At 41.6% G+C, this 71,691-nt stretch overlaps 5 protein-coding genes and 1 long non-coding RNA gene across 14 annotated transcripts; 5 read left to right on the top strand and 1 right to left on the bottom strand.

Moving 5' to 3' along the window:
- Positions 1–2,042: 2,042 nt before the first annotated feature.
- LOC107276382 (putative wall-associated receptor kinase-like 16) lies at positions 2,043–4,720 on the top strand. Its single transcript, XM_015767637.3, has 3 exons — positions 2,043–3,028; positions 3,144–3,314; positions 3,419–4,720. The coding sequence occupies exons 1-3, from the start codon at positions 2,134–2,136 to the stop codon at positions 4,597–4,599; spliced, it is 2,247 nt and encodes a 748-aa protein (XP_015623123.1). The 5' UTR covers positions 2,043–2,133; the 3' UTR covers positions 4,600–4,720.
- A 6,830-nt stretch (positions 4,721–11,550) lies between these two features.
- On the top strand, positions 11,551–14,428 carry LOC4330026 (wall-associated receptor kinase 5). The gene is made up of 3 exons (XM_015768813.3): positions 11,551–12,478; positions 12,562–12,732; positions 12,805–14,428. Exons 1-3 carry the CDS (start codon positions 11,581–11,583, stop codon positions 14,010–14,012), a joined length of 2,277 nt encoding a protein of 758 aa, XP_015624299.1. The 5' UTR covers positions 11,551–11,580; the 3' UTR covers positions 14,013–14,428.
- A 1,834-nt stretch (positions 14,429–16,262) lies between these two features.
- On the top strand, positions 16,263–28,274 carry LOC4330025 (lysine--tRNA ligase, chloroplastic/mitochondrial). 9 transcript variants are annotated; one of them, XR_001543856.3, is made up of 16 exons: positions 16,263–16,534; positions 16,634–16,846; positions 18,124–18,235; positions 18,920–19,028; positions 19,573–19,630; positions 19,994–20,062; positions 21,659–21,766; positions 22,101–22,193; positions 22,399–22,503; positions 24,170–24,367; positions 25,165–25,259; positions 26,640–26,730; positions 27,401–27,574; positions 27,693–27,798; positions 27,917–27,996; positions 28,119–28,274. XR_001543856.3 is itself a non-coding variant. In XM_015771736.3 (15 exons), exons 1-14 carry the CDS (start codon positions 16,292–16,294, stop codon positions 27,783–27,785), a joined length of 1,761 nt encoding a protein of 586 aa, XP_015627222.1. In that variant the 5' UTR covers positions 16,263–16,291; the 3' UTR covers positions 27,786–27,798; positions 27,917–28,274. The 9 variants fall into 9 exon arrangements, 3 of the variants coding, with proteins under 3 accessions (XP_015627222.1, XP_015627223.1, XP_025878494.1); XR_001543857.3 differs by having other exon boundaries at positions 28,093–28,274; XR_001543859.3 differs by having other exon boundaries at positions 27,905–27,996.
- A 15,945-nt stretch (positions 28,275–44,219) lies between these two features.
- LOC4330024 (protein G1-like3) lies at positions 44,220–46,780 on the top strand. Its single transcript, NM_001416748.1, has 3 exons — positions 44,220–44,571; positions 44,655–44,739; positions 45,013–46,780. The coding sequence occupies exon 3, from the start codon at positions 45,020–45,022 to the stop codon at positions 45,647–45,649; it is 630 nt and encodes a 209-aa protein (NP_001403677.1). The 5' UTR covers positions 44,220–44,571; positions 44,655–44,739; positions 45,013–45,019; the 3' UTR covers positions 45,650–46,780.
- Positions 46,781–56,314: 9,534 nt separating this feature from the next.
- On the bottom strand, positions 56,315–60,571 carry LOC4330023 (NAC domain-containing protein 100). Its single transcript, XM_066307410.1, has 3 exons — positions 60,240–60,571; positions 59,370–59,647; positions 56,315–57,041 (listed from the first exon to the last, which is right to left on the bottom strand). Exons 1-3 carry the CDS (start codon positions 60,409–60,411, stop codon positions 56,622–56,624), a joined length of 870 nt encoding a protein of 289 aa, XP_066163507.1. The 5' UTR covers positions 60,412–60,571; the 3' UTR covers positions 56,315–56,621.
- Positions 60,572–63,228: 2,657 nt separating this feature from the next.
- On the top strand, positions 63,229–64,171 carry LOC136355154 (uncharacterized). Its single transcript, XR_010739311.1, has 3 exons — positions 63,229–63,326; positions 63,405–63,479; positions 64,115–64,171. It is a non-coding gene; the product is annotated as an uncharacterized lncRNA (long non-coding RNA).
- The last annotated feature ends 7,520 nt before the right edge of the window (positions 64,172–71,691 follow it).

Raw genomic sequence — 71,691 nt, 5'->3', positions numbered from 1 at the left:
CGTAGCCAGTGGGCGACTCATCTCCCCGCACACGGTGGGCCGGCAATCTCCTCCCCACACGCGTCGCGGGCCATGTGTGTGGCCGACCGACGAGCTCCTCCTTCCATGTGTGGTCACCTGCAAGCTCCTCCTCCGCATGTCACAAAGCTTGGTACCGTCGCCGCTGTGTGGCATCTGCTGCTGATGGAAGGTGAGAGAGAAGCAAGAGATGAAAGAGGGAGAGGGGGGAGGTGTGGGAGAAGATGAGATGAGATGGAGGGCGCTGGCAAGTGGGTTCCACCTGATGACTCAGCGAATCAATCTGCCACGTTGGATGAAACCACCTCCTACACTAAAGGAGGTGATTTGCACCGATTTTGATAGACGGGGTGACGTTATATCCGGTTTCATGGTTGAGGGATGCGACTCAACCAGTAGCATGAGTTGAGTGAGGCAAAATAGACTTATTCGATGGCATATGGTAGGCGTAGCCCACCAAGTTCCAAGCCCAAAAGCGGACTAGTGACCATCTCCGCCATCACTTCCACTGCTGCAAGCAAGCCCAGTCCAACTAAAATCTTTGGCCCGCCGCCCCGACTATGTGTGAACCACCTCAAGGGAAATATGTCCAACTTATACTTCCTCAAGGAAGTACCTATGCATTTTTCGAAAGATTTTTATGATTATATTACACAGATTTTTAATTTTTGGATTAAAATTCAATAGACACAGTAAAAGGCAAAAAGCATCTAAGAAGCATCATAATGGACACTAATTACCATATCTTCAAGAAAAAGACCAAATCCAATATAAATTTCAAAATTTGCATGCGAAGATTCAAAAATTACACTGTAACTTACAAGAAAATGCACTGTAAATTTGAGTGAAAAAATCGAGTGAGAGATAAGAAAAAAAATCTTTCGAGTGAGATATAGAAAAATCGCTTCCTCAAATATATGTCATAATTCGTACCTAACCGGTTTAATTTGACTCTATCGACTCATTGTTATATTTAATAAAACTCATTATATGTGACAAATATTGCTAAATTTTTCTATAAACTATACCAAATCTAAATAAGTTTGATTAGTAAAAAAATCAAAATGGCTTACCCTAAATTAAAATGGGTAATTAGCGTAGGGAGTAATTACCCATGTGAATCCGGAAAGGGCAAATGTCGTTTTTAAGATGCGCTTATCTCCCGTTTCCTTGATTAATTTGTTCTTGACTTCTCTTGGCAGCTGGTTGATCAACGTCTGCCTACCTACTTTGCCAGTTCAGACATCATCCTGAACGGAGCTTTCATCCTTTCGGAAAATGTATCTCGTGGACTGATACATATTGCTTGTACAATCTTCAGAACAAAATTGATACCCATTGTGGAATTTCAACGTCAAAGCTGCTACGTTTCTTCTTTCTTGTACAATATATTCTGTCAAACGATGAGTGTGGATTTTAAACTTATGAGGAATTAAACTACATCTAATTAGAGATCTTCCGGCTAGTTTCACAATGTGGTGGGTCAGATGACTTCGGTTCGAAGCCCCACTTCTTATTAGGACCTTCTCTAATATTCGTGTCTTTTTTACAGCTAATTAACGTATAGCCGCAATCTTTTTTTTTTCGTTGCAACATGTAAAGGTTAAATTTGACATTACATATTTGTGGAGTGATATATCATATATTAATATATCTTGTTATATTTTACTAATTTTTTTATAACCATTTAAGTGACATGCAAATACGAGAGGATGTTCTCTCCAGAGTTTTGAATAATTCTCGTCAAATATGCCTTTGGCCTGTGGGAACCCAACATTTTTCACATGAATCTGACCATATCTGAGAAGATGTCTACTCGTTGTGCTCGCTGAAACGCTGAATCAATCATTTTCAATCCTTGGTTTTCTTGATGCACTTCTTCCTCGGCCTGTATATGTCCACATGTGCAGTCAACCGATCGCGTTCGTATTGAATGATGAATGACGCGATCGATTGCGGTTGCTGTTGGCGCCATTCACAATCGCTGGTTCGTTTTAGATATTTTACAGTGCTCAATCTGAACAGAAACCTTTCCATGTCTCCATGATATAGCAGATTAAGCGCAACAAAAGCAGGCAGAATTACAACCATACCAGAACACGTACAGTAAGGACGATGCTTCTTCCGTTGATGGCCGTGCTGATCGCCTCGGCATGGCCGGCGGCAGCATCGACGACGACGGCTGCTGCACAGCCAGCCGCCGCGTGCCAGCGCCGGTGCGGCGACGTGGACATCCCCTACCCGTTCGGCATCGGCCGCGGCTGCTACCTCTACACCGGCGAGGGCGACGTCACCTTCGGGCTCACCTGCAACCGCACCGCCGACGGCAGCTACCGCCCCTTCTGCTGGGAGTACGAGGTCCTGGACGTCTCCCTCCGCCGCGGGCAGGCGCGCGTCCGCAACGACATCAACCGGTGGTGCTACAACGCCACGACCCGGTCGATGGACGCGGAGAGCACGTGGTGGTGGGACGTCTCCGACTCGTGGTTCCATGTCTCCGACGAGGGCAACCGCCTCGTCGTCGTCGGGTGCAACTCGCTCGCGTACGTGACGTCGGTGAACGAGACGGAGTACATGACCGGGTGCATGGCCACCTGCCCCAGCGTGGGGCGGCTGGAGAACGGGTCGTGCTCCGGCATGGGCTGCTGCGAGGCGGCCATCCCGAGGGGGATCAACTCCTACGTCGTGGGGTTCGAGGAGAAGTTCAACACCACCTCCGGCGCCGTCGGCCGGTGCAGCTACGCCGTGGTGGTCGAGGCCGCCTCCTTCGAGTTCAGGACGACGTACGTCACCACCGGCGACTTCGTGGAGTCCACCGGCGGCAAGGTGCCCCTGGTGCTCGACTGGGTGGTCGGCAAGAAGACGTGCCGGGAGGCGAGGCGGAACGCCACGGGCTACATGTGCGTCAGCCGCGACAGCGAGTGCGTCGATTCGAGGAACGGCCCGGGCTACCTCTGCAACTGCTCCGCCGGCTTTGAAGGAAACCCTTACCTCCTCGACGGATGCCAAGGTAAACTACTCGTATATAATTCTGTTTCAGAACTTCAGATAAAGATTGTGTATTTGTTTGGTTTTCTGAAGAAGATACTAGTAGTGAAAGAAACAGAGTAATTTGCTTTCTGCAGACATTAACGAGTGTGAGGACAGCAGATTCAAGTACCCGTGCTCTGTTCCTGGTACCTGCATTAACACTCCAGGTGGATTCAGATGTTCTTGTCCTGATAAAACAACGGGCAACGCTTATTTTGGCACATGCGAGGCCAAGAAATCTCAGCTCGGAGTTCACATCGCAATTGGTACGCCATACGCTCTCTAGTACATTTTGACTTGTAATTATCTACCGATCATGTATGTGTAGAGCTCCGTAAATTTCTTTGTAACCACCCCCCCTTTACTGCAGGTGTTAGCATTGGCATAGCTCTACTAGTAATCATCATGTCTTCTGCTTACATGATCCAGCAAAAGAGGAGGCTTGCCACTGTAAAAAGGAGGTACTTTAACCAGCATGGTGGTCTGTTGCTATTCGAAGAAATGAAGTCAAATCAGGGACTATCCTTCACAGTGTTTACCAAGGACGAGCTAGAAGAAGCAACAAACAAATTTGATGAGCGAAATGTGCTCGGGAAGGGAGGCAATGGCACTGTCTACAGGGGTACTCTGAAAGACGGTAGAGTGGTTGCGATCAAGAGGTGCAAGCTAATCAACGAGAGGCAGAAGAAGGAGTTCGGCAAGGAAATGCTCATTCTGTCCCAGATCAACCACAGGAACATCGTCAAGCTCCATGGATGCTGCCTAGAGGTGGAGGTCCCCATGCTTGTCTACGAGTTCATCCCGAATGGCACCTTGTACCAACTTATCCATGGCGGGCGACACGGGTCGCGCATTTCCTTCGCGGCGCGTCTGAAGATCGCGCACGAGGCAGCCGAAGCGCTTGCTTACCTGCACTCGTGGGCTTCACCCCCAATCATCCATGGAGACGTGAAATCGCCCAACATGCTCATCGACGAGAACTACACAGTGAAGGTTTCAGACTTTGGTGCTTCCACGCTGGCTCCGACAGATGAAGCTCAGTTCGTCACACTTGTTCAGGGGACCTGCGGTTACCTCGATCCAGAGTACATGCAGACATGCAAACTGACGGATAAGAGTGATGTGTACAGCTTCGGCGTCGTTCTACTAGAGCTGCTCACGTGTCGAAAGGCACTGAACCTTCAGGCCCTCGAGGAGGAGAAGAATCTCTCGTCACATTTCCTTCTAGCTCTAAGTGAGAACAGGCTCGAGGGGATACTGGACTCACAGATACAAAGCGAACAGAGCATTGAACTGATTGAACAAATGGCAGATCTAGCGAAGCAGTGCCTGGATATGTCCAGTGAGAAGAGACCCTCGATGCGTCAGGTTGCAGAGGAGCTTGACAGGCTAAGGAAGCTAGCAGAGCATCCTTGGGGACGGCATGAAAGTGAGGAGCTGGAGAAATTGCTTGTTAGAGGATCGCCAAGCACGTTCTCTGAAATAGAACTTAGCAATGGGTATGTCAGCTTGACTGACTCAGCGTATTTAGGAATCCAATCTCCACGGTGATGACATCTCTCATTGTCACCATTCGAAAAAAAAATCTCATTGTCTCCGAGTCAAACAAGATTGCTGCATCTTTTCACAGAGTCTTCCAAATGATGTATATTGGGCCGTGTTTAGCTTCAAAGTTTTTCTTCAAACTTCCAACTTTTCTATCACATCAAAACTTTCCTACACATACAAAGTTCCAACTTTTCCGTCACATCATTCCAATTTCAACCAAACTTTCAATTTTAGCGTGAACTAAACACAGTCTTAGATTATTGGGTACTAGCTGTGTGTACGCATTGTCGTTAGGGCTGCCTATGCATTAAATTTGACCGATGTTATAATTCAATTATGGTGTAGTTACATTATAACTTGCGAATAACTACAACATAACTTACATGTAAATCCTTTCGTAAGTCGTAACATGCTATTTCTTTGGAATAGAGGTCCTGGAAGCTGTGAGCTTGCACAAATCTTGAAATAAATCTAACGGTTCAAAATTATATGAAAGTTAGATACAAGTTACATTATAATTATATGAAAATTACGATGTAATTATACTATAATTACGTATGACAAATTTTTAGAAGAAAAGTTATTGATAAATATATAGCAAAATTGTTCTTGTTTTGTTTTGTTGACTAGAAAAGCAAGTGCACACACATTTCCTTCCATCTACTCAATCAACGTGGGCCGTGGTTTACTCTTGGCATTCGGCAACTAACACCGTCGACATATTATGCCCAGCAAATAAGTTCATTTCGACTCCCTAAAATATATGATGTATCTGATTCGTATCCCTCGATCGTAAAATCGAGTATAATAACTCCTTCAACTATTAAAATCGTCTAAAATCACACCCACGACAATATTGAAGATGGTATTCGCTAACGTAGCAGCACAATCATCACATGAACTATTAAAAAAAGATAGGGCCCACATATCATCCCTTTGTCGACGGTGGATACCCGTAGACCGGATATAGAGGTTATTGGAGTACGTTGGTACGAGGATCTACGTAATACGACATCAAGGAAACAAGAGACAAAGATTATACTGGTTCAGGCCCCTTAGCAGGTAATAACCATAATCCAGTTGATATGGGATTATATGGAAAGAACCACATATTACAAAGGGAATAGCAGAACTCGACAGTACCGACGAGATCGTAGTCGAGTTGATTCGACTACGTCACCCGGCGACTTGGCTCCTGTAGTATCCGGTTTCGTAGGCCGTGGTCGTTGTGTAGGCTCTAGGATTCGATGCCCTAGGTCCCCCCGGGGTCCCTTTTATATCGCAGGTCAGGCGGTCTCTAAGTAGGACTCGGAGACATCGAACCCTGCACGATATAGTAACGACCCAGTCCTATACGGATAAGAACCTTTCCATTAGCAGACTTCGTGATGGATTTCCTTAGCGTGTTCAGAGAACGTCCGTATATGCACCGCTATACCGTATTTCCGTATAGCATATATCCAAGGGTAGAGGGTATACCTTATCCGTAACCCTGACACCCTTCTCTCCCACCTTCATTCCCTTACCTCAACTCTCTCTCGATAGATCAATCATGTTCGTCTAGGTCAGTTCTACTTGTCGGGTTGCAACTAGGCCCAGGATGACCAGTGAACCGGTCCTTGCAGACGTAGCGAGGCGGATCCGACAACTCCACCTGCTGGTAATCCTTGCATGCGGCGGCACACAATGCCACCTCGACTGTGTAGCGGCAGGTTGTGCGGTTCGTCTTGGTGCCAAAGACCCTGTCGCAGCAATACCCCCCACGGCCTTGATATATAAAAGGGGCTCGGGTCGGCGGCCCAGTACACGTCATTGCATATGAGTGGGTTCAAGAAAGGTCTCGTTGCCTCCTGGCACAACTTGCACCGGGCGACGCACTGGTTGAGCCTAGCTCGTCTCCTCCCCATATCTCCTTTCTCCAGCAACATCGGAACAAGGTGGCGGTAGAGCGGGGTTGCGAGAGGGGGCCCCGCCTGCTTCCCTTTGACCCTCTTTAGCGATGCACAGCAGCACAACAGCCCCGCTGCGTAGCCCTTCCCGAGGGACACTACTATTGAAATCCCCAACGTGGAGCGTCGTTGTCGTCCCCTCCCCCTCCCAGGGCAGCCACTATCGGAATCCTCTAGACAAAGGGACCCGAAGAGTGACGTTGTCCAGAGGGAACAGTCCGAACTCCGCCAATGCTCTGTGTCACGCCTCCCATGCTTCGAGTGCGGCACCGAGAAATACCTCCCCGCCATGTGCTCGCCATCCCCCGCCATGTGCTCGCCATCGCGCCCTCCTCCTTGATTCGAGCTTGCCGAGGTGACCTCACCAGCATCTATCTGTCGGTGGGGGACAAAAGGCAGCATCGGTATGGCTCACTGGAGGACGACGCCACGCTCAGACTTCCCTCCTCGCCGTCACCGAGCTCCCCCATTCTCGCGACGAAGGGCAGAGCGGAAGCTCGAGGATGACCTCATGCTCTCCTCCCTCTCCTTTGTCTCTATTTCTGCACCCAAATCAGCATTGGCCTGGTCGGGTGGAGTTCCCCGTGGCCTCAAGCTCTAGAATTAGGCCATTCACAGTGGGATGATCTGTCATTCAGCCCAACACTGCCACGTCTGCGAGATTCTTCAATCCAGTGCCACGTTTACTCCTGGGCCCACTAAATTGAAGTCCGCGTGACCAACTTTGGTCACACGTTCTTTGGCTCAAAAAGCGAGATAGGAAGCAGAAAAGCGAGAGAGAGAGGAGCTCCCAAGCCAGAAAAGTAGGGAAAAACATTACTTGGTGGGCCCACTTTTGATACCCATGCTGCCATACATTGTGAGTCGAGTAGCTTTGAGCGTGGTTTGCTTACGTGGAGGTAGAAAGCCCCTGCTGATTCCGCGGCGCAGTGTTAAAGGAGTGTGGCAAGGACGGATTTCTTCAGGAGCTCGCCGTCACTAGATCTCGTTGCCGACGTCATCGATGCAACCCAAGGACGGGTGCCAGCGAGAGGCGAAGCTCGGGGACCACCGCCAATCTCCACTTATCGATGCGAGGTGCCCCTGCCTGCTTCCTTTGAATTTTTCTTTCAGCAAATTGTTGGTTTTGTAGGAGAGAACGAAGCCAAAAGAGCGAGAAAAAATACTCATGTTGACATGTTAGCCCACAGGCATGTAAGTGAAAACTACATTTAAAATCACCTAGGGAGTCCTTTTTTTCACTAGTTTTAATAGTTAAGAGGTCAAGATTTCTGGTATTGTGGTGGAGGGATATGAATCAAATTAAACCCATATGTAGGGAGTCAAAGTGGACTTATTCCTATTCACAACTTTCACAGCTCCCTCCTAGCCCTGCTCCAGCAAGCAGGGCCCATAAAAGGAATAAGTTCACTTTGGGTCCCTCTATTTGTCGCTCAGTCTGGTTTTCTTCCCTTGATCGCAAAACCGGATACAACAGGTCCCCCAACTTACGAAACCGTTTAAATAAGATCCCTCGGCAGTATTTGACCCCGGTTTTGACTGAGGTGGCGCCTACGTGACAAATTTAACTCGGTCTTCATCTGACGTGGCATTGACGTGTCGCTTACGTGGCAATTCGGTCTGAAAAATAATAAAACCTATGGGACCCACATGTCAGTTTCACATACACAATAATAGAAAAAGGGTGGGGCCCACGTGGACCCCACCTGTCATCCACACTAGGACACTACCCCTTCTCTCTCTATATCTCCTCTCTCTATCCTCTTTCTCCCTCTTCTCTGTCTCGAGCCGGAGCACGCGGGATGGAGCGGTGGCGGCGACGGAGCGGCAGGGACGACCAGCTGCGGCTGGAGTGGGGCGGGGACGGAGCGGCGGCGGCCAGAGTGGGGCGGGGACGGAGCGGCGGTGGCCGGAGTGGGGCGGGGAGGGAGCGGCGGCCGCCAGAGTAGGGCGGCCGCCGCATCGGCTGGTATTTCGGGCGGCCGTTCTCCGTCGACTACCGCTGCTGCCCGGAGGCTGACACAATGGCGGTGACAACGACGAGGGGGCACCGCGGTGGGGAGGCTGCCATGTTGCATGGCGCTAGCACCGGCGCGCTCTCCTCCTCGGCGGCCTTGGGGCCGGGAGCTCCCGCGAGAGATGGCGGCGGTGGCGGCGGTGAATGGCTCCTCAGTTCACTCAGTGGAAGGGCTCTCCTTGTGCAGGCACAACGCCTCCCTCTTCTCTCTCTCTCTCTCTCGTCAACGCAGCCGGAGCCGGAGGCGACGTGCGGCGGTCAAGCGATGAGGGTCGGCGCGCGGCGGCCAGCCGAGGAGGACAGGCCGGACGCGAGTTCTGGGCAGAGCGTCGTCGTCGTCGTCGTCGTCTTCGGAGACACCGCAGTGGTCGTCGTCGTGCTCCACCCGTCGCTCGCCGCCGCTCTACCCACCTCCTGCCGCCTCTCTATGCCGCCCGCCACCGTTAGAGAGAGATGGGGGATAGAGAGAGGAGGAAGGAGGGAGGATGGAGTGAAGGGGTAGTGAGGATGACAGGTAGGGTCCATGTGGGCCCCACCATTTTTCTATTATTGTGTATGTGAAGCTGACATGTGGGTCCCATAGGTTTTATTATTTTTCGGATCAAATTGCCACGTAAGCGCCATGTCAGTGCCACGTTAGATGAAGGCCGAGTCAAATTTGCCACGTACGCGCCACCTCAGCCAAAACCGGGGTCAAATACTGCCGAGGAATCTTATTTAAACGGTTTCGTAAGTTGGGGGACCTATTGTATCCGGTTTTGCGATCAGGGACGAAAACCAGTCTGGGCGACAAATAGAGGGACCCGAAGTGAACTTATTCCCCCATAAAAACAATGGAGAATTGGATCAAGTCAGGGCCGTGGATTGGCTTGCAGATCCAAGTTGGGCCGTCGACACATCGCCCAGGGAAGTCGGGCTGTTCCTTCCCCTAACGGGCCTGAAGAGGCAGCCCAAATTGGACAGCAGCGATCCAATCTGGACCCATCCATGCTGGACCCGAAAGCTTCATTAGGCCATTGCTTCCCCACGCGGCCTATAAACTCAGCCCAACACCACGCTGTTGCACGGTGCGCGCTTTGCCGGCGGCGCCGGCTTCCTCCACCTGTCTCCGCCGCGCGCGGAGCTCCTCGGCCCTCCGCCTTGTATTCTCGCCTTGCCGTCGGCGCGAGACCCGCCATCGCCTGCCTCCATGGACTGCTGGATATATCGGTAATTTTTTTTAAGCACCCATAGTCCCGTGTCATCAAAGTGTGAAAGTAAAATTTCAAGGACGTGACTAGATCTAAACCAGCTACCGCTTTATCTATGGAAGACCTTATCCACTTATATTTCAAATAAAATTTTCTCTTAAACTATTTATCCGATTTACGATCCGATTACACCGTTGTGTTTATAACAATTAAATCTTTATAACAAAAACTCACATGATTATATTTTGATGAAAAAATATAAATTACTTTTATAAAATATCTAAATTACTTCTTAGATTTCACTAAATTACTTCTTAGACATATAAAAGTAAATTCAATAAAGCCTAAAAGTAATTTACATATATTATAGAAAGCCTAAATTACTTCTTAGAGCACCGCAGTTCCATTGTCAAAGTTGTTCATCTGATTGGGCAACAAACGGACAGATCGGACAAGGGAGGACGTCACAGCCTAAGAAACACCGCTCGAACACTCTGACGGAGCTCGGATGTCAGCTCAAGAAACTGTCTTTGTTCGGTAATATACTGAGCAGATGTGCTAAATCGATTGCCGTGTAAGCACAGTTTCAATAGTTTATGATGGCGTTTGCACAACGGATAAACACATTTTACATTGTCAAGCTCTCGCTGGGGCTCGAGAATCCGACGCTGATACCGTGACGTTCAGGGGTGTGAACTCCGTTCTCCCCGGAAAGAATCAAAGAACTCCGATTTGACATCCTGGTTTCCATGAACACGTGCGGTTTGAGGGTTTCAACTGCCTGTCTTCTACGATTGGCTGGATGGGAGAAAGGGCCAAATAACTGCAGAGTTTGTTGGGCGTCTGTATTTTTATAAGCAGAAGCACATATCTTTCCAGTTCTCTTTCGTGCAGATTCAGAGAACTCCAGATTTTACGACGGTTACAGATACTGTTTTCCTAAACCGTGTCGATAACTAAACAATTTCTGAATCTAACTCATGTGTAATGTATCATGATAGTAATAATGCTGCTATATCCTGTTCGATGTGTACCCTTTGAGACTGTTCCATTTCAACCCACTAACAACTGTTATCAAAGCTAGGTCATAGCTCCAACAACCGGGTGTAAGAACGAGTCAAGCTCCGCCAGTGAGAATACAGGTTGACTTCGATATTACGACACTTTCAGTCAGTTGTCTGAATTTTTGTTCCGCACTTGGTGCCATCTAGTCCTAGCTAGTGTGTGGTTCGGTATCTAAACAATAATTCTCCTCCTATTAATTCGTCCATACGAATAATTAGGTGCACCTGCGTCTTGCTGGGGATCTAAAGTTCGAAACCGCACCTGACCCTGACTAGCCTGATCGTTGCCGGAATTATTTCGTATTGTTGTTTAAGAATCTGTCAAACAGTGTTACGATAGCAGCATTACTTGTTCCTGTTTAAGAATCTTTTAGGAATACATGTCTGGCTTCTGTTCATACGTAAAGGGGAAATGGACAATAAACAATCCTTTGAAGCAGTGAGTATCTAGATCGAGATCAGTCCTTTTCGAGACCCACTCTTGTAGCTTGAATCTTAAGATCAACGTACCTGCATCAGCCAACAAATCATGTAGTGTCAGATTAAGGCCCCTTTTGAAAAACTTCACACCCATCGGTGTCATGTTTAGGCGCGGTGTCTGCACGCGTGCAAATGGGGACATATTTTTCATTTGATCTCTTCAAACCTCGGCTTTGGTTTCACTCAAGTCCAAGTCCAAATCTCGATTAGTTCGCATAAAACAACGTGACTAGCGCGGATTAACAGTCGCTCGTCCGGGACAGTTTACCCACGACCCAAAAAAAATGCTTCTTCCACTGATCATCCTTGCCCTGTCGGCGAGTCAAGCGGCGGCGGCGATGCAGCCGAGCGAGACGTGCCTGCGGCGGTGCGGCGACGTGGAGATCCCGTACCCGTTCGGCGTCGGCAGCGGGTGCCACCTCGAGACCGGGGACTGGACGTTCGTGCTGAGCTGCAACCGCAGCGCGGACGGGCGGCTGCGGGTGTACAACTACGAGATCGAGGTGGTGGACGTGTCGGTGCGGCGGGGGCAGCTGCGCATCTACAGCGCCATCAACCCGTGGTGCTACAACGGCAGCACGTCCGCCATGAACGGGCAGAGCAACTGGTGGTACGACATGTCCATCACCAACTTCCGCATCAACGACGCGCTCAACCGCTTCACCGTCGTCGGGTGCAACTCCCTCGCCTACATCCTCTCGCCCAACGGCACCGCCGGTGCCGACCGGTACATGACCGGGTGCATGGCCATGTGCCCCGGCGCGGGCCGGCTGGAGAAGGAGAACGGCTCCTGCGCCGGCGTGGGGTGCTGCCAGACGGCCATCCCGGCCGGCCTCAACGGGTACCAGGTCTCCTTCGAGGAGAAGTTCAACACGTCGGCGATCGCCGGGTTCAGCCGCTGCAGCTACGCCGTGCTGGTCGAAGCCTCGGCGTTCGACTTCCGCGCCTCGTACGTCACCACCGACGAGTTCATGGCGTCCAACGGCGGCCAGCTGCCGCTGGTGCTCGACTGGGCCATCGGGAACAAGACGTGCGAGGAGGCCAAGCGGAACGCGTCGGCCTACGCCTGCGTCAGCGCCAACAGCGAGTGCGTCGACTCCAGGTACGGCCGTGGCCGCGGCTACCTCTGCAACTGCTCCGCCGGCTACGACGGCAACCCCTACCTCCTCGACGGCTGCCAAGGTGAGCTCCACATAGGCCGCCCGTTGCTCCGGTGTGCCAATGCCGTTCAGCCCATGAACCATTTTGGTTTCTTGCCTCTGCAGATATCAACGAATGCGACGAGAGCAGGTTCAGGTACCCGTGCTCCGTTCCTGGCACATGTGTCAACACTCCCGGAGGATTCACCTGCACTTGCCCTGACAAGACGATAGGCAACGCTTACAACGGCACATGCGGGGATAACAAGTCCCAGCTCGGATGGAAGATCGCCATTGGTAATCCACGCATACGCATCTCCAATGTTCTTGTGAAGAACGCCTAAATTAAACAAAACTGAGTTACTGCAGGAATCAGCAGCGGAGTTGTAATACTGATAATCACCGCGTCGTGCGTGTACATGATCCACGCGAAGAGGAGGCTGGCCAAGATCAAGAGGGAGCACTTCAGGCAGCACGGTGGGCTGCTGCTGTTCGAGGAGATGAAGTCGAGGCAGGGCCTGTCGTTCGCGCTCTTCACCCAGGAGGAGCTGGAGCAGGCGACGAACCGGTTCGACGAGCGCAACGTGATCGGCAAGGGCGGGAACGGCACGGTGTACAGGGGCACCATCGCCAAGGACAACGGCGCCGTGGTCGCCATCAAGCGGTGCCGGCTGGCCACCGAGCGGCAGAAGAAGGAGTTCGGCAAGGAGATGCTGATCCTGTCCCAGATCAACCACCGCAACATCGTCAAGCTCTACGGCTGCTGCCTCGAGGTGGAGGTCCCCATGCTGGTGTACAAGTACATCCCCAACGGCACCCTGTACAGGCTCATCCACGGCGGCGAGGGCGGCGCGTCGGCGCGGCGCATCCCGTTCGCGGCGCGTGTGAGGATCGCGCACCAGGCCGCCGAGGCGCTGGCGTATCTGCACTCGTGGGCGTCGCCGCCCATCATCCACGGCGACGTCAAGACGTCCAACATACTGCTCGACGAGGACTACGCGGCGAAGGTGTCCGACTTCGGGGCGTCGACGCTGGCGCCGGCGGACGCGGCGCAGTTCGTCACGTTCGTGCAGGGCACCTGCGGGTACCTCGACCCGGAGTACATGCGGACGTGCAGGCTCACCGACAAGAGCGACGTGTACAGCTTCGGCGTCGTGCTGCTGGAGCTCCTCACCTGCCGGAAGGCGCTCAACCTGGAGGAGCTGGAGGAGGAGAAGTACCTCTCGTCGCAGTTCCTCCTGGCCGTCGGAGAGGGCCGGCTCGGCGAGATCCTGGACCCGCAGATCAAGGGCGAGCAGAGCATGGAGGTGCTCGAGCAGGTCGCCGAGCTGGCGAAGCAGTGCCTGGAGATCTCCGGCGAGAAGAGGCCGTCGATGCGGGAGGTCGCGGAGGAGCTCGACAGGCTGGGGAAGCTGTCGCTGCACCCATGGGGGCAGCCCAACTCCGGCGAGCTAGCGGCATTGCTCGGTGGATCACCGAGCATGGCTGCTGACTCTGATCAGATTGAACTTAGCACTAGCACTAGAAACATTAGTTTCAGTGATACGGCGTATATTGGGATCCGATCTCCACGCTGACTGCACGTTTTTGCGAGAGATAGTTGCAGGCTTGCAGCGATTTTCAGCCACTAGGCAACTTTAACTTAGAACGAGAACGATGGGGGTTCAAATGTTCAATCACGTAGAACAATGAGCACTGAATTTCTGCATGGTTGCAAGTTTGTAGAGAGAACTGAGGAAGTGTTATCTAAAAATGCAGTAGCGAAACTTAAGTAGGTGTTTAAAGCTAAAGAATGGTCCAATCACATACTTTCTTTGTCCCGTAATATAAAGTATTATTGTCATTTTTTTAAAAAGGAAGAATTGGCGAAAGGACAAGTCATGGTACAAATATGATGTTTAGAAAAATAAAATAGTATAAAAGGTGATAGTGGAGAAATGAACAAGTAAAAGAGTGACGGGTAGAGAATATACTAGTATTAAAGTTAGTAAGTGAGAAATAAATTGATGTATTGGGATTGCAAAACCCCTTATATTTTGGGGCAAATTTGAATGGCATAATTCCTTATACCTAAATATATATGGTTACATGCAATTAAGTTGTACTAGATTTTTTTTATTATAACTAAATACACCGTCGATAACATGATGTTGCAAACCACAGTCAATTATTTTTGCAAATGGTCCAAATAAAGTAACATATCTTGATTCAAGGCTGAAAATTGAATGAAAGCCCAAATATAATCGTGCCAATGAAAACATAACAAGCTAAATGGTGTATATCAAATATTTTAAATTATACTGTATATAAAGTACTTCCTTTGGGTTTTAAAGTTTGGTTCCATTGATATTTGGATATATGTTTGATCATTCGTCTTTGTTTAAATTTGCTGTGCAAATATAATGAAATATAAGTTATGCATGAAGTAACTTTAATGATAAAACAAATAATAATTATATATTTTTTCAATAAGATGAATGATCGGAGATATGCCTAAAAGTTAATAGCCTCAAACATTAAAATTAGATTAAGTACAATTATACCTGTGAAAATAAAAAACGAGAGTTATCTTTTGGATATATTAATCCGATTTTTTTTGTTAAAAACCGGTCGTTTATCAACCACAATTATGTGTATGGAAACATAAGTTAAGAGACATGTATCAAAATCATTTAGACATATAAAATCTATCACCCACACATAACTGCGTGGGAGAAGTTGCTAGTTAAAATAATACTCCCTCCGTCCCAAAATATAACAACTTTTAGCCCTTAGGATTTGTCTCAAAATATAACAACTTCTACACCAATATTCTCTTCCCAACCAATCACAAGCCTCCACCATTCACTTTTCCCACCTACATCCACTACTCATCCAATCACAACCCTCCCCCCACTCACTTCTACCTACTTTCTTAATAACCGTGTCTAACTCTAAAACTTTTTATATTCTGGGACGGAGGAAGTACTATATTTCTGTATGATTTAAGTTTTTTTTTCATATTGCTCGTCTAATAATATAAACTGAGTGCAAGATTCTAAAACTTTATGGAAAAATAGAAAAGAAAGTCAAATTTCTCTCCCAAATTCTTTTCAAAATTTGAAAACAAATGTAGTCTTCTTTGTCTTTTTGATTCGAAACAAATAAAGGGTCCATTTAGGGACACTTCTAGCAGCTAAAGATTCTTCTGGAAGCTGCAGCTGCCAGAAACTCGTCTAAATAGTTTAGATTTTCACTCAGATTCTAAGAGCATACGCAGTGTTGCACTTAGAGGAGGTACTAGAAGAGAGAGAAAAAGGATAGAGCCGCATCCACACACTGTGATATGTTTTTTTAGCCAGTCTCAAGCAAGAGCTGGGTACTAGTCATAGGACCCGATTCTACTGGAAAGAGCATATGACAGGACCCACGCGTCAGACAAATTGTGTCTTTGGCCTGTATGTAGGAGAGAGATGATGGGTTTTGTTTAACTTATTTTAATCTTATGTGGGGCCCACAATAAGTACCTTTGCCAACTTTATACACTGCATCAGTTCTTACGAGGTGCTATATCTGACATGGGTCCCACTTTTAGTACCGATGCATGCATGATACACTCCACATGCTCTAAGAAGTTGTAGTTATAGAATAAAAAAATAAAAGTAAGAAACCAGCTACTCTAGATTTTTACGGCTAGTTTTGAAGAGTACAATTCCCCCGAACAGGGCCAGAAGTCTACAGGAGCACATGACTGTACACAACCGTGACCGGCGCGACCAAAGAGAAATCAGAAATCCTACGGTGGTCGGCCTTCCTCCAAAACCCCCACGAAGATAACGAATCCATCCGCTCCCCCCGCGACGCCCAGGGCGGAAGAATGGAGGCGCTGCGGGCGTGGAGGGCTTCCTCCAATCTCCTCGGCTTCGCGGCCTCTCGCGCCGCCAAGGCCGCCCCAGCGGCGAGGCCCCTCCGCCCCCACGTCCGCTGCTGCTCCCCGGCCGCCGCCTCCACCACGAAGCCGCCCCCGCCCCCACCTCAGGACCGCCGCCGCCGAAGCGCCTCCTCGTCCTCGTCCTCCACCTCCGACCGCGAATCCATCCGCGCCATTCGCCTCAAAAAGGTTTTACTCCTCGCCAATCCCTTCCTGCTCCCCCAATCTGTGTTCGATACCGCTATCCGTTTGATCGGGATCAATCGCTTGTGCCGTGTGGTTTGCTAGGTTGAGGAGCTGAGAGGGAAGGGCTACGAGCCGTACGCGTACAAGTGGGACAGGACTCACACTACCAAGGAGCTTCAGGATGGGTACACCCATCTCGAGAATGGCGAGGTCTGCGCGGACGTGGCGGTGTCCATTGCTGGGAGGATTGTCGCCCGAAGAGCGTTTGGAAAGCTTGTTTTTATGACCGTAAGAGACGATTCCGGGACTATTCAGGTTAGTTCCTTTCAAATGAGTTAGTTGCGTGGTTTTGCAAATCGAACGTAGGGCTGTAAATCAGATACGAGTACATATTATCCAGAATATTCTAGTGCCAAGTTTTATAATTGTAGTTGTGGCTTTCCCATTCCACTAGTGATATCTTCTACTTCCTCCGTTTCACAATGTAAGACTTTCTAGCATTGCCCACATTCATTTAGATATTAATGAATCTAGACATATGTATATATTTAGATTCATTAACATATATATATATATATGTATGTGGGCAATGCTAGAAAGTCTTACATTGTGAAACGGAGGGAGTATCTAGATTGTAATAGCTTGAGGTTCTGTTTCGTATTGCAGTCGATTGTGATAATCTCATTTGGGGCAAGACATTTCAGCGTTTGGCAAACTGCTTTCCTTTTAGTCTATGTCGCAGACGAATATTACCGTGTTCCAAAAATATGAAACTACTGGGAGATATATGGCAGTTGAATAGGAACATTATTTTGTCTAACCTTAATTTGATCTATAAAACAACTATAACACCTTTTATTTTTCCAGCAACCTAAATAAGTATAGCACAGTAGCTACAAACTGAGCATGCATGTATGGATGTGAGTATGTTTTAATTGTTTGACAAATCAAATAATATTTGAGTATGAAGCATTTTTTTGATCCGGTGAACCCTGAAACTTAACAATCACGATGGTTTGTTGTTTTATTATTGTCGAATTGATGTTCAAAACATTTGCACTTGATTCCGACTATTTTCAAATTCAGCTTAGGATATATGTATGTGAATGTTGTTGACCACTTACCAGTTTACCACGTTCCAATCAAAATCCATTCTTACAGTTTGAATTAGTATGCGTTTTGCTTGGACGGTCAACTTAATATTGGGCTTAGTGCTCTTAATTACATATGTAAATTCATCAAGTGGTCATAGTACTTCTGCTGCTCCATATGGGAATACGTTGTGTTTACGTGAATACATTGATTGGTATAGTTACGTTTGCAAGCTAATTTTATGTACAAGCTGAGGAAGGCACCAAACCCATTAGTCAAGGCTGTCTTATTCCGGATGAACTTGTTGTCTTGATCTTCCCAGTGGTGCTAGGCTTGTTTACATAAAGAATGAAAGAGTGCTGTAAATCATGCCATGAAGTTTATGTTTGCATTTCTTGTGACTATTATCAATTGAAACTTACATTGATCTCTTTATAGTTGTTCACAAACATTTCTTGTTCATTGTTATATTTTTAACACTTCTTTTTGTCAATTGGTAGCTTTACTGTGAGAAAGACAGCCTTACTGAGGAACAGTTTGAACAACTGAAGACAATTATTGATATTGGTGATATAATAGGTGCAAATGGTTCCATAAAGAAGACAGAAAAAGGTTTGGTAAAATAAATCCTTTTATTGGTGCATTACTACTGTCTATTCTGTCATGTGATGACACTTAGAAGTCTGCTTTTCAGCATATGACATAAGTTTGCAGCATTGCACAGTATTGTTAGAAGTAGACTTCTATGATTATGTGCCTTCATGATTTTAAACATCAAAATTGCGAGTCAGACTCTTGTATCACCATCACAGTGTTTGGCTCCCCATTTGAAAATCATTCTTTGTGTAAATTGAAGTGAGTTCCTAGCATTTTCCTAGCATACTCATCTGACTATTGTTCAACTAAGTTACCAGCACACTACTGTTTCGAAAAGGAAAATCAATGGTAAGGAGTGTCAATAAAGAACGGAAAATCAGAAAGATGATAGAATGCTACAAAATATGAAGGACCTTGGTCCTTGGGTGCTAGGGACATGGTCGATTATAGGATTAGAATTGTGAAGAATTATCCATGAATGGCTAAGATTTGTATTTTATACCCTGCAAGTATTACAAGCTGAGTTAGTCACTTTCAGGCTCAAGCTACTCAATGTAAGCCTTAATTTATTTCGATTCTATTATCAATATAATGGTTAATTAGTGATAAATCATTATATCTTAATGCTATTAATTCAGCATCTACTATTGTTCTTTTAGTGGCTTATGATTTTATTTTACTTGGTGCACTTTGCTGCAGGGGAACTATCTGTTTACGTGAAAAACTTTGAAATCCTTACAAAATCCTTACTCCCACTACCTGATAAGTACCATGGCTTAACTGATGTGGACAAGCGGTATCGCCAAAGGTTAGCTTTTATTTTGTGTTTATATATTTTTTTCTTCAAGTAAAGGAACAATCGGTGCATCTATAATGAGTTTGGACCTCAGAATGTTTTATTTGGCTGTTTCTTGTTCCATTAATCTGCTTTGGAAGTTCTATTGTTATTCTAATTATTTTATAGCTAAATATTCTGCTTTATGGACCTCTGGCATACCCCACGGAGTATAGGCGTGGCAAATCTTCTCTTAGAATATACCTGAAGTGTATCAGTCGTTTTTAGTATTTGCATATTTTCACTACCAATCACACCTTGTTACCACCTATTATGGCTTATAACCATCAATGGTTCTCTCTATATATTTATCTATTGCGTTCATTTGGTTATTCCCTGTGTTTCATGATCATGATGGATGCTGTCTAAATTGAGAATTACATACAAGCATTTTGTACTTGATTAAATCCGAATCACTTATTATGAGTATTAATACTATTGTTTTAGTATCAGCTAGAAACTCCTATTCCTTTGTTCCAACATTTAACATATACTATCTTTACTTGTACAATGATAGGTATGTTGACATGATTGCAAATCCTGAGGTTGCTGATGTATTCCGAACAAGAGCAAAGGTAGCGATTTTGACTGCATGAGGGAGCTGAATTACCTTTTAGTTTTGGTTGAGACAAATTTGTGAACTAGACTAGATAGTAATTAATTATGAAAAGTCGACTTGCCTATGATGTTTGGCTTTAAATGATTATTTTACTTGGGATTTAAATTTATGTAAAATCTTATGCAGTACAGAACAACATTTCTGTTCAGGAGGCAATAGGGAAATTGTGGGATGGGAAATTCTATGCCCTTATTTCAACAAAGCTCTCATTTTGATAAATAGTACTAGGGATGGCAATTTATTATTCGTTATTGAGATTGCATAATTTGTGATTCACCAACTCTACATTTCAGTTTGTCTTAACTGTTTTTTTTCCTAGGCTGTATCTGAAATCCGCAAGACAATGGAATCATTTGGCTTCATAGAAGTTGAAACGCCAGTTCTACAGGTGTGCTCTAGGCATATTCTTTAAATTGCTAATCGCTAGGCTTGGTAAGAGGATAATGCTGGGATTATCCACTTTTTCTCATGGAATCTGAAACAAGGCAGAGTTAACATAGAAATTGGGACCATATAGACAGAATAGATTAATGGTATGTAGCTCTGTGTTTGAAAATGTATGACGCAATGACATTTTTTTACTAAATCTTCCTTACTTTTAACTACCGATATATGAAATGGTATTTGGAATATCATGTGTAACTGAAACCATTAGATTTGCCATAAAAATATTCTGATATTATATAATACTGTAATAATGTACTTAATATTTTTTCAATAACATATTTATACAATACTAAAGGTCACGGGTTCATGCTGGAGAGTGTATCGATCCAAAACGTGATACATATGTAAACAGGGTGCAAAACTTTAGTTTTCCTCTTTCAACTTAAGGTTATGTCAACATATCAAAATATGCGGTAAAATATACATATACCCTCCAAACATAAAACGAGGCTTCTCCGCTGACCTGGTTTTGGCATGTTTGTTCTTTTTCTATCCTGTGTTCAGGAAAAAGCTAGCTGGGTAAAGTTTTAGGCCTATTACTTTTTATGGACAATTAGCTTTGATTTTAGTGCTATTGCTAAGTTTTCTTTGAAGACAACATTTTGTGTTTGAAGCTCTTATCCAACTGAGGTATCACAAACAACCATGTGGCTGAGATTACCGCAAGTTTGCTGCAGCGTTGAAGTCCTCTAAAGATAAATTAGTTTACTTGGTGGTATTCTCTAAAATTTTTCTTCTGCTTCGTAGCTAGGAGCTGGGGTGTAAACGGACATACAACCATGTCCAATTCTTACAATGTTTCGTACTTTGAACTTTCAAGTCTTCTGTACAGTACATATCTCCAATCTGTTATACTCAATCTGAGCTTCGCAAAACCTACATATAAGAGCAAATACATCTAAAGATTCTCTAAATTCAGTTCAGACTTACATAGTCTAATTCATAGACATTCCAAGGACATGTACGCACAATGTAGCAGGGATCATTGTGAAATTGTTTTTGTTGGATGCTTTTTAATCTTGGCAGGTGGTAACACTAATCACAGTGTAACACAAGGGAAGAGTGCCGTCCTTTAAGCTTGCTCAGGCAAGCGAAAATGTGTCACTGCACGCAAAATGTTTTTTGCTGCCATTTTTATTTTGTAAACAGTGCTCTTGCTTGGCTTAGCATGGTTGGCACAAGGGAATTAGGTAGAAAATACAAAATGTTTTTACTCATTGACTCATTAGTGACCAAGTTAGCACTCAGCACATAGACCACCTCAGATGCTAGGTCACTAGAATTGGAAACCAGGGTGGCATCAAGCCATGGTGTCATCTGATCTGGTTTTGAACTTTTGATAGATTACCATGGTTTTGTGGTTAAAGCTTACATGGACTTAGCAATCATTTTTTTTAATCAGCATGGGTGGGGGGGGGGGGGTGGTAAAATGGACTTGCCCAGTGCCCCAGTGTTTGTTTTGTATTATTTGACTGTTATTGGTCATCATTAATATCGTCTGGTCATTTTTCTTTTTTTTTCCAACCGGGCTAAACAGGGAGCAGCAGGTGGTGCTGAAGCAAGACCATTTATAACCCACCATAACTCACTGCAAAGAGATCTTTACTTGAGGATTGCAACAGAGCTGCATTTGAAAAGGATGCTGGTGAGGTTACTATTCAGTTTTTATTCTTCAGTTTGGCAGCTATCTCTTTTTTCTTAACCTGCTCTGTATCTGTATTCATTTCTGTGATACTTCCATTTCAATTAGTCAACATAGTAGTGAATATGATTCCAATTAGTCAACATAGTAGTGAATATGATTCCTGTGAGTACAGAAGGATCAGATTTGACTACTATGTTGACTAATCGAAATGGAAGTATCACATATGCTTGTTATGCCATGTTAATCTTACCATAACATAATTTTTTGCGAACTGTATACTGTTTAGCTATTTTATATTTATTTACAAATTTAGTACTACTGAAAAAAAATGCAGGTTGGAGGGCTTGAGAAAGTTTATGAGATTGGGAGAATATTTCGGAATGAAGGCATTTCCACTCGCCATAATCCTGAATTTACCACAATTGAGGTAAAGAATTGAGGTCTTTTTCACCAATACGTGCATATCATATGTTTGCTTTGTTCTTACCCGCATATCATATGTTTGCTTTGTTCTTACCATGTAGGTTGAGCCTAGTGGTTTTATCTTCCATGTTCCTGTTTATTCCATTTTCTTGCATAATGTGCTCTACTCTAAGTGAGGTCTGACTCACTGCCTTGTATTTGGAAGCTAGATGTATGAAGCCTATTCAGACTATGAAAGCATGATGAATTTGGCTGAAGAAATTGTTACTAGATGTGCAATGGCTACTCATGGCAAACTTAGGGTTGATTATCAGGTATGAGTCTTTAAGTCTACCATAGTAAGTTAGTAACTATAGTATATAGTATATATATATTGCAATGCATTTTTGCCTTATTAATTTGGATCATCTGGACACATATCAGAGCAGAATCATGCCATCTTTGTTGCTTCTATTATTTTTCTTTTGTACTGAATCTGTTCCAAGCTCAATAACAATTATCCACACCTTGCTTCCGTACTGGTGTTTCCTGGTCTGGAAGCCATATGCAGATAGGCACTTGGGCATGCCAGAAAAAAAAAACATTTCTGGTCCTAAAACAATCTGCATTGCAGATTTCTCTAGAAATTTGTACCAAAATAAAACCATTGACATTAGAAATCATAGGTCTGATCAAAGAAATTAAAGTGCCCCATCAAAAACATTTTCTCCTTTTAGATTAATTGAATTTTGATTGAGCTACTATTCAAGTATTCATTGTTTTCAACTCTAGAGGTGAGTTGTACAAGCAACAACAAATGTATTACTTCTCATTTACTACACAATATACAGTATAATACAAAATATAGTACAATGTTTAGCCCCTGCAAGCCCAAGTATGTTGCAAAGTACATGTACTGTTCGCAAACAACTTATGGTGCTTTGTATACTACAACTGACAAGTGAGAGGTGGCATGCTCGAGGAGGTATCTATTCATATTAAATGAAATTGCTCTGACAAGGAGTACACGGTAAGGTCAACCCAGTGTGAGGCCTCCAGACCTGGAGTGGAAATGGAGAGCGCTACAGCAAAGGCGATTGGAAGGAAGAAGGGGGTGAAGACACCTCCTGTGCCCTGGCTTGTACTTACAGATGCCATTTCTTATGGCCACTGCCAGTGCCAATGGCTGGCAATGGTGCCTCCTCACTAATCCATGACAACGCTGTCTTCATGCTGGCAGTTGTCTTGGTGTGCTTGTTGCTGTTTGTTTCCTGTTATCACCACGCGTGTTGGTGTGAGGCCAGGAATGGCTGAATTTGGTGGCATCAAGGTTGCCAGGTTGGCATGGTCTGATCTAGTAGCAGCAGCAAAAAATGGTAGAGGCTATGATAGCAGTACGCAGTAGGGGGAGAGAGAAACAGGTGGTAGTGTTGCTCTCAGGAGATAGAAGGGGATAAAATGAGAAGTAGATGTTAGAGAGTGGTTTGGGAGGATGAAGGTTATGTCAGGTCCATGGAACCGTTCAATTGTATTTTTCATTGAAAAACCTGACCCAAGGGGAGAGACATCCCAAAGGCATTGCATTTAAGGTCAAGAAATGGCCCCGAAAGCCGGCTCTTGCCCGTACAGGTAATCCATTGCCAGTTGCCACAAGCCATGTCTTAACCTGTACTTGGGAACACACAGCAAGGGGCCTTTTTTTTTTTTGGGTGAGAACCAGGGTTTGAACCCTGGTTGGTAGGCTCACAACTGGAGGACTTACCACTTGCTACAAGCATGTTCTCAATTTTTCATTGAATTATGTGCCATCAACGAATTTTCAGAAATTACCAAAATGGTGCATAAGCAAATCCTGGAGCAAAATGAAGAATGAGGATCGTGTGTGCATATGATTTTTGATCTATAGTTTACCTTTTCCCTACCTAATTTCCTGGAACACACTCACGTATTACTCTTGTGTCTTTTCACATTGATAAACAATTGTTGTTTAATACCAAACAGGGAACTGAAATCTCCCTTGAAAGACCATGGAGGAGGGAAACCATGCATTCTCTTGTCAAAGAAGCAACTGGAATTGACTTTAATAGCTTTGGAGAAGATCTTGAATCCGCCAAAAATGCTGCAAGAGGGATCAAAACAGAGAGCAATGAGAATATCTCATTGCAAGCTTGTTCATCTGTTGGACATGTTCTCAATGAGGTATCTCAGCTGTTATTTTCCATGACATTATTTATTTCTCGGGTGCTGCCTCAAAATTTCCGTAAGGGAGAAGTCTTCCTTAAGTTTTGGACTTGAGAGTTCATTTTAGACATTCAGCATTTCAAGGGCACCTTTTATCATCACCAAACCCCAGACGTAGGTTTGAAACAAACGCTCGAAAACAGTATCAGGTGGGATCAAATGTTGGCTCAAAAGAATAAGTTTTTCAAGAACCCAAACTCTGATAAAGTGTGCAGTATCCTAAGTGTGATGCTTTTGCTGAGAATTTTGGCATTGCATAAATGCCCGATGCTCTGGCTGGAATCATGCAAACTGAAGCTATATGGCACATTTTAACAAGCAAAATGTTGGCATGATTACTTACAGTAAGCCAGCAGACCTTGTAACCATCATTTTCAAAATCTGATGTTGTAAACAGAAATTGCAAGGTTTCAAATAATTGTGATAACTATACACCTTGGAAGTTAAACTAATATACTACTGTTGGTTTATGGATTCATATAGATAAAGGAGTTTACTAACAAAGTTTAAGGGCTTTGAAATTTAGTGAACTTCCACATTTCAAACACAACGTCATTTTCAAGTAGGATACTAGGCTGGTAATGGTAGGTAAATAAGTGAAATCAGATTTATATTGGGCCTGCTGAAGCTGCAAACTTTCCAATTCACGTTAACAACACTCTATATCATGCATATTATAGTGATTTTACCAGTCTGGTTGAGCTAATTGTTTGCCATGAAGAATAACAATTTTATAATTTTCCATCGTATGCCAGGTCTTTGAGACTGTTGTTGAATCAAGTCTGGTACAGCCAACATTTGTTCTTGACTACCCAGTTGAGATATCACCATTGGCCAAACCACATAGGAGGTAATTGCAAGATAATTATTAATTTGGTAACAGACACTGTTTTGAATTACTGCTATTGTGTAAATGTTCATTTGCTTTGATATTTCACTTTGGGCCACATTTTATTACCGACATTTCACTTTGGACCACCCTTTAGCCAATGTTTTCACTTTGGACCGGGTAATCTTGCCTTTGTTTCACTTTGGACCACCCTAACTCTCTTTTCAAGCATATGAAAAATCTCGAGTACGTCGGTTCCTACTCATCAATGAACTCTCACAACTATATGTAAGATCATTTCTTTGGCATACGACAAGTTGGATGTATAAGGATAAAAGAGTTGAGGGTGGTCCGAAGCGCTACAACGGTAAAAATACCCGGTCCAAAGTGAAAACATTGGTTAAAGGGTGGACCAAAACGAAACAACGGTAATAAAAGGTGGCCCAAAGTGAAATTTTCCTTGGGAAAAAAATTCTTATGTTTTTGTTACTTCAGACATATTTATGAATAGAAACTACAGTATGAGATAAGTAGATTACATGTTAGTGTGCTTGTAAAAATATTTTTCCAGTCTCGAGAAATAAGACTGACACATATCAAGTCTCTGAACTACATTTGTATCAGTCGGCGGTGCTCACCTGGGCTTTGAATATGAAGTGAACCAATCTCAAGTAAAACCGTTAAATTGAATGTACAGTTTGCAGAATTAGCTTCTGGGTAGACTAGTAATTATTCAATTAACGGTAGTTAAACTTTGATTCTTTTCTAAAGGTCTCACCATCACAGTCAGCAAGGCCCATTTGGAATGCAGGAATCGAGCTGCTTCGTCTGAATTTTCTGCAAAAAGTACCGTGATTACTGTGATTATTTGTTACACAGGAGACACAAATATAATTTGATAGAACAGATACAACTAAGACTTCTTTTAAGTTATCATCACTTTTCCCCGTTCCCATGAATGTAACAAATCTCTCTGACCTTCCATTGTCACTACCTACTGTTTTTTTACTGATTCAACCTGATACCAGTGTGAGTTTGTGCCTTTCAGAAACTGAAGCCAGTAGGCTGTATGTAGACAACCATCAAACCAAGCACATCCCTTAACTAGATGTGGTCCATCTGTTCTCAAACATATCCCTTAAAATTGTCCATATATCAACTGCGTACTTACCTTTTGAGATCATATTTAAAAGGATTATTTGGTGATGCCGCTGTTCTGATCAAAGTTCCATATATTTTCTCTGGGTGGATGCATTGTTACATATTGCTGTCAAAATACTGTTACTCAAAACAGATTACCTCAAGATTATGAATTATTTGTATATCTTATTTGGTATTCAGAGCATACTTCAGTTTCAATCACTGTGCACTTATCATAATAATTATGTTCTCTTGCTGTAGGTATGCTGGTCTTACCGAGCGATTTGAACTTTTCATATGTGGTCGTGAGATTGGTAATGCATTTTCTGAGCTCACAGACCCAATTGATCAGGTATATTTGCCTAGTTTTCTTAATGCATGTAAACCATCTCTGGTAGTACAATTTTCCTGTGCATTGCCTGGCAAAAGCTTACAAATTTGGTATTAGTAGGTGCAAGTACTTGAATACGTCAACACCAACTAACCAGTCAGCTTTGAAAATATTGTGTGCTATACAATGTTTGAGCTATGCTCAAACCGCGAAGCACCTTGGTATTTCCAAAATTTCAGTTGCACTTACCACTGCCACTTTGTTTTTAGTAGTTTGGAAACCTTGGATTAAAAAAGTAGCCGGCTGGTTAAAAAATGCTTGATTTGCAGTCAAGAATTAATGTGGCATGTATTATCTGGTGGTATTATTACATCGTTGCTTTTGTCTTTTGAGCTTGTATTTGGAGGGTTTGATAAACTTGAAATGCAGAGGCCAGACCTGGTTAACATGCAGAAGGTTGGCTGATAATGCAGCACCATGGTACACTTAAAAAGGGCTTTCAAACATGCCCCCTAAGAGCTCACCTTACCAGAAAATTGGGGAAGGAAAAGGGTTATTATATCCTTAGTTGGCACGACATGTTTATCCATATCATTTGTACAACTAAAAATCATTATGCATGAGTATTATCATGTCTTGAATCATCTGGCCTTTACAGAGTTTAAAATGACCACTTTACTTTTGGTGGCAGAGGGGTCGTTTTGAAAATCAAATTAAGCAGCACAATGCTAAGCGTGCTGCAATGACCAAGGAGGTCAAATCTACTGAGGGTAAACACGAGGAAGATGATTTTTCGTATGAAGTTACCTTAGATGAAGACTTCCTGACTTCCCTAGAGTACGGAATGCCACCTGCTTCCGGAATGGTACGTTCTACAGTAAGGCTTGAAAGACCAGTATTTTCAACTTGCTATCAGTCTTGAAAGTAAAAATGTCAGTATGTGGTTTGTGTGGACTAATTTATCTGGAATTATCAATTTTTAGGGCCTTGGAATCGACCGACTAGTAATGCTTTTGACCAACTCGGCGAGTATAAGGGATGTTATTGCCTTTCCAGTCCTAAAGATTCAACAATAGCACTTCTGCTCGGGTAAGAGATACAGAGTAGGCAACACATGGGGTGTGGAAGAAGTGCTCTGCACCCTTGCTTGTATTGTTAATTTCAAGCAGATTTTACATGCGATCATTTTTGTTAGATTGTTTTACAGATAGCTCTACCATTACTCTCTTTCTAAAATTTGAGTGGATACAGGCGAGGGTCAATAGTCCAGCCAGATAGTCAAAATAGGTATCAATTATGAATTTCATTTTGGGTTTCCATTTTCCAACAGCCATTTTTCATTCAGGAATACTATATAAATCTGTACTTTCCACCCACTTTCAGGCTAATGAACTCTTGCTACATTTCAGAGATATAAAGTATTTGCACATTGCACGGATTTATTAAAGGCTGTCCTGCCTGCTGTAATATACGCCTATTTTTGAGACGAAAACTGCAGCTGTGCTTCCCTCGGAACGACGAGCGGGCTCTACCAAGGTAATAAGACGGCAGCACATGCTTTTGTACGCGGACTCTCGTCTCACTCTTATCCTGCATCAGTCCTGATCATATGCAATAATACAAACCTGTTGCTCATATACGCCGAAGGCACCACCAGCCACAGTACTGCGCCACAGTACTGTACTAGTGCTGTAGCGCACGCAACAACGATGTCCATCCATGGAGCCGGAGCCTGTTCCTTTTTGCGTTCTTCGATTGTGGCTGCACTGATCCCTATCCACTGCCCTCCCTTATCCTGTCAAATCCGTATAAAGGTCTTGTACCCCATCATCCGGTGGAGTCTGCCGCCACAAGACCGCGGCGATCTGGTCCTCTCCTCGCCTGACGCGGCTGCGCGCCCCGCACCCCGCCTCTGGCTGGTTTGCCCCCCCCCCCCCCCCCCGGCGTGCGGCGCGACGCGATCGATCAATCATTCATGTGCGTCGAACCGGCGCGGCACCGCACCGTGGATACCAGCGCCGTCGCTGCAAACAGCCGCACGCGGTCACCTCGACTGCAACCGCGGCGCGGCACGGCGAAAGGGATCCGCACTTGCTAGGGGACGGATCGGTGGTGGGGGTCCCGGGTCCGGGGGATGCTGCCGCGTCGGCCTGATGGCTACTCGTGCTCGTGCACCGCTATCCCTGGGCTTAGTGGCTAGCGTTTAGCGCACAGTAATACTTGTGATTGCTTTTCGAAAGGACTTGGCTTATCTAAGCAAAAACTAGAGCCGTAAAAGATAAACCTTACTGAAAATCAGTGGAGCCAGGTACAGTACGCGTTCACTTTGAGTGATTAGAGAACATCACAGCTGACAAACTGGCCCGTGTCCAAGGGCCAAGGTACGGTGTGGCGATCGATCGAGCTCCATCAGTCTCGGATAAGTCTGTCGTTGGGGCATTGGGGGCATTGTTTGGTGCCGGGGCCCTGAGTGACCATGGACTCTAGCTAAGCTTTGCCGTCACTGTTGATCGACGCAAGCGGAATCCCTGGTGATTGATCGTGAGATGCGTGTGTCTTTGTGGGGTTTCTGGATTCGCGGAGCTACCCCCGTACTGGTCCACCCTGTCACTCATGTTTGGTTCCTTTTTTTTTTCCGGACGATCAATGCGTCTTTGATTTCAAGAACGTCGTCGGTTTCTTATTGATACGGGAGCAGCTAGCTCTCGTGCAAACTGGGGATCACCGTACGTACTACGTTAGTTTCTTATTGTACTCAAAAGAAATCCCTTTATGCTCCTCTACGGATTGCTAATTAGGAACCGAGACTGAAACTGGGAACTGAAACCGGGAACTGAAACCCATCTCTGCAGCGTCTCTGCTCTCACAAGCATGCTCCTATAGGTCAGGTCCATACCAAAAGGCAACAAATGTGTCGGCAGGGAGTGAGTGAGCCTGAAGGGAAGAGAGGGATTAATGCTCATGTACGTTAATGATCGTCGGTCAGGAAACACTACAGCTCAAGATGACCATGAGAAACTGTTGCAAAGCTGCTGCTGCAGAGATCCTTTTACTTCTTCTCGCCGGAATAAAACAGCTTTGTGATTAATGCATATGGTTACATTACACATCTCCGGTTGTCGCTTTTGCCTGCGCTCAGGGACCTCAGCAATCAGCAATCAGCTAGCAACTCAGCATTTCATTTTATTGTGCACAAAATCCATACCGACCACGAGACAATCCCTAAAGCATAACTTTATTTTTTTTATATGTTGATCACATTTATCCGATAAAAAAGTTTGGTATGAGAGATGGATTAGTTCTATTTTTAAAGGATGGATCATATGTCAATAGAGAGAAAAGTAGGTTGAATTGGTCCGCTAGTTTTTGAGGGATAACGCCAACTTAGATCTTAGAGAAATATTCTTTGCCAGAGACAATCCCATCCCACCACCTATCTGTAAACCAAAACCTTGAAAAATAGGTTCGACCTAACCCAACTCATCCCATCTTATTCCTCAAACCAAACGCAATCTGATTTCTTGCATGTCCTCGTGGGTGGACGGGAAGATTTGTCCCCCTAGGCACATCCTTTGTTACATCATTATATCATATAGCCTAGGCAAACAACTTAGGTATAGATAATTATATAAAAAAATTTAAAAGGTAAACAACATAAATGATTGTGTCAAATATCCCTCTGCAAACATGGTCAAATTTGTTCTACACGGAGAAACAAAGACAACAAATCACCATGAAAAGTACAATCAGAGTTGCAAAATAGATGTGTAGATCAAATTTGATCTTTGCCTTTTCTTTTGAAAACATATGTAACACAATAATCTTATTTCCTATTTTCTTCAGTTGTTTTTAATTATTTAGACTGCTTGCAAGAAAAGATGGCAGATGACCTTGAATGCTTTAAATCCATCTTGGACCTTTGAATGAGCTATATATACTCACTGTTTATAATGGAAATACTTGGATCTAAGGAGACCCTAACAATTTTAGATAACAATCCCTCTGTCTAAAAGACAAGTCTTTCTGACATTTAAATTTTAATCTATCCCAAAATATAAAACTCACGGAGTTCAACAAACCCAACCTCACAAATAATAATTTTATCCTGTGGTCCCCACAATCTGGCCAATCATGAGTTATCCTGCCTATTTAATGAGTTTTTTTACTTTTGTTGTTATTTAATTGTTTTTAAAATTGTCGGAAGTATTTATATCTTGGGACGGGAGAGTAACCACTTTATGATCGAGTTGGAATAACCCCAGTATGTCAACTGTCATTTATTTGTTAATTTCTTTAGTGGGAAGACTATGATAGATAATTAAAGGAGCTTGATTGAACCAAATTAAGTAGTAGAAAGGCTTGATTGCAAAAACTGCATAGTTTCACCAGTCCTAGTAATCGAGATAAAAGTTACATATATTTGACTTCATGTATGGAGCGCACAAAATAAAGATGCGATGTTGACAGATAACAACAACAACGTGTAGCAAAATTATTAAGAAAATGATCATGGTATGTGTAGGAAAAAAATGTTGGGAATAATAAAGTGTGGTTAATGCATGCATGCACAAAATGGTATATTTTAGAATATCTTCGTTACCGCGCGTACTATGCATCTTACTATGGAAAGTGTCGATAAAATAATCATTTAAACCTTCAAAATGAAACATAAAATACATCTGCAACATGGCGGCACCGATAGCTACAACGTCGTGGTCAAACTTTTTTTAAAAAAAATAAAACGGTTGCTACACATATATATTTATTTCCGTTCCAAAATATATCAACCTAATACTACTAGTATTATGTGATCTTAAAATAAAGACCGAATTTTATTCCATTATCTACTCAAGTATTATGTAGTGTCTAATCGAATACTAGATGATTAGTAGTAGGTGATATCTAATGGTTAGTTCCTTCATCCTAAAATATAACAATCTAGAATTGGATAATTCATAGCACTAGTTAGGATGTATCTAAATTAATTCTAGGTTATTATATTTTGAAATAGTGAGTATATATAGTTTTTGTTGGTAGAGTCCTAAATGCACACGTACGCGCAAGATCGAGATGGTGCCCATCTAAAAAAAGATCGACAATGCAAGGGTCGTTCGCCGTCTCGATCGCCAAGCTCGCTAGCAACAAGCCCCACTTTCTGCTCGTAACTCTGTGCACGACTGCACGGACTATACATACATCATCCTCGCAGCAGTAGCAGGCAGCTGCAGCGAGAGGCAGTAGAGCAGAGAGAGAGCAGCAGGCCGTGAGCCCGTAGCTTAATTACCGCATGTCGACTGTACCATGGAGATCGAGCTGGTAGCCTATAGCCAGCCAAAAGCTCGTGATATGAAACTCCAGTCGAAGTGGCAGCGGCTGGCCACTGCTCCAGCCTTTTTCCCGACCTCGTAATCTTTAGCCGGTCAGGCCGAGATCGCGAGCTCAAGACTGCTGTTGGACCTAGTAGTAGCTTTGCTCCCTGGAAATGCTGCCACGGCCAGAGTCAATGCCCGTACACCGCCATATGTTAAAACTTAAACAACCTGTTTCCTTTGTACTTCATCCGTCCTATAAAGAACCAATCTAATACTGGTTGTATCCTAATACAACAAATTTGAACATGTTTCTATCCAGATTTATTGTACTAAGATGTGTCATATCCAATAAGACGGAGGGAGTACTTGACTGTTTTGTAATATATATAAATATTAATTTTTAGATTATTTAACAAAAAAGAAGAAAAAAAGTTCTTTTCTGTCACTTAATTATTGGTTGAACTTTTAATAAGTAGATTTTCTTTCCTATTGGTTGAAAATGTTTAGATTTCGTGCAGGAATCAATGTCCTATGAATACTTATACTGTGGTATAAATTTTGAATCCTAAAAATACTTGTACTCTGAAGTGCTCGCATAGAAGATAAGATGGCATGTAAACTTTTTATTTATTCGTATTTTTAGTTTAGTACCTATTTTTCTCTTTTAAATAATGAAAATGTTTACGTATCTGGCCATTATTGTAAGACTCACAAACAATGTGTTTTTATTCTTACAAAAAAGAGAAGGTGGTGGGAAAAATTACAAGAAAAGGCTAACATACTAAAGGGCTGAAAGAATCACAAAAGATTCTATTTCCTCCATATAAAAGTAAGTTAACTTTTCTATATGAATCTGGACATACAAAAGTAAGCATATACACAGCTGTGGAATAGGAGTCTCTTGGCTGTTAATGCCATGAGCGCAGTACCACTACATATGGCATCTATATATGCCATCGTATAAAACAATAGAGAGCCAGCTAAAAGACAGGGAAATAAAAGTATATGAGATTAGACAAATTTTCATATACAAATGGCTTTATTATTAATTGGTAACGCCATATTTACCAATATTGTACACTAATTGGTAACCCGAAATAAACCTATTTTTTCAATGTGCCCAGGCAAAATGAGCAATATTTTTCATGTTTCAAGGAGGGGGATGCTTTGTTCTTTTGTTTTTTTTATGGAAGGAGGGGGATCCTGAAAGCAAAGAAAGCATGCGATGCAAGATGAGCAATATGGCAATAAGAAAATATGTGTTGAATTGTTTTTTGCAACATTGAAAGGTATTGCTTGTCTCCCCTCAGTTCCTTTCAGTAAGGTTATCTTTTTCTGTTGTATATTTATATTATTTCTAAAATTATATTTGTAATAAATTGCTTATTGCAGCTAATATACTAGATTATACTAGTAATCATGTTATTTTTACATATTAAATTTTAATAATCTTATTTGCATGTATTAGTGGTTTTCAAGTTTAAATCTGTTTATTATAAAAATATCTTCTATCTAAGAATGGGGACAGTACATCCGAGTTCCCACCAAAAGTAGAAAATAGAAATACAATGATCTTTTCTGTAAGAATACTTCTTGTCCAATGGCTCCGATCCAAATATATATGATAGTAGCTTTCTAACCCATTTTATTTATTTTATTAATTATATAGGTTATGGGCTCCGCATGTGTGCTTAACCACTTTTCCTCTTGAGAACGATTTGTTTATGACGCGTATTCTAATATAGCAACTTTAATTTGGTAAAATCAGCGCTTGTTGTTTGCCACGTCATGAAAAAAAGTGGGTGTTAAATCAACCATTTCAATTTCGGGTGCGCTCTTTCCCGCTGGCAACTGCTCCCACCACCTCGTTTTTCACGCGCACGCTTTACAAGCTGTTAAACAATATATTTTTTAAAAAAGTTTATATATAAAAGTTGCTTAAAAAATTCATATTGATCCATTTTTCGAAAAAAAATAGCTAATAATTAATTAATCACGCGCTAATGACTTGCTCCGTTTTCCGTGCCAGAGGGATTATTCCCCGTCCCTCACTCTCGATCAGGCCCTTCGTCATACTCCTTCCGTCACAATATATATGTGCAACCTAATACATATATAATATATTTTTAATATTATGAATATGAATATGAAGCTATTTAGATTCATAATCTTAAAATATACACGTTTATATACTATATTGTATTTATGTTAGAAGGGGGTGTGTAAAAAAAGGGTCAAGTGGCACGTGGGGTGGCCCAACGATTGCGCCCAGGCTCTTGGCACCAATAATTATGTTTGTCTTTCGTGCTCAAGTTGCGCTATATCTGCCCAAGTGATTGAACTGCACACTGATCGCATCCTTTCTCTTGTTCAATGGTACAGTAATGTTTTTTTTTTGGGAGATAATTCAATGCTATTGTTAGCACTTACCTGGCCCTAGCAAAGATTCCTAGTTTGTGCTGTGGTAACCCCTATATATACCTTGTTAGTAGCAGTAGTACTACTAGATTTTAGTAGTGCATGAACTACTGGGGTAAACTATACTGTGAAAATCACTTATCTACTTGAAAACCATAGAAACATGGCATGCGTAAATTTAGATTGGATTGTCTATGTGAAAATCATTGGAACATTTGCATGCATGTATTTTAGTCTTGGTGACTACACACACTTACATATGAGCGCGTAAGCAAGGCAGCTCAAATTGTAAAAAATGTGTTATTTTTTGAAATAGGTTTCCCTTCTTTCATATAGACACTTGCCGCATATATATTTTATGAGCCCCACCACAATGCTTTTTACTGATGGTAAAAAACAATCCTAACCTTTGATCTCATTCAATTGAAGGGTTTAGATCTATTTATACCACCATCCTATAGTTAATGGTAAGTACAAACATGAAGGGATATTATTGTAAAAAAAAAGGTGTAGAGGGTATAATCGCCATTTAGCATTGGCTAAACTTTTTTCCTTTTTTTTGATTTTTTCAATGAAATATGAGCGATGCCAGCACAATGGATAACCACATATCGATCTAGCCTGAAAAAAAAACATAAATGACAAAGTTACCCCCTAATAATTATATTAGTAAATTACCAATTTACCTTTAATAACAAAAGGTTCAGATCATTTTTACTTGGTAGTATAATAATACCAATAAAGAGCACCGGAGCATCGCTAATATTAATTTTATATAACCGGAAACCTATTTGCTACTCAATCAACCATTAACATGACTACTCAACGCTGAAAGGGGGACCTGGATCCTTTGCATTACAGGAGAGGCACAATCGCAAATATTCTTGAGATCGACTGATATATATGTTAGTACGGAACAGTAGCGTCAAACTGAGCACTGTACTACCGACAAAAAAAAATTTGTTGTTTCATTCTGTTCTTATGTTTGCTCTCAAAATCACCGAATTTTGATCAAAACAGTTTAAAGATGATCCTTTAAATACTTTTGTTTGTTTTTTGCGAGAGAAGTTTATAGATGATCCTAATGCACCCGGCCCATACCGTCCATCCTCTGCATCGATCTAGACATTCAATGTAAAATATTATGGTCATTTGTGACGCATTTGTAGTACATTCGTGGAAAATTCGTGCAATTTGAATGCAGTACATCAAGTCATCAACTAGGGAGTATATAGTTTAATGTACGTACGTACGTACTAGCTGGAAAATTCGTGCGGTTCTAATGTACATTAACCAATGTATATTAGTAAAATTTTATGTTTCTACAAAGTACAGTATGGTTGTACACTATGAGTGACGATCGAGTATATAGGGGGAAATTTGATATCCCCGATCGAGTCCTGAGCATATGGCTAGAATCGTGCTGAGATATGATAATGATGCACCACACATTGACACACAGGAATGTCCCTGTTGACATAGCTACTCGCTAGTAAGGCAATACACTCCAATAAATGATGCAAAGGATTGTACGAGTAACAGTAGTAGCAGTAGTATAGTACTATACTTACTACACTGTAGAAGTAATCTCCAAAGACAACTGCAAATGGAGGAGGAGTAGTAACATTTAATGCTGCCCATCCTTCACTAAGTGAATTGCTTCATTTTCTTTAATTTCTCTGTTTTCATTAGCAAGAATTTTCCGGCGTTTAATATCTGATATATTCTGCGAGTAACTCAACTAATCGTGCTATCATATCACCTGCAGTGCCAGTGCGCATCTTCAATACAGGTCACACAGCTCCATACCGTTTAGCTTCAGCTTAATTATAAGCGAAAATTTAAATTTAAAAACTTAACTTTAAAGTTGATTTTGAGTTTTTTCCATCATAGTTTAATTCTCAGCATTTGCTTTTAACTCACTAAAGAGTACCTATATAAAATTTTTACCAATAAATATTTTTTTTAATAATATAGTCAGTAAACCGATGAGTTGAAGGTGCTGCTGTTAATCCCTCCACTTACTGCCGGGGCCGGTAGATAAACATAGCTCAACAGCAAACATAAATATTTATCCAGCCGTGCGCCTGCGAATTAATTGAGCATGTACGTGACCACATATATGCCCCCTTAATTAATTTCGGCCTTAATAGTCGGCTTAGCTAGGCACTGCTGAATCTCATGATGTTCAGAGTATGTATATAGCAGATGTGTCGTCTTGTTTCAGTTATCATGATCCCCCATGCATGCAAAGCTCTTTCTTCTTCACCAACCCATAGTACTCAGGTGCAAGCGACAAGCTAATAAGAGTTGCATGCATGCCACCATAATTATTGAGAGGTTCATTAGATCTGGAAAAAGAATTTGGACCATTCTAACAACAGCATTGGGCATCTGATTTGGGGGACTTAATTTGGACTATAAGCTTCAATGATTTACTAGTAGCTTTTTCGTGCTGTCGTCCTTCAGGCTTCAGCCTGAGCAGCATGCTGTGCTGCAGCGTGCGTTGCCTGCATACATATATAGGGTGGGTTTATTTCACACCAAAATTAGAAGTTTGGTTGAAATTGGAACGATGTGACGGAAAAGTTGGAAGTTTATGTGTATACTCCCTCTGTCTAAAAAAAACCCAATCCGCTTCATTCGATACTCATCCGCTTCTAGTTCGACTTTCTGTAATTGAATTCGAGCTTTTTCGAGCTGCTTAATGGTTCCTCTACGCAATTCTTCCGAATTTCGAATAGTACTTAAGATCCTCTGTTTTCGATTATCTAATAAATCTTTTAATGAAAGTAGATTACCTTGCTATTAAGTTTACAACTTTTATGATCTCTTCCCGAACCAAACATGAATCTTTCGATTCATTTGGCTCTCACTCTCCCTTTTTTCTTTTTTTTGCTATGGCTACTTCTATATTTTTTTTAATGTAATGAGCCTATCCTCTACCCTCTCTTTTCTGTTTATATTTCAATATACCGAAACCCATATAAGACTAGATAAATATTAAGAGGACTCTTCCGCCTAGATAAAAATCTATCGTGGGCAGCAAAGTTGTTTTTTTATTTGTATTTGCCCTTTAGTTAAAATTTTCAATTTCATTAAGAAAAACTAAATAGAAAAATGGAAAATGAAAATGGATAGAATTCCTACTTTTTTCTTCAAATCCAAAAACTTTCTCCTTTTTTATACATAGGTCGTCGATTCGGCATTGGATAAAAAAGAGCAGGGTGCCCCTTCTAGTAAATACTAGTTCAAACCATTTTATCGATATGAGTGTTCTATATCAGATTCAAACCCAGGATTAGATTTTTTTTGGGACGGAGGGAGTAGGAAAGTTTTGATGTGATGGAAAAGTTAGAAGTTTAATGAAAAATTTTGCAACTAAACACGGCGATATATGCAGTACAGTTTTCCGTTGGTCCATCTCTCTCCTCGCGTTGAAGCTTCTCCACGATAAATGATGCGAGATAACTCAAATCATGTGATGAACTTGCTTCTCTCTTCCAACCGTTGATGGACACGTGCTCATGAACCAAAATAATTTTCGTAGTAGGGTGGGCCAATGAACTTGATGCTTTGTCAATGGAAATCGCATCAAATCCTGTCACAGCTGGCTCACTGCCTTTCGATATGCTTTGAACAAACCCATCAAGAAATAAATCCATCTCTGATCTTCATAATTAATTATACGGCTGCAAGTCCCATGGAAAAACTCCAAATCCTAAATCATTGACATATGGAAAACATTAAGATTAGGTTCGTGAAAATGACATTTGGATTTGTCATGAAAATTCCTTTTATGTAGTTATATATTGCCTCTATCTACTTTTGATAGTCATATTTCATCTTGTCACAATGACCAAAAATAAGTAATTCTACTTATCATCCATTTAAACATGCTACAAGTTATTCCTCGTAAACAAGCAATTTATTTATATTTATATTTTTCGATGCCCATGTAGCCAATCTTGTTTGGAAGAATGGAGAGTCACGCATTAAATCCGAAAGTTATTAAGATGATAGGTGGTTGGATTGAAATATGCCTATCAAAAATAAAATTTTCAGATTTGGAAATAGGCCTATCAAAAGTAGATGGAGAGAGTATGTTTTAGTAATAATTTTATGAATACATGATTAGAAAAATAATGATCAAAACAGGTGTATTAAAGACGGTGTCGATACGTACTGAAATACCATTGAAAAGAATATTGACTAATTTTAATTTATAGTTATTAATTAATCATAGCTTGATGATTTAATTATTAACTACTCCCATGGTTTTAAAATATAAACATTTCTACTATACATTGCTTGTTTAGATTCATAGAAATATGCTTATATTTTGCAAAGGAACTAGTATATTTTACAAATTTACATACTTGCACAATATGTAATATAAGTAGCCTGTACAAATATACACATGTTACGGACTAGCTAGTAACAGTAATATTCCTTCACGATAAACTTCCTTTTAGGGTACAAGGAGACTTTGTGCACACATGTACACAGTACACCTCATACACACACACACACACACACACACACAACACAAGTACATCGATTTCAATGACTTGTCTAGGTTGCATACACGCTATATGGTACACAACAACCATCTACTCCCTATGTTCACAATTTTCACAATCTATAATTAATACAAGTGATTCTATAACTGTAAGTTGTTTATCATAGTTTAAAATGTAAAATTGCATTTTGATACATCTATTTAATTGATTGAAAAACCGCGTCTAGCAATGCATGCAACTATCAACGAGCAATAAATACAATGGTCGGATGGATTGAAACTCTGTACATCTCAAAATATAGCAATATTTGTAGCTAGCATTCCAAATTTGTTCAACAATAATATAACTTCTCCAGCTACTTCCTCATCTCAACTAATCACAAATATCACCCATATAATTTTTCTATCTCCTTTCTCATCTCGATCAATCAAAACCTTAATTTGTTTCAGCTACTTCCTTCATAATTGTGCAAAACTCATAAAATTCTTGTATTTTAGAACGAATGGGTACAAAACTCATAAAACTCATAAAATTCTCTCATGTTTGTCAATAAAAATCGAACACCAAAATATCTTGTATTTTGTGGACGGAGGGAGTACATATTCTAGTTTCTTTCGTATCTCTACTCCTTTCATTCCATAATTAAATAAAACCAAACTACCTTATATTTGTGAACAAATGAAGTAAAGCTTAAGGTTAGAGTGAAAGATTCCCCTTCAGTCATTAGTTAAATTTTGAATATCGTATTCTTCTCTGAAGTAGCTGATTAGCTGGAAATGCTTAGATTCTCATGCATTGGAACGAATTAGTATCCTAGAAATTCTTATATTTTACAAAATTGAATCATAGAAATATTAATATTTAAGAACAGAGGTTGTATATGTACTCCTATGGAACAAGAAAAACCAAATAAACACGGATAAAAAGCAGTATAGGGGAAAGAGCAGAAAGCCAGGGCATATGCAGAACAAAGCTTATTGTCTTAAGCGCGTGAATACATATATATGTGTTGGGGGCGCCGGGCGTTGCACACACTGATGAGAAGCAGTGGTGCAGTCCAGTAAGTACAGCAAGCACGATAGACTTATCATAGATAGACCAAGCCAGCCGGCCAGTACGTACTCCTCCTTTTACTACAGCATTGCAGCGTCCTGGGGCTGGTCAAATGGAATCTGCACTGTGAATTGCATCGAATTAACCAAGAAAAGCTGCAGCGCTGCTAGCTTATTGTACGCTAGCTAGCTAGTAGGAGTACAGCTTTTGCCTTTCATATAAAACCGGAGATATCATATATAGGAGACGTCATATATATTTGAGATCAATATTTGAGGCATACTCCAGAAGTACACATTAAGGGTGTGTTTGAGAAGGAGGAGATCGAGGAGATTAGGAAGATACGCAAAACGAGGTGAGCCATTAGCACATGATTAATTAAGTATTAACTATTTTAAACTTCAAAAATAGATTAATATGATTTTTTAAAGCAACTTTCTTATAGAAATTTTTTGCAAAAAAACATACCGTTTAGTAGTTCGGGTAGCGTGTGCGCGGAAAACGAAACAATCTTTCTCCCTTTCTCCTGCGCTCGAACGCAGCCTAACGCTACTGATTCAAGAGATACTAAGAGCAGGTACAATAGCATGTTATAAGCAAGCTGCAAACATATTTTAAAGAGATAAATAAGAAGAGAGAAGGACAGTGGGCTACAGATTTGTAGCTAGCTGTAGCATGGACTTCAAGATGCAGTGTGTGTATGACAAGCAGGACCATATATTAATAGTGTAGTATGTAACTATTGTATGAATGAGCTATTAGATTAGCTATAGATGAATTGGAGCTAGTAGTTGGCTACACTATTAAACTTACTCTGATAAACCGGTAGTGGCACACTCTTTTTTGAAAAAAATAAAAAAAACACTATTATCGTTGTCGCAGCTGGAATTAATAGCGCTCAAGAGTTCTCCTCTCTGATCATCATCGTTGTGTTGTCTTGAGGCCACCACTTGCCAATTGCCATTATCGTCTTCTCGTCGTTATGTCTGCACTGCACCGTCGCTGGATCTGGTTTGTAGTTTTAAGCGTCAAGCGTGGAGCGGTGCAAGATCGATCCGGCACCTCTCGTGCTTGAAGCGGCCCTGAGCTCGAGAAGATTGGACCTTTCATCCACAAATTTTTAGAAGGATGAATTGGGGAAAATAAAGGGTGGAATGATGGGAGAAAAGGGGAGGATTAAACCCACCAAATTAAGTACCCTAATTTTCCACCGTGCGCACTTTCCAAATTACTAAACGGTCTGTATTTTTAGAAAAAAGTTACTTCACAACATCATGTTAATCCATTTTAAAGTTTTTTTTAATAGCTAATACTTAATTAATCATGCGTTAATTCATTGTTCCTTTTTATCTGTGGAGGGGAGGGGTTCTGAACCCCTCCAAAAGAATACAACCACAGTTAGAAATAAAGTAGAGCTCATGAGAGAGGGGATAAGAGAGAGAGCGCGCCGGATGAGCAACTTAGATTTTCAAGAGACTGACACAAGCATGTGCGACACTAAATTAATAACCGGTTTTGCCCGACATTATTACAAGTATACATATTTCTGCAAGTTTGTAGTATAGATATTTAAATATCATTACCGGTTCACACTTAAAACCAATAATATATTATTGTTGTTGGTTTTTGTTGTAGTCTACTAGCAATTACATTTTCGAACAAGTGATGATATGGGTTTGGATATTTGGTTATGTTCTATTGGTTGGATCTACCACTGTTATAGAGTAATAAAAGTATCAATCGTCTGATGTGGTATATGATGGTGGCAAATGAATGTTGATGCTGCCCTACCCAATAACAGTGACATATATGGCTTCTGGCCCCACGTGCATTATTACGGACAATATATGCACCAGCTTGTGGTCTTTGGAAGCGCCTAAAAGCTAGATATATTCAAAGTTGTTAGAACAGAAAGACGACTTTTCAAATAAAACTTTAGTAGCTAAATCTCCTGATCCACCCAATCATTGTACCATAAACTCTAACAAGTCGTGTGTCAGCCAAATGGTGAGAGGGTTTAGTTTCAGCCTTACACCATGCGTGGTACCAAAATGGAAAATTCTAGGTACCTTTTCTTGGTAATGTACTAGTTAGGACATAACAATAGACCCCAATCAACAGGTGTCGTAAAGTCATCGAATCAGTTCGATATGATAAATAAAATAAGATAGTGAAAGCAATAGATGTTTTTGTCTTTTCATGTATAAAAAGCATAGAAATAAAGGGTTATATACCTCACAAAACTATCTAGGTATCTTATAAAGTCGATTGATTGACATTTCTGTAGAAATAATGGCACCAAACAAATGAAATTATCTTAATATTTTCCTCTATATTTCAAAATTAGTTTGTTCTTTATTGTCATTTTGCATCATTTTGTCGCTATAACATAGCTCGAATCCTATCTTGAAATCAGTTGTGCCTATAAGAAAAACTTGAATAACACTAAGGCGATTTCGCCTTTCAAAATCTCTACTTCTATATGTTGTTCTCTCTCCCCTACTTCTTCCTTGACTTCATCAATAATCTACATATGAAAAAAGATTAAGTTGTATAAATCATTCCGTGTTTCCTGTATGATATGTTGGCATGAATATAAACCTTCCTTTCCAACGAAATATGTTTAATTAATATTGATTGGACCATCGCGATTTATAGTTTTATTCATGATAATCAGGAAAATATTCTACCAACATATAACACATATGTAATACACTAAATTCAATATATGATTATTATATATTGAGAGAAAGATGTCGGCCAATATATAATGCACTCCCTCCGTTTCTTAAAGAGTGTATCTTTAGCTATAAACCTAGACAATGGGACAGAGAGAGTATTTGATTCAGTACGTATATCACTCTTTCTTAATTGGGATTAGCTAAAAAACCGTCGCAAGTTTTTTGAGAGAAAAACTTTTAAATCTAACTATAGTATATAATTTGACTAGAACTACACTATAATAATAATAATAATAATAATAATAATAATAATAATAATAATAATAATAATAATAATAATAATAACTTGTACATATGTATTAAAATAATATATGCAACTTTATATCTAATTTATATAGAGATAACAAGTAGTTATAGTGTAGTTACACTATAGTTACAATGTAACTAGGATATAACTTACATGTAACTTGAATAAATCTGCCATAAACATGAAATGGTGTAGCTAGCTTGTGGAAAGAGGGTTTAGATCCGATAGCAAAATATCTCAACATAAATTTTAGCGCGGAATCAACAGTCAAAAAAATTGGCAGTTTTCAGTCCTGAAAACTGTCGACAGCTAGCTAGCAAAACCGTTTTTAATTATTAGCTGTAGAACTCAAGTACGTAGTAGTATTGCGACAACAGTATCGAGACAAGGAGGAACACCAAAGCCTTACGTACGTGTGTTCCGCGAAACGAAACAAATTGGCCGCTCGCTCAGTTTCACTGTCTTAGCTCTAGCCACACTAGCAACGACGACCCAAATCAACATCGCAGAATTGATAACGCACGTACGCCGCCCAAGCTAGCTAGTGGCCATTATCCCATGGATATTTCTTTCCAATCCTTCGTGAGGAGAATCCATCCGAAATTCTTCGAGCTGATGCGTGTGGCACGATTCAGATCGGTTCGGTCGGTTTTACGCAGGAACAATTTCACACCTGATCGAGTAGGGCTTAATTCGCATAAGCATGTGTGCGCGCGCTCCTGGACAAGCTAGCTAGGCAGGGCTGCTGCTGCTGCCATCCCATTACGTGCTCCGATCGAGGGGTTGTCGTCTCCGCGCGGTGGCGGGGCCGGATCGTCGCCGGTCGTACGGACAGCGCGCGGCCCCACCCTCTTTACGAGTCGTCCGTTGGATGCTGGACGCCCCAGATGTGTCCTCTCTGCCCCCACACATCTCTCGCATGATGATGCGTGCGGGGGCCGGGGCCCCCGCACGTCTTGGACTCTTCCTCCCGCCGCCGCGACGCCCGTCCGTTCCCGATCCGGCGGCCGGCGATCGATCGATCGAGCTCCAGTGGGGAGGAAGAGACCTGACCGACCTCGCTTTCTCCACCCCCACCACGACGGCGACGACGAGAGAAATTGTACTGGTAGTAGTAGTATTTTTTTTATATTTCTTCACCTTTAGTCATGTCACCTCTCACTTCACACTCACAGTGTCCCTTTCCTCCCTTTCACCTAAAAGCCCTAACAGTAGCACAACCCTCTCACTACCTCTTCAGTACAGCTGCAGCTGCTGACTGCTCACTACTATACCGCCTCTGTTCCATCTCTCACACTAGCTTCAGGGATCTCTCCTTTTTAGGCCAAACAATCCATCCACCACCCCCTGCGCCTCCCTCCCCCCTCTCTAAAAATAGTAACAGTGCGCGTCAAATGCAATTCCCCCCACTCTTCTCTCCTCGCACACTCCTACTCCTAGATAGCACAAGCTCCAGCAGCTGCAGGAGAAGCAGTAGCAGCTGAGGAAGTGGGGATTCATGGCCCTATGAGGGGAGAAGAAGAACCAGCAGTAGCAGCAGCAGCTTATACCACCGCGAGCAAGGCAGGGTGAGTGGCAGGAAAAAAAAAAAGAAGAAAGGAGGATCTCTCCTTTTGCTTATTCTCCTTATATTGAGCTCTTGCTCCTGCAGATTCTTGTTCTTCTCCGCCGCTCTGACACGGCTGCCGACGAGAGAGGAGGAGATCAGCCGCCGGTGCAGCCGCCGCCACAGAAAGGTATAGTAAGCTAGTAGCATGCTGGTACCGTTGGCCATTACCCATCGATACCTTCCCACATGTGTGCGTCGCAGAAATGTATTGTTTCTTGTGATAAGAATTACATATATAAATCGGAGGAGAGCAGAGCACCAACCCCAAATGGATCTCTCGATCTCTCCCCGGTGACCCAGATTATATGCATGGAATCATCATCAGCTTCATCATTCGATCGTGTTGAAGAAGGGGAGAGGATTGCATCAAGCTGTGTTTTCTTGGGTGGTGTGATGGCAGATTATTGATGGAGCTGTCGCCGCCGAACCACGAGAGCAGTCCACCGACGGCGGGCGGCGGCGGCGGAGGAGGAGGTGACGGCGCCGGCGGATCGAGCAGCGCGGGCGCGTCGTCGTCGGCGGGAGGCGGCGCCGCCACGCCGCAGACGCCGAGCCGGTACGAGGCGCAGAAGCGGCGGGACTGGAACACGTTCGGGCAGTACCTGCGGAACCACCGGCCGCCGCTGGGGCTCGCGCAGTGCAGCGGCGCGCACGTGCTGGAGTTCCTCCGGTATCTGGACCAGTTCGGGAAGACGAAGGTGCACACGGCGGCGTGCCCCTTCTTCGGCCACCCGAACCCGCCGGCGCCGTGCCCCTGCCCGCTGCGCCAGGCGTGGGGGAGCCTCGACGCGCTGGTCGGCCGCCTCCGCGCCGCGTTCGAGGAGAACGGCGGGCGGCCGGAGTCGAACCCGTTCGCGGTGCGCGCGGTGAGGCTCTACCTCCGCGAGGTCCGCGAGCACCAGGCCCGCGCCAGGGGGGTCAGCTACGAGAAGAAGAAGCGGAAGAAGCCGCAGCCCGCCGACACCAGCGGCGGCGGCGGACACCCGCACCCGCCGCCGCCTCCGCCGCCGCCGCCGTCCGCCGGCGCGGCCTGCTGATGGCGAGCAACTAGCACGTACGTGCGCACGCACCCATTTGCCATTTGGTACGCCGGATTGAGCATATTTTATGTAGGTTTTCGATTAATTGCTTGTGCATGCATGCATGGTTTTTTTTTATCAATTCTACGCGCGCCGGCCGCTAGCTCCATCCCAGACTGATCATCTTGTTGATCGATGCTACATTTGTTGTTCGCTTCTACTTCATCTACTACTAGCAGCTGCTTCTCCTCCCGCTTAATTTTTCTTGTCAAACTTCTTGCTCGTCGAAGCAAGTGAATGCGCCCTCTCTTACTTTTCACTGCCATGATAGATGATGGGGAGTAGTAGTAGTAGTATATTGTAGTACGTACCATATGCCCCTCAAAGTCTAGAGAGAGGACGAGACGAGAGAGAGAGAGAAATTCAGAGTGGCCGGCCGGTGACCGGTCTTCACACTCCATCTCTCTCTCTCTAACTCTCTAGAGAGATAGGCCAAGGATGGATGGATCGATGCATGCATCTGGCATCTCTCTCCATAGTCACCTGTACTACTAGTTTCGTGCCAGATCTAGCTAGCTGCTGCACTGCATGAACCTCGTGTGCGAATTGCTTGTCGAGTCCAATCCAAAGATACTCTCCATTTTTTCTTCTTTTTTTTCCTCCACGAATCCTCTTGGGGTTTCTTGTTCTGATTCCTGTGTCGCTTCCTTTTTCTGGAGCTCCCGCGCGCCGGCCGCGCGCGCGCGCGCACGGAGGGCACTGTCTCGCGGCGCACGGAGCGGAGGCAAGGACGACGACGGCTACTGTTGCGCTAATCCTCTCGGTCTCCCCATGAACAGTACGCTGGCTAGCTACTGTTCTTCTTCTTCTACCAAGCGAGACCGCGTGCCTGCTGCTGGTTCGCGGATAGAGGGTCAAATTACCGAATAGTTTTACCTATAGCTATGTCCTTTTCTCCCCGCCGCTCGTGGTAGTACTTGATCAGTATAGTAGCATGTCTAGTTAACATGGGGGTGAAGCCAAATGAGGGGATGGCGCATGTTTAGTTAACTGTACATATCAACTGTTCAGCTAGGTTGTTTTTTTTTTTGCCCCCAGAATTGCGTTGATCCTTTTGATTCGAACTGTCATTTTGTTTTTGGATTTTCATCTCTGGCTTTGTGCCCAGCTCCTGATGATTTCATGCGTGAAACTATGACATGCATCCACATGCATGGATGCACAATTATGCTTTGTATCAAGAGGTAGTGTGTGTGTGAGGTGCATAAAGGATATAGATAGCTCTCTCTCTCTCTCTCTCTCTCTCTCTATATATATATATATATATATATATATATATATATATATATATATATATATATATATATATATATATATATATATATATATATATATATATATATATATATATATATATATATATATATATATATATATATATATAGCCATATAGGCAAACTAAACCAGCAAAACATCTAACGAATGATTATTACATATCTGGGTTGGCAGGACATTCCTTACCATAAAAATTATTTGTTGGTAACCATAGAGATGCAGCAGAATGATGATCGTGGACGAGCACTCCATATTGCAGTCCAATATTGATCTTCAGCTGTAGACTAGCTAGATTGAAAGATCATATGATGAACATATAAGAAGATCAATAATTAACAGTGCTAGTCATTGTGGATAATGTAGGTACTACACTTAGCTATAGTAGTTGGTCTGCGAGTTCCATTACAATTAACTTTTACATAGAGATGCATCAAGGGAAATAACATGAAGCATTGAATATATATAGATGGATATATGTGTGTCATGAAAATGTCATGTCTGCATATATCAACAGTCAAATATGTATATAATCATTAATAACTAATTAAAAGTAAATCTATAAACACTGGTTCAATTCGATGACATAATTTTGTCCAACATCCCTAATTAATTGTAAGATAAATGATGTAGAGACTTCAAAAATATATTTGATACAACTTGATTCGTGTTCATAATATGCACAGATACGATACATATCCCCCCCTCCCCCCCCCCCCACACACACACACCCTTTTTCATGCTATCCACAACAGAATGTGAAAACAAGTCAGATGATTAACATTTTGGTGTAACTGATGTATGGAGCTATTAACTACTTCAAAGCCTAATTAAATTATAATTATATGATAGTATAAACTTTCAGTGTTTCTAGTGTGTGTATGTTAGCAAATGTTCATCATGATACCATCGACCTTGTGCTAACTTAATTTTATGTACTCAGCCATTCTTAGCGGAACAATTTGATATAATCAACCCATAGCTTTTTAGCACCTTTATTTGTTATTAATACTTAGAATACTTACTAAAAAAAATTAGCGATATATGGTGGTTATGTAAATTAACAAGTTGTCTCCAGGTCATATTTTTCAGAAAAATGTGATGCTTAGCAAATTATTAATGTTTGAAGGTAACATGTGTTATACATTTTGATTATGTTGTCGGACTGCCTTTTAGGGTGTAGTTTTTCTGGACTCAAAGTCAATATATATAAGATAATGAATTTAGACAGAATCATTCAATGAATTCTCATGTTATTACTAGATAATTTAGAACATGTTAGTTTGAAAAGGCAAGTAGTTTGCAACCCTTTTGTTTTTTTATGTTTGTGCTACATTATTATTGTATTTATTGTGTGTTCATATTAATTATAGTTTCAGTTGAGGTAGCGACGTGTTCAATTACTACTTCCTCCATTTCAAAATATAGGATATATTTTGTTTTGTTTGAACAAGACTTTGACCAATAGTTATTCTACTACTTTCTTCATTCCATATTGATTATCATATAAGCTTTTTCACCAAGACCAAGGAAGACTTAACTACCATATATTTCATTTGGTGTGTATGTGATGGGGAAGAATAAAGAAACATGCAGATTTAACTCCTCGCATACACAAGAAACGAGTCTTTAGTTACTCCTAAATGTGTAAATGCATGAACATAGACTCAATTTTCATGCATAGATGCAATAGTGTTACACGTCAAACAATGACACCATGGTTATATGAAGATCAATTTAGAGTTTCTGTTTTTTTATATGATGATCAATATGGAACGAAAGCAGTCTAATATAATATTTGTGAAGCAAAATTAATGTTATTAGTCTTGTTTTTAAAAGTACTTTCGCACGCTTATACTTCTTTGTGTCATATAAATAATATATTAGGGAAGCAATTGTTAGTCAAAGTCTTGTTCTAACAAAAACAAAATGTGCCCTATATTTTGAAATGTATGGAGTTGATATATGTAATATGTGCAATTGAATTATAATTTAAGGGCATAGATAACGGGTGATAAACGTAACACCAAGTTTTTTTTATATAAGAAGACAATCATCAATTAATAAAGTGAGGAGAAAAAAACTATATATAAACCAGAATTGAATCCACCAACCCTCAAAATGAGAGATAAATCCATGACTACCTACTTTTTTTTTGTCATTTTTATAGTAGAGGAGGGGAAAACCTTTATCCTTTTCTTTAAAAAAAGTTGAGGGAGGCCAAAAAAAGATTAAATTGTTTAAGTTTAGAGGTAAGGAGCGAGAAATAAGATGCCTTAATGTGAAATGAAGAGTTCCAGTGAAGATTAACCATAAATGCATCTAAATAGTTCACTAGGAAATGAACTATTATTTTTGCTCTAGTAAAAAGTACTCCATCCATCCTAAAATATACTACGGTGGAGGAAAAAGACTATGATATACCGCATTAAATTATAGATGGCTGAACATACAGTGAAAGGGCGGTTGGGGTAATATTTGGTGAGAATTAAATACTTATGATGTATGGTTGGTAGGGAAATTGTACTATAGAAATATTTATATTTGGTATAGATTTTGAACACTTAATATTCTAGAATGGAGGGAGTACTTCTCATATGGACACCTAGTGATCTTCGAAATATAACTTTGAACACTAATGTCTATTATTGTGATATATCTGTAAGGCCCAACAAGAGCTATACTAATACTGTGAAGATTCATTCTATAAAAAGATTTTATATATTCTTATTATCTACATATTTTCAAAATTTTGATACTGATTTTTTTTTTAAAAAAAACCATGTAGTACATGCGTGCACACACAAAGTAAAGTAAATGCTTTCTCATCAACATATAGTAGTTAATGGGCATTAATTACAACTTAATTACGACCAATTATTACTTATTCTTTCCAAGCATTAGGAATACATGTGTACTTTCCCCAAATCAATGGAATTGTTTGTTTGCTTCACATTAATATTTTATAGAGCAGTTGACCATTATCCTTGATTAGTTGTACTTATTTGTAATAGTCAGTAACTTGCAGATGTTTTGTGGGCCTGTTTGATTGAGAACTAATGTTGCCACACATTTTTTAGTAAGGTGACTAAGCTTAGTCTTTTGCGGCAAACACCTTTGTGGCAAACAAAATGACAAACTAAGCTTAAATAAAGATAGGCAAAAAAAAAATAGAGTGTATGACATGTGGGCTAGGTGGCTAATGGTTAGGCAAAGTACATTTGTGGTATGAACCAAACACTACATACTAAAACTGTGATTTACCTAAGGTAAGATATACCTTAATATGTATTCTTATGCGTGTGTTTTGTTCGTCCGCTTGGAAAAATATATTGCCGGGGCTAGCTAGGAAATATATGTGTCTCATTTGACTTTTCATAGCTAGACATTGAATGTACATCACTTTACAACCAGCAATTAATCTCAGCTAGAGCTCAAATCTTGAGCTAGCACACATGTTCTGAAATGATTCAGCCAGGACAACCGTAACACAGCTTGAGTCTCATAATAACAGAAAAATTTTGCCGCACATTGCGATGTGTGAATTGAATTCATGTATATTTGTGTGAATTTATGTTTCAGTAAACGTTACGACAGCTACAAATTAATACCTTATTGCATAATATGGTTATATTTAATTAATCTTGTTATTGTCTACTCGATCAACCTAATAATCTTCAGAATTCTGAAAGATATTTATTAAGTCGATCTTCAGCAGTCAGGGTAGCAGTGTGTACCATATGCCCATCAAGCTTACTAGCTATGTGTAAATAATATAGTTCGATTTTGTTTATTTGATGTTGATGTAAATTTCAATTGATGGTTTAGATCGCAAGGGGCTAAGCATATGCAGTGATGCAGATCACACATGCAGGGCATTCCGCACATGCATATACAAATGTGGAGAACAGAGGGATGAATTCTATCTTGACATAATTGGGTGTGGATGCACACATATTTTGGGACCGGCTATTTGTCAATCATTTGGTTTTAAATAAGTAATAGTCTCAACCACTTTTAGTAGAAGGTAGGGTTGCTTTGAGATCAACTCCCTCCATCTCAAAATAAACGAATATAGTATATGATGTGTCATGTGTCATATCCTAGTATACTACGAATCTGTCCAGATTCATAGTATTAGAATACATCACATCCCGTAGTAGCTAGGTTGAGTTATTTTGTGACGAAGAGAGTATGTCCATAAATATTACACACACAAATTTGTTGCTTGCCTTTATCCTTTTTAGCATAGTTAGGGACACCTCATCTCCATCTCCCTGAATATGTATTAGGTAACACGTGTGTTGGTGTGCGAGTGCGTGACTTTGGTGTTTGGTGTAATGGTAGAAAAATATTTGCTTTTAGATATGTGCACCAACTATAAGCTTAATTAAACCAACTCCTCTCTTACTCTCAACCCCCCCCCCTCCCCCTCCTTCCTATGCCTACTAGAACAGCATTAAGCATCCACCGTCACTCTCTCTTTGGTACAACCACTAGTGCACTACCGTTATCCATTGTCTTACCACCATCTCCCTCCTTTACTGGAATCATGCCCCCATGGCCTCCCTTCGAGCCTCCACCTCCACCTCCACCAATATCTCTATTCCCAAATGCAGAGACTTAATGTGGCGCTATCCATTGTCTTACCACCATCTCCCTCATTTTCTAGGATCCTGCCCTCATGGCCTCCCTTCGAGCCTCCACCTCCACCCATATCTCTATTCCCAAATGCGAAGACTTAATGTGGTGTGCTCGTAGTAGTTTGGGTTAATGTCATTGTACCATCATCGATCATGAGGTCTTCCATGAATAATTGTCCTTCTTCTCACTTATCAGTAGAAAAAACAATATACACTTTTTATACTAGAATTTACTCATATGTAAGTGTGTATGAATGTGGAATCATATTTAGCTAGGGCCTAGTGGTATGTGAAGTCTTACATCATTGCATCCATTCCTGCGTTTTCTTATTACATGAAAGACATATACATACTTTTTGCTCCTACACTACACGCACACACCTACGATGAGCTGCATCTTAACACACACTCAAAGAAATAAATGCCAATGTTAATAGTCTCACTAAATTTCTATTAAAAACTCAACGGCGTGTGTAATATTTGTGGGTCAACAACGAGATTTGAACCCTAATATTTAGAGTCACATAACTATGATTCGACCATCACACTTCTATGATTCCTCATATATGCGTGTATGTGAACGTACCTTCACGTATAGTTATATTATATGCTATCCCGATGCATTAATATTTGAATATGGCTTCTCCTTCATTTCAATATTGAAATTGGCTTTATATTTTTCTGTTGATGATTAAAAAAATGATTACAATTGTCATGGGACCCATCATGATCTATAATGATTAAGTTGGATGAGGGTCAGACGATCCCGAACATCTTTGGCAAAACCTATTAAATGGTTTCTTCTACCTACTTAAAAGGTAATGATAAAGGTAATTTTATCATTTTTAAAAAGTATAAGGGATTATTATATTTTCTAATGTAAAATTTAGTATCTTTGTAATAGGTATCTCTAAGGTATGGGTAAATTTTAGGTACTTTGAGATTTTTTTTTTGAAAGTACCATAAAACTTTTCTAATAATATGGTTTAGACATACATAGCACATTATGACACGGGTAAATATGTTATGGCACTGGTGTATCGATTTTCTGAATCCACCACTTATCCGTAATATTGTCCCTTAACTCTTGTGATCTCTCTTGCATGTCTTACTCTCATACATGCTTGGAAGATAAAATGGTTCAGACCTGCGCTACAGCCTACAGCTGGTGAACTGCAGAAGGGGAAGCAGTACTAGTCGTGGTGCTTCATATATCGCACCTACTTGTTGTTCTGTCATCCTTCAAAGACATCGTCAGTCCCAGTGTGCAGCTGATCGACAACGACCGCACTGAGACGGACCACCGCCGCCGTCGATCGAGCATGCAGAGATCGACCAGAATCGATCACAGCATCTCGACGGCCTTGTCAGCATTGGATCCAGTCCATCGATCGGTAGCCCGGCCCTAACGTACGCCAGAACTAGCTAGTTCAGCTAGACCAATCCCAGCATTATGCATATGCATGCCTGCGTGATGTGTCGTACGTCTTCTTCATTAGCATTAGCGTGTACGTACTTTCAGTATATTTGTATTTTATATTTCCTATATATTGTTATTATTCTGTGACTATAGTTTGTGCGCGTGTGAGATACTGAAACTTCCCCCACATCCACATGTGTGCATGGAAAAAGTGGACTAGTACATCACCAAGACAAGCCATGGGAGCATGCCGGCCTATTGGCACACGCACATCGCCAGATATGACACGGCGCGGGCAATGCGCATGTGCTCTCCGATCCGCGTGGCGGACGGCCGCTGCATCCCCCCTCCGCCCGCTCGCTGACGCGGTGACGCTTGCCCCGGCCGCGTTTGACCGCCTGCGTGTTTGACCGGTGGGGTGGACGGCCCAGCCGGGGCCCGCGAGGCCGCAGGAGGGGCGCATGGGCCGCCGTCCTCCCTGTCGGCGCTCGGCGACGAGGGCTAGCTATTCCCGAGGCCCCACGTGCATGCTACACCCAGGTCACCAGCCCGCGCGCGCGACGACGGAGCCGGAGCCGGCACCGGCACGTGGCCGTCGCCCGAGAACAAATCTGGGCTACGCTCCCTGTGTCGCATAGCGATCGGCTTACTACAGTACGCTCCTGTACGTCGCTGGCTGACTGGCCGGCTTTGGCTGGCTGTCTCGTGTACGTAGTCGCGTGCGACGAGGCGGCGTACGTACGAGCCATTGAATTGATGATGGCTGTGTACACTGGTGCACTACTGGGGTTCGTACTCGCTCCATCAATCACGCACCTGCTGCCAACAGCTACCTGCAGATCACGACGAGTACCCCCTCCACGGCTCCGATGATGGTGTTTTTTTCTTCTGAAAATAAAGATGAAGATGGATATTAAGTATTTTACATAAAATGAGGTGGTATTAATGCATGATTGATTGAATTTTAATTATTTTAAACTTTTTTAAAAAATAGATTAATATGAATTTTAGAGCAACTTTCATATAGAAAGTTTTCGCACGAAACACACCACTTAGCGGTTTAAAAAGCGTGCCACAAAAATCTTAATCTTTATCCAAATCTTGTTGGATAAAAGAACGGGACCTGAGTCTCCCAGTTTCATCGGTTGATGTTAAAGAAAAACTAAAATTTGATGTTTCTTTTAGTTTAATTTTAAAGTTGATTTTAATATATTTTTAACGCAATTTTCTTTTTAGCATTAGTTTTTAAGTTATTATAAACAGATACAAATATTTTGTCTTCTTAGGAAATATGGGCGATCGATGTGGCTTTCCAAAGCAGAAACGCGTACTACTACGCACTACGCACGTAGCAGTAGATACAGCTACCGCACACACGGTACTGTACGTCGTCGTCAGGCCCAAGCAGGAGTAGAGGCTTCAGGCTTGGGCTTCGCTAGCTTTGTACGCTTGTGCTAGCGGGCCGGCCTGCTGCTTCAGTAGTACACGCACGGCCGAAAATGACGCCAACTTCAGAGGGACAGGACAGGACAGAGAACAGATATCCCTAGTTGGCTCGGTGTACTGAAAAGAGTAAAGGGAGTACCTATACATTTTTCGAAAGATTTTTATGATTATATCACACAGATTTTTAATCTTTGGATTAAAATCCGATAGATATAATAAAAAGCAAAAAGCAATTAAGAAACACCATAATGGACACTAAATTACCGTATTCTTAAGAAAAAGACCAAAACCAATACAAAATTTAAAATTTACATGCGAAGATTCAAATATTACAGTGTAACTTACAAAAGTTACAGTGTAAGTTTCATAAATTACACTGTAACTTACAAGAAAATGCACTGTAAATTTGAGTGAGAAAATCAAGTGAGAGATAAGAAAAAATCTTTCGAGTGAGATATAGCAAAATCGAAGAGTAAAAGACCACAGATCACGAGCGAGCAGTACCATGTACGTCTCTGGCCATGTGTCAGCTTGAGTTATGTGTTTGAAGCTTGCAGGCATTAATATATATAAAAAAAATCAGATTTTTTTTGAGAACTTAAAAAAAATCAGATGGATATATATTACATATATAAACTTTTTTTTGCGAGGAAAAAAAGTTTATATATGTAATATATATCCATCTGATTAGTAAAACAAAACCATTTTCAAAGACATGTTAATTTTATTTTTATACACGGTCCAAAGTTCGGCCGGTATTAATGATGACGAGGTTTTGTGCGTACGCTTTTAACCGGCAAACCTCCAATAGAGCCGTATCTGAAGATATGCATACTTTCACACATGGTTCATCTAAATATATATGACCGCCTGTTATAATCATCGGACGTTAGTAAAATCGAGCAAGTAGCTTAGCACAACTCCCTGACTAAGCGCTTTGCTAAATCCCTAGTGACTGCAGCGGGGCATGTACAAGGGTGATGCTCTCTCACCTCACAAAACCTCTCCAAGAGAAGAGCGTCAGTGACGGTGCAGTGGTTGAGGAGTACCAGGATATGATGGGTTGCGTTGCTAGAGGAAGGCGGGTCTGGCGGCAACAGTCTTTTGGGAAGTGGATCAGGAGGAGCGGCACCGGTGGAGAAAGCGGATTTGGTGTGGTGGTGGAGCAATCATCCAGATCCGATTGTGCTAATGCAAGGGGGAGGTGGATCTAATAATGGCAGAGGTTGGTAGGTGAATCCGATAGTCGTGACGGCAAAGGGTACGAGTTGTGAATCCGAAAGCAGTGCTAGGGAGCGCGGGATCCATGCAGGTCTCTGTCACTATAGTTGCTCTTTGTTGCCGCCGTATCGCTGTTGCCGTGGATGAGGCGGAGGTGGTTGAGGACACTATCAGGTCGTGGAAGTTGGTGGTGATCAAAAGGATGATGCAGCTGAATATTGATTTTTCTAGTCTGTGTAGATTCTTGTATTGTGATAAGTTATATTGTTTTTAATGTTTGCATGTTTTTTCTTGCATTGTGATGTGTTGATTCTGTTGTGGGGTGTGGATCTCAATCTCTAGATGCATGTGGATTTGAATCGATGCTACATGTATTGTTCATTTTTTTTTGGGGGCAAAACATTTTTCTAGGTGGGGGTCGTAAGGACCCGTATGTGAAAATTGATTTTTCATATGCATGTGTGTCTTCAGTGTCCACATGTGAAAATCAATTTTTATAAGCGGTAGCCTTTGTTTTTAGGCAGATCATTCACCTCCCTTGAAAAAAAAAGTATTTTTGACCACCCAGAAAAAACAATTTTTGTGCTATTGGTAGTGTATTTTAGTAATTCACATTAGGTATGTGCTTGAATTCTTTAGTATATAATAGAAAATGGATTAAAATCCGGCCTCTACAATGTACTTGAATTCTTTATATTACATTTGATTTTTCGCCTTACACATACGCGATGATCCATCAATTGAGATCATATCTCAAGCTCACACAATCTTTCGAAACCCGGACAGATACTCTAAGACGACGTAAACCTATACAAACTCTGTATAAACAATTAATGGAATTAATTAATTCAACGATCGGACCCTGTATATGACGCGTATACGTACGTACGTACGTACGCAAAATAAATTTGTTTAGTGCCGGGATCGATCAATTCCAACCCTGCGGGAACGACCTGATGCCTCCAAGAACACTCGCCGTGTCGTCGAGCTCGAAGCCCAAGTCCAAGTATGTCCCAAACCCGTACTCGTCTGCTACCCCGCCGCCGCCGCCGAACTCCTCCGGGAACCCGATAACCGCGCCGCCGTATTGGTAATGTGGCACCGCCGGCTGCGTGGGGTTCGCGAAGCCGGCGGCGGAGTCGTAGCCAGCAGCCAGCTGCTGGGAACCGACGTAGTAGCCGCCCGCCGCTGCGGCTGCATGGCGGCGGTGGTCCGGCGGCTGTAGCTGTGACAACGTCGTCGTCGACATCGAGCCGGTGAAGGTGGGAGAGGCGGCGCCGCCGCTGTCCTGCGGGCCGTCGCCGTCGCCCTTCCTCTTCTGAAACACCCTGCATAGCACCCAGTCCTCCTGCAAAACACATGAAAGGCAGACGCATGGTGAGTAATTATTAGCACTAACTAGCACGTAAGCACGTATACACTAGCACGGGATATGACATCTGAAACGGGCGGCAAGCCTCATCTCTATCGGGAAGAGCTCCCGTCACTAAGGAAAGATCTCTGATATGAGAAGTTAGGATGACAGTTATTTCTATCAGGCCAAAATAACGTGCATATAGATTATGTCTATACGAGTTTATCTTTAACGGTGTTTGTTTCGGCTCGTTAGAGATGATAACCATGTGACGGCCGCAAACCCTCTACACGGCCAGAGTCGTTACGGATAACAAGTTCTGTACTAGCGATAATTTGGCATCTCCATGACAAGCTGAGACAGCAGTACGCCAGTACGTATGTGGAGTACCACATAGTACAGCTAGTGAAGTTAGCAGATGATCGAGTTAGTAGGACATCGTGCACTAATGCACCAATAATTGTCATTGGATGCATACTGCATGGCCGATTGGGCGCCGCCTGGTCCACACACACACACACTCTCACTGCCTGTGCCTGTGCCTGTGCAGTGTGCACGAATGGTCCACGGGTACATGGGGGCCAGCATATGTGGTGCGCATGCATGCAGACATTGATGCATGTACAGTGACCATCACTCTTGAGAGCTTGAGCTTTGTCCTTTGCGTGTACAGTGTGCTGTCACTCCATCAGGGGAGGAGAGATCATATCGATGAGCCCAGGCAGAAACAAATAATGAAATAATGCAGCTGGCTGCCCGGGTACGCGTGCGTGTACTGGGTACTGCCGTCCTGTAGCTGTAGTGTTTAGTTAGCTGTCTCTGTGCTTCCTTCTGGTTCGTTGAATGTTCGTCGCCATGCATGCATGCATGCATGATACATGCGCCGATGCACGCGCGTGGCTTTGACAGGTCAAGCACTAGCTAGTCAAGGGAATTATTGGTCCTCTTGATTAGTAAATACTCGTGTGTATTACACAATAAGGCTTTGTTTACTTCCCAACTTTTTCAACAAACTTTTAACTTTTCTATCACATCAAAACTTTACTACACACAAATTTCTAGCTTTTCCGTCATATCATTCTAATTTTAATCCAACCGGGAATAAGAATAATCCGAAAGTCGATCAATTTTTTAATTTTGACGTGAACTAAACACATCCTAAATATAGTATAATGACTATATTTTTTGCACATGCTAGCTCTTAACAATGACAATGCCTAGTTCTTTTGTTGACGAGGCTCCCTGTTTTTACAAGATAAGGAGGCCAGGTCAATTGGGGTGCAACTGAGATCGGCGGTGGTAATGCGGTATGTGCTTCTAGCTGGGGAAGGGTGCCAACAAAGAGGAAGAAGTGTGGCATGGGAACATGCATTACATTTGCTGACAATATAGCAAGCTAGAGTACTATGCAAGGGTGGGACCGTGCATGGGAGGTGGCAGTACTAGCATGCCGATATGGCGATATTAAGCTGTCAAAGGGCGGGGCGGATGATGAGGCGAAGGCACTTAGGGTTAAAGTGTTCCGTAGAGATTTTTTTTAAAAAAAATTCTTTTAGAGAAACAGAGAGGTCACAAATGTACCACCCCCGTACAGATATATCCTGGATTGTTAAGGAGCACACTAGCACTACGTGATTGTTGATTGTTATTTAATTAGCACTACCTACGTACGCAAGAGGAAGTATCTCCACATTCACGTGCCGGCGTCGGGCATGCTAATTAGTTTGCTCTCTCTGAGCATATCCATCGTGCATGATTATGGCCCTGTCGACTGTGACGAGTTTGGCATCACTGTCTTCCATATGAACTTAATTTCCATCCTGTGAGAGGTCCTCTTTTGCCATCTAGTGATTCACGGGGGGTCGCTTGTGCGATTGATAAGTAACGGATTAATTAGTCCTACAATTGTACTACGTGGTTACTCAACATACACTCACGTGCTACCTACCTATACCTAGCTAGCATGTTCAAGTAATATTATCCACAGACTCCTTAAGAAAAACATGTCGATCTCTACATCGTTAATTAAGAAAACCTGACTATATTTATATGAGATTTGTTTCGGTCCAGTAAAAAGTATCTCAAGGTACCAGTACCTCACGGTACCCAATCGTTTCCGATCATTGGATCTAGCTGATCTGGATGGGCATTTTTGATCCAACGATTGGAAATGATTTGGTACCGTGAGATACCGGTATCTTGAGGTATTTTTTATTGGATCGGAGCAAATCTTATATCTATGTAGAGGACATAAAAAAATGTGATAAGGATCAAAATAAGTTCAATGCGTTGGCGCACGGCTTATGTGTATGACGTACGTACCCTGGGTTGGGAGTGCGGGGAGTCGAGGCGGAACTCGTGCATAACCCAGCCGGTCTTGACGCCGTTGGGCGCCCTCCCCTGGTAGAAGACGAGCGTCTTCCTCATGCCGACGACGGCGCGCGACGACGACGACGACGAGGAGCCGCGCACCTCGCGGTCCTTGCCGGTGGCCTTCCAGTATCCCGTCTTGGTGGCGCGGTTGGTGCGCGACCCCGTCGCGTACTTGCGGTCGCGGAAGCTGAAGAAGTACCACTCGCTCGCCGTCAGCTTCGCCACCTCTGCATTCGTATACGCACAAATCGCTACTACTATGAATTTGGAAAGTACAAACACACGCATGGCTGGCAGCAGGGGATGTGTGTATATATAGTAGGGAGCAATTTTACGGTCCTTTAGAAGTTATCATGAGATACCATTTTTTCTATTGTAAATTTGGTATCTCTTGGTACCTAGGTACTATGAGGTACCAAATTTTACACTAAATTTTTGGTACCTCATGGTATCTCCTCAAGAACCGTAGAATTACTCTATAGTAGGAGTACGTACTAAAATTCTCGGTGACAATATTTATAAACAGTTAGTGTGGCCTGACCGGGCATTAACTTAGCAATAATGTTATTCGCAATATATATATATATATATATATATATATATATATATATATATATATATATATATATATATATATATATATATATATATAGAGAGAGAGAGAGAGAGAGAGAGAGAGAGAGAGAGTAGCAGAAATATATGTGGCTGTGATCATATCAGGCATCATCTCATAATTCACCAATTGATGAAACGAGATCGATGATGTCAAGCATGTGTTGGACGACAACCGATATAGTACTATACTGCATAAGCACACACCTGGGAGCTCCCACGGTTCGCGGGCATGGAGGTCGACCTCCACCAGCGTCGAGCCCTGCGCGATCCGCTCGTTGGCCACCTTCTTGTGGAGGTAGTGGCAGACCAACTCCTCGTCGCTCGGGAAGAACCTAAACCCCGGCGGCAGCGTCGACTCGATCTCCCTCAGTGCCATCTCGTCGTCCTAGCTAGGCGATCGACAAATCGATCGATCTCACACGCAGAAGCGAGCTAGCTAGCTAACTATGGAAGAAGCTTAGCTAGCTGCTGATATCGATCTCTAGCTTGATTCTGATCGATCTGGATTGGCTGGGGTTTCCGAGACCATTTTATAGAGGGGGGAAACAGGCTAGCAGTTAGCTTAGCTAGGAGGATTAGCGAAAACTGTTGGAATGTCATGTGTTAACCGATTAAGGTAGCTAGCTGATTAAGCCCGTCATCAAGTCCCTATCGCCTGACGCAATATATATCTGATCGCGATCGAGATGTTTAGCTATAGGAGAGATTCCAACATCTCCTGTCATGAACGCACGCATGCTGCTTGTGCCACGAAGTGAAGAACTAGCTTAATTAGCTATTAGCAATAGCTTCTACTACTTGATCGATCGGGAGACCCATCCTAGCAAGTTACCCATGCATATCGCATCTCTTGTCACTCATGAGATTAATTAATTAAGGAGAAGTTATACGCACTGGTAGTGTCCTAGCTTGTACGCACCTCATCATGCTTATGATGGTTTTTTCATGCATTTATTAGTTTTTTACTGAAAAAAATTAAACAAACTTGCATGGTTATATTGTTGATATTTGAAGATAGTAGAAGAGATTTTCATTATTTAATATTTCTATTCATAATTAATAAATATCGAGTTATTCTCGGTTGGAGTGATCTAGTTGTTGCTTTTCTATGTTTTCATAAGCATGGTCTGAGAGTTTTTTTCCATGTCTTTTAAAAAAATTCAGGTGAATGATTACTTTTCACTTGAAATTTGTTTTTCCCTCTCGAATGCAGTTGAGTTTGGACTTTAAATTTGATGGTAATGTAGTTCTCCTCCGAGGCCATGGAAAACTAAGTGTGTAATGAAGATCAAGGTTTTCAGGTGGATGTTGTTTTGTGACCGGTTGATATATGATGATATTTTCTGTGTTCTTGCTCCAGGGAGAGTTGGAAACTATGAACATCTTTCTTCACATGCCCTTCCAGTAGAGGATGTTGTGCGCGTACGTGATCTTGAAATAAGATGGAAGGGATTCTACAGATCTTTCAAATCATAGTCTTGGTAAGTCTCCGGTTCATGAAAAAAAGGTTTCTAGATCATGTTTATAGCATGTTCGTATATTTGAAAGCAAAGAAATGAACTTTTTTTTAAAAAAAAATATCACTAGAGTAAGACTGGTGGTTTTCTTATTTTGAACAAGTTGTCTTGCATATGTACAACATGAATGAGTCCCTTAGCCTCAAAGTTTTTGATTGATTACACTATCTGTGATTTTCTCATAAATTATCCCTCTTCTTGTAAATATGTTTTATTTTAAATATAGTATTAACTACTATAGGAATGCCTGGTAGTATTTCTCATAAAAAAATAGTGATAATGTAGTTCATGACTATAACTGGAAGATGGATTTTCGTCCCTCGAGAGGATCTCTATCAACTCATTTCTTTCATGTCACATAAATAGTTACTTTTTTATTTAAAAAAAACTGATGACATATATTAATATGAAATATATTATTCCACAAACATACAAGATCAAACTCAACTTTTATAAGTTGCAACAAAAGGAAAAAAATACACTTTAACTAGTATGTGCACATTCATAATTATGTTTGTTATTCTTGGTATAACTCGTACAAGTTGAAATAGAATTTGCATGTGTGTAGAATGATATATCACATATTAATCTATCTTATTAAATTTTTCAAACAAAATATATAATTATTTTATTGAGATGTAAGAAACAATGGGGCATCCTCTTGAGAGAAAAAAAGTTTGAATTTTAGACATACATTTTTTCATCAAAATATAATCTAGTGAGATATTATCGTAAAGATTTAATTATAACAAATACAACGGTATAATTGTATCATAGATTAGATAATTTATTTATGAGAAAAACCGTTTAAAGTTTGTTAAAAAAGTTAGATTTGTATGATGGAGAGGATAGAGACATTGCATATATGAAGCATGCAAGCAATGCATGCATGCATAGGCAGGGAATAGGGCATGTGGCATGCGAGTAATGAATAAGTAAGTAGCATAACGTATGGGGAGGGGATGATTTTTCTCTAAAAGTCGAGCGCCCGATTTATAGTTACCTCGTGATAGTTTTCATCGAATATTCCCTCTATATATATATATATATATATATATATATATATATATAGAGGGAATATTCGATGAAAACTATCACGAGGTAACTATAAATCGGGCGCTCGACTTTTAGAGAAAAATCATCCCCTCCCCATACGTTATGCTACTTACTTATATATATATGAAGGCTATTATGTACTCCCGGGAGTACATACTCCCTACCCTCATACCGTTGATTACCTTTGAGATTTGTACCTGATAACGGGTTAGCAGTGAAGGGGACGTGCGGTATCTACCCATTAGTGGATCGTGGATGGCATTTTGTTTTAAAAATTGAATTAATTGACTGCTCGTGTATAACTAATCCCTGAAGAATCGGTCTGTACGCAGGTAGTGGGCGGTGAGGAATGGTATTTAAATCATCAAACCACATACTGCTTCATTTGTTCAGGGCTGCAGGAACTTGGTTTGGACCTCCGTAGTCCAGCTCGAGGATACGCCGCCGCGCGGCGGTGCTGATTTAGGATGGATAAACAAGTGAAGAACCACAGACCTTCTGATGGTACGGATGGATCAAGGTATGTTGTTCTGTTTCAGTGATTTATTTCAGTATGTGCCGCTGGTTTTTTTTCTCTGAATTTCGCCGTGTGAACTTGAGCAATTCTAAATCATCAATTCAGGGAAATTCTTATGGACGAGCGCAACCCTACCATGGACATAGTAGATGGTATTAGTCAATCTGTCCATGATTCACAACCGGATGGTGGTCAGTCAAGGTTGGATCGTAGCTTCCGTGAATTTAAAACTCTGTAAATGGTAGCCAGATACTGACACATCTTGATTGTGTTATGAAGCCGTGTAGCAATGGAGGAGGACGTGCCGTCGCGGGTTGGCTCACATGATTCAGGGCATGGAATTCCAGAGACAAGGTATGTGCATGGCTAGGTGTCAGCTGAGCATTCACTTTAAAGCAGTATATACTACATAGAAATGTTCAGTATGTGTCACATGAGAAAGTTCAGTATATGCTATCTTCTAGGAAAGTTCAGTATGTATCACATAGAAAAGTTCAGTATGTGCTATATTGCAGAGGAGTTCAGTATGTTGCACAGAAAATTCAGAACATACTATATGCTGTCGTATAACAAAGTTCAGTACATAGCCTCCCATAGAAAAATTCAGTATATATGTGAAAAATTCAGTAAATACTGGTGCGTATCAAAGTTCATACTACGAATCACTATGGAAAGATTTAGTATACATGTGGAAAATGCAGTATATGCTATCGTCTAGAGAAATTCAGTACGTAACCCATAGAAAAATTCAGTACATACTATCATTCAACATAAATCAGAAAGAACCCCTCCATTTTAAAAAATGAGTATATACAATCATCTAACAAAGTTCAGAACAAAGCTCCCCATATTTTTTTGTTAGTAGTACAACATATATTTTTTTTTAAATTTGCAGTAAGTACTGATTATAAATTAGGTTGTTTTTTGTAAACTACATTTTCAGTTAGTAGTAGTATATGCTATTTTTAAATATAGTGTCTCCAATACAGAAATTTGGTCCCTTCACTGGATTGGACAGAAGGAAACCCATATGAAAAAGAAGGAGCTGGGATACCGATGGAAATGTTTGTATCAGCATGTTACGGATTTTTACGATTTTTTTTGAGCCAGGATATTGGTGGTATTTTCTGAAAACTGATTGTACATTTTCTTTTCAGAATGGTGGTAGATAATGTTGATAGCAGTGCTGTCATACCTCTTGAGTATGCTGATCCTCAAATTCTTACTCCGATGCTGGGACAAAGATTTAAGACTGAGAGGGATGCCTATAATTTTTATAATGTTTATGCTGTTAGTAAAGGATTTGGGATACGACTGGACAAAGATCGCAAGAATACTAAAAAGCAGAGAACAATGCGGCAAATATGTTGTTCTCACCAGGTACATACATTATGTAACAATATCTTAGTAGCAGAAATTTACCTAAATAAAGACTTGACGTACTATGTGTTAATTTCGAAATCTTTTATGCAGGGGAGGAACCCAAAAACCAAGAAGCCTTCCGTTCGAATTGGGTGCCCAGCAATGATGAAGATAAATAGGTCTGGAGCTGGTAGTGGCTGGTCAGTAACAAAGGTTGTTTCTGCGCACAACCATCCTATGAAAAAAAGTGTAGGAGTTACTAAGAATTATCAGTCGCACAATCAAATAGATGAGGGGACTCGTGGTATTATTGAAGAGATGGTAGACAGTAGTATGAGTCTTACAAATATGTATGGTATGTTGTCTAGGATGCATGGCGGACCTTCCATGGTTCCATTCACGAGAAAAGCTATGGATAGGCTAGCTTATGCAATTAGGCGGGATGAGAGCAGCGATGACATGCAAAAAACACTTGATGTCTTGAATGATTTGCAAAAAAGGAGCAAGAATTTCTTTTATAGTATACAAGTTGACGAGGCTTGCCGTGTGAAGAACATATTTTGGTCTCATGCTGTGTCCAGATTGAACTTTGAGCATTTTGGTGATGTCATCACATTTGATACTACCTACAAAACAAACAAGTATAATATGCCCTTTGCACCATTTGTTGGTGTAAGCAATCACTTTCAGAGCACCTTCTTTGGTTGTGCCCTGCTTAGAGAAGAGACTGAAGAATCATTTACATGGTTATTCAATACATTCAAAGAGTGCATAAATGGGAAGGTTCCTATTGGAATATTAACAGGTATGTGAGTATTTGGCCGAATTTATAATTTGGAATGAATTCGTTATCCTTTACTTATTTTAAGTATATGATGGGTTATTCATTGGATGCTTATTATTGTCCTTAATTTTGCAGACAATTGTCCTTCCATGGCAGCTGCCATTAGAACAGTATTTCCCAATACAATCCATCGTGTGTGCAAGTGGCATGTACTGAAGAAAGCAAAGGAATTTATGGGGAACATATACTCCAAGCGTCATACATTCAAGAAAGCATTTCATAAGGTTCTTACGCAGACACTAACAGAGGAGGAGTTTGTTGCGGCTTGGCACAAACTGATTAGAGATTATAATCTGGAAAAAAGTGTTTACTTGCGTCACATATGGGACATAAGGCGTAAATGGGCATTTGTATATTTTTCCCATAGGTTCTTTGCTGGGATGACTACTACACAGAGAAGTGAGTCTGCAAACCATGTGTTTAAGATGTTTGTGTCACCCTCTAGCTCTATGAATGGCTTTGTTAAGAGGTACGACCGGTTTTTCAATGAGAAGCTGCAAAAAGAGGACTCGGAGGAATTCCAAACCAGTAATGTAAGTATCCACTGTGATAGGTTTGTTGACCTCTTTTTATGGATATGTGTAATCAACATTTGGTGTCGCTTGGTGCAGGACAAGGTTGAAATTAAAACAAGGTCACCGATAGAGATTCACGCATCCCAAGTATATACTAGGGCTGTTTTCCAATTGTTCTCTGAGGAGTTAACCGATAGTCTATCTTACATGGTGAAACCTGGGGAGGACGAAAGCACTGTGCAAGTTGTACGGATGAACTCGCAAGAATCATTCCTTAGGAAGGAATATCAGGTGTCTTGTGATTTGGAAAGAGAGGAATTTTCATGCGTTTGCAAGATGTTTGAGCATAAGGGGATTCTGTGCAGCCACATCTTAAGGGTATTTGTTTCTTCTACTGTCTAAACATTTATTTTCATTGGGTTGTACTATATGTTCGGTAGTGTTTGGCTTTTTGAAGTAATGCATTGGTTTGTCCCTTTAGGTACTTGTTCAGTATGGTTTGTCAAGAATTCCAGAGAGGTATATACTGAAAAGATGGACGAAGGATGCTCGGGATACTATACCACCTCATCTACATGGGTACAAAGATGATGTCGATGCTTCACAATCGAGGAGTTACAGACATGTAATGCTGAATAGGAAGACTGTGGAGGTGGCTAAGATTGCTAACAAAGATGTGCAGACATTTAAGATGGCAATGAGAGTCATGAATAAGCTTTTGGAGGACATGAAAAATCAGTTATCTTTGGATGATGGTGACAATAGTAGAGAAGCTCCGAAGCGAGCAGCTAGGCATAAATCAAGGTCTACTGTATTGACTGAAGATGGAAACGAAGATGTTGGTGGAGGTGATGAGGACAGTGAGTATGACGTGCCAAGTGAGGACGAGGGTGGAAATTTGACTGCTGATATACTTCCACCGTTGAAAAAGAGAAGCAGAGGAAGACCTAAGGTGAATAGGTATAAATCGGGTGGTGAGGTTGCCAGCCTGAAAAGAAGAAAAGAAGTAGGGATTGAGAAGAACACAACCAATGAGTGTGAGTCCGTTGAAGAAGAAAACCAAGTCATTGATCATGAGGATGAAGTGCCCTTTCCTCGTAGGTTTTGCCACACATGCCACGAAGCTGGTCATAATTCGCGGACTTGCGGCCGGACATCTACGTACAAGAGAAAACTTTAGAATATGGTTCCCTGTAGTTTAGTTGGGACTCCTCTGATTGTTAGAAGTTGTTTTGTTTTAAGTACGTGAACAAATTTTTGAGAGGCGTGTGTTTTTTCATCCTATGAGCAATTTATTAAGATTATGTAACCTGTGGATTGGTCAGTATATTCGACCTTAAGTAAAGTATGCTTCTAGTAGTAAATTGTGTCTTTTTTGGGTAGTGTATTTGCACCGGTTAAAAATGGATGTCTGCTGTAATTAGTTTCATTTGGATGATGGTGCTTTCTCTATAAAGAGAGAAAGAGATATAGTATACTGGTATTTATGACGATCATTGTTTGCAAAAGGAGTGTGATTTGGTGTGGATATGAGTTGTTTTTTTTAGGTATGGAGATAGAAATTAGCTGTGCAATGTATTGAATCCTCCCGTTCACTGAAATGGACATAATGATCGATAGCAATTGACTCGTTATCACGCAGAGTCAATGACATAATTTACGCAGAGTCACCGCATATATTGAATCCTCCCGTTGAAAATGATAAATGGAAGTAAATGACATACTGTTATTGTTTGGCATAGTGAATAATTTCCATAGCACAGTTCGTGCAACTGTCATTGCAACCCAGACGATACTTTGTCCATGCATAGCAATGTTTTCATGATTCTGTCAAGATAGGACAGAAGTGTATTTCGAAAATTACATGAAAATGTTCTGGTAAAGCTAGAAGTAGAAAATTGCTAAACTAATTGTCTTTAATTTGTCGAAGACGGTCCACCACATATTCTGGTAGTATTGCCTCGTTATCACGCAGAGTCAAAAGGTGGATCAAAAATTGCCTCCGGAGGTAGTACGGGTCCTGCGAAAGTTAGAGTATTTTCTTTATAGCTTTATGAGGACATATTTATGGTGGAGTGTAGTGTGTGCGGATATGAAAGCATTATGTACCTCTGTAATAGGGTTCAGAAGACGACGACCATCGTAGTTCACCATAAAGTTGAATACGTAAAAGCCACAGTCATCCCTGTATGTTTTTGAGAAAGTAGTGTGAGTACAAGCTTTGGGTTGGTTGTATTTCGTTTGTTTTAGGAGTCACTCACCCGTTCTGCTGCTCTAGTATATTTTCAACTGTCTCAAAGTCCCAATTAAGTATGTCCATGTTCCACCCTGGAGATGCAAGACGCATGCATTCCATTACACACTGTGACACCATGATCTTTATCTTGTCATGCCTGGTGAAACGTGATTCCCCGAGTGGATCTTCTGTGTTTAGTGAATCAAGCACCGATAACTTCTTGCTCTCCATGTTAAATACGTACAGCACGTAATGATTGAATAGGTGAACAGGAATCAGTATCTGCAAAGTTTAGGTTTTTCAGTGGGACTACTTCTGTACTGTTGTTTACAAGAGTTTCTACAATCTACGAACTGCAAATTTGTACTCACCAGGTGGCTTTCTGAAACATCATATACTACCTCTGGGCCCGAGAAGTGTGCAAGTTGATGGCTAGCTTCCCAAAATTCCTCACCAGCTAGCGCGTACATCTGACAATACAGAAAGAATCATTGAATTTATATTTTTATTGATGAAAGAAATATATTGTTTATTGCATGCAATGTTACCCCAAAATCTTGGTTAATGAAATGCCTCCAACCAAGGTAGTTTGTGTTGTGAAATCTCTCAACTTCTTGTTGGAACATTATTCGAATTGCAAGGTTGAGAGAATCTGAATCCATTTGGCTCCCAATCTTTATAGTTTCTTGGATGTTTCGTAGCGTCAATGATATTCTGAAAGGATGGGAGCTTTGCAGCCATGTTTTTCTGAAATAAACCATGGATAAAAATGAATGTCAGATTTGGTGGGGTGAGATACTTAATTATTCTGGAAGAAGAATGATACTTACTCTAATGATGCATCGTCAGAAATAGACATTATATAGGAATACAGGTCGTCAGCAATCCTGGATTCCAGCCTCTCCGTTGAGCATTGCTTTGACATGAAAGGTGACATGAGCTTCCTGTTTGGTTTGACTACACGCTTTGACTTGTGCTTCAGCAAGTGAGATGGTGGGTTTTCAACAGTGTATTTGCGCTTCTTCTGCCCGTCGCTACCGAATTCTTCAATTAGCATAATGGAACATTGGTTAGTCATGCGAGTTCCCGACGTAGGCGATACTGAAGAATTTGGCCTTTTTTTCGAATCTGAAAACATTCGCATGATCAGGAGTAAACACATTGTTGGTTGGAATTTTTAATCTTTTGGTACACCAACCTGGAGCTCCATTAGATTTTGGAGGAGTACACTGCAAGCCTCCAATTTTGTGATCATATTGTTGGGTATCTGATACATGAAGAGCGTAAGAAAATTTGTTAGAGTGTCAAGTAGTACGAGTTTTATTTTTAAAATGGTGTATGTACTCAACGTTACCTGTTGGTTGATCCAATTGACTAGCATCTTTTGTAGCATGTGTGGAGTAGTTTGTGGGTGTGTGGTATCCCATGGCAGTTGTGTCTCCCCATGGATGGAGAGGCCCTTGTATATCCTCAATGGTATCAATAACTTTCGTTACTGCTGCCCTTATCGCTATCTTAACTGCCGCTGTAATATTAGTCTTGAAAGCTCTCTTGAATAGGTTAGATGCGTGAATAGCAGTTTGCATGGTGCTTATGTCGACGAAATCTGATATGGTAGGCAAAATCTCATCGATGCGGTCGAATCCATCCTGAACGTAAGATTTCAACTCCTCGTATGCCTGTTTTATGTTATCATATATACCACATGTTAGTTTAAAATCCCTTGATCATGTGAAAATTACAACTTAATGAAGAAACAATCAAGTAACATAGCATACGGATGGTTGACATACCTGTGACCCGACAGTTCCACGTACGTCTAACGAAGAGAAGTGTGATTCCAGGAATTTTATTAAATTTTTACCGCCATTAATGGCTCTAGATGGGATCTTCGAACCAGAGCATAAGTTTAGGGGAGATAGCTCTGGCACATGGGGGTTGTTTTCTCTTGGTTCCTTCATCAACTGAACAGCATGTATATCGGAAATTAGCTAAATTTTGCAGCCAGAAATAGGCATATTACAGCCAGGGTATCGTACATACCTGGAGTTTCCCATAACGAGGGAAGGGGAATCCTGGGTTATGTTTACTAACTACATCTTGTTGAATCATCCTAGCAATTTGATCATCCTCAAACTGAGAAATGTGACATGTTTTAACACATGTGATCCCAACCTTCCGGAACTGGAGATTTCTCAAATATTTTACCTGCAAAAATGATTCACAATGACAATATGTGTGTTGATTGTATGCTGCATTAACAAGTCAGTTTTAAATGCTAACCATTAGAAAGATGATACACCCGTTAATGGATAGTTGAGCCTTATTCGGAAAGCAGGTGGGCATTGATTCTGCTGCTTTCTTCACCTCATCTACAACGAATTGGGACCAGTTGTACTGTTTTATATTGTCAACATCAGAAACAGCCATAATATACCTAGGAGATATGAAGTTTGCGCAGGATTGCGGTGCCAAAAGCTTCGTTGTGACATAAAGCACAAAAGCCGCCATGAAAACCCTCTTTTCATCTATTGTCATGGGATAACCATACTGCTTCTTTAGGATTCTCTCTAAGAGTGATATTTTCAGGTGTGAAAAGTTTGGTATCTCAAATATTTCGCACAATATTTGTTTCTTCCCATCCAATTCATATTGAGAGCAAGGGATAATAGGTTGACCTGAGCATGGCAAGCCAAAAACTGCATTCACATCATTAGGACCGAATGGCAACTCCTGGTTGACATCTTTAACAATAGCGCATGATTTCGGATCAACTTTGCTCAGTAGCCATGCACCAAACTGCCTGTTTACCTTAGTAAGCTTGATATCCAAAAGTCCATCAAACCCAACTTCACCAATCAACTCCTTCTTCCTATCATCGAATTCTTTAATGATATTCACTACGCATTTGGGCTGACACCTGCAGTTGATACCAAAGGTAGTGTTGTCTTTCTTCTGTCTATTTAAAACTCTGCTTTGCCGATACCTGGATACCACCCGTGCAGCAGTCTTATTTAGGCTGCCCCTTGTGCCAGAAACCTTCAAAGCCTGCAGATAATTAGTTTTTCATTTCATAAATAGACAATACTACATGGACCAGTGTATTTAAAAATTCAACATATACTTCTGTTTTTTAAAAAAAACAGCATACACTCATATATGTATGGAAAGATGAAGTACAAAATACTACGTAGCAAATTCTACCTATGTGTACCCTCTTAATTAAAAAAAATCATGTGCACTGAAAGAAAAGTCAGTATATGCAAAGTTTAGAGAATATTACTGTATGTAAAAAATCAGCATATACCTCTCTATGTAAAAGTGCAATATATACTTCTTCGTAACAAGGTCCAGTATGTAAACCACTATGGAAAAGCCTCTGTATATATGTGGAAAAATGCAGTATATGCTATCTTCTAGAAAAGTTCAGTATGTACCACATACAAAATTCAGTACATACTATATGCTGTCGTATAACAAAGCTCAGTACAAAGCCTCCCATAGAAAAATTCAGTATATCTGTGAAAAATTCAGTAAATACTGGTGCGTATCAAAGTTCAGTCTATGAATCACTGTGGAAAGATTCAGTATAGATGTGGAAAATGCAGT

This window comes from Oryza sativa, chromosome 2 (assembly GCF_034140825.1).
Source record: "Oryza sativa Japonica Group chromosome 2, ASM3414082v1".
NCBI lineage: Eukaryota > Viridiplantae > Streptophyta > Magnoliopsida > Poales > Poaceae > Oryza > Oryza sativa.
This window is presented reverse-complemented; position numbering and strand designations above follow the sequence as displayed.

Coding starts and splice junctions, on each gene's coding strand:
- LOC107276382 (XM_015767637.3), top strand. CDS start 2,134: ATGCTTCTTCCGTTGATGGCCGTGCTGATCGCCTCGGCATGGCCGGCG. Junction 3,029..3,143: donor CCTCCTCGACGGATGCCAAG/GTAAACTACTCG, acceptor TGCTTTCTGCAG/ACATTAACGAGTGTGAGGAC. Junction 3,315..3,418: donor CGGAGTTCACATCGCAATTG/GTACGCCATACG, acceptor CCTTTACTGCAG/GTGTTAGCATTGGCATAGCT.
- LOC4330026 (XM_015768813.3), top strand. CDS start 11,581: ATGCTTCTTCCACTGATCATCCTTGCCCTGTCGGCGAGTCAAGCGGCG. Junction 12,479..12,561: donor CCTCCTCGACGGCTGCCAAG/GTGAGCTCCACA, acceptor TTGCCTCTGCAG/ATATCAACGAATGCGACGAG. Junction 12,733..12,804: donor CGGATGGAAGATCGCCATTG/GTAATCCACGCA, acceptor GAGTTACTGCAG/GAATCAGCAGCGGAGTTGTA.
- LOC4330025 (XM_015771736.3), top strand. CDS start 16,292: ATGGAGGCGCTGCGGGCGTGGAGGGCTTCCTCCAATCTCCTCGGCTTC. Junction 19,631..19,993: donor TATTCCGAACAAGAGCAAAG/GTAGCGATTTTG, acceptor TTTTTTTCCTAG/GCTGTATCTGAAATCCGCAA. Junction 27,575..27,692: donor TGCCACCTGCTTCCGGAATG/GTACGTTCTACA, acceptor ATCAATTTTTAG/GGCCTTGGAATCGACCGACT.
- LOC4330024 (NM_001416748.1), top strand. CDS start 45,020: ATGGAGCTGTCGCCGCCGAACCACGAGAGCAGTCCACCGACGGCGGGC.
- LOC4330023 (XM_066307410.1), bottom strand. CDS start 60,411: ATGGCACTGAGGGAGATCGAGTCGACGCTGCCGCCGGGGTTTAGGTTC. Junction 59,648..60,239: donor CGAACCGTGGGAGCTCCCAG/GTGTGTGCTTAT, acceptor ATACGAATGCAG/AGGTGGCGAAGCTGACGGCG. Junction 57,042..59,369: donor CCCCGCACTCCCAACCCAGG/GTACGTACGTCA, acceptor TGTGTTTTGCAG/GAGGACTGGGTGCTATGCAG.